This window comes from Polyodon spathula, chromosome 9, assembly GCF_017654505.1.
Source record: "Polyodon spathula isolate WHYD16114869_AA chromosome 9, ASM1765450v1, whole genome shotgun sequence".
NCBI lineage: Eukaryota > Metazoa > Chordata > Actinopteri > Acipenseriformes > Polyodontidae > Polyodon > Polyodon spathula.
This window is the reverse complement of record NC_054542.1, coordinates 2,180-74,268: the sequence shown is the minus strand read 5'-3', so window position 1 is coordinate 74,268 and position 72,089 is coordinate 2,180. Positions and strand designations below refer to the sequence as shown.

The window sequence follows — 72,089 nt, the reverse complement described above, 5'->3', positions numbered from 1 at the left end:
CAAAGGATTGAGGAATATGAGAATAACTATCAAATCTAGAAAAACTGTCTCTCTTAGTGAACAGACTTGCATTACACAGGAACAATTACTATTTCAGCTTTAAATCTTTTAAGCAAATATAAAACAGAAAAAGCATTCAAATCTAAGGTCAGAGAATTAGAGGTATGACTGAATTCCACCCCCCACCAAAAAACCTGACCCAACCCGACCCATAGTTTTGAGACTAAACAATTTGTGGTCAAATAGTTCCAGCAGAATTCAAGTGCTAGTGGAATGGCATTATGAGGTAAATTAATGTGTTTTATAGAGAGAGAGAGCGCTGTAGTGTGCTGCATCGCATACCATTATGAAACTATTGTGTGTTCCATTATCACACTTTCAGTATGCTTGCGAGTTCAGTATGAGAAGTTCCAGAAATGAATGAGCCAAGTTTTATGACTGTTCTGGAGAGATTTAAGACTAACTGCAAATTTCGTTTCAAAGCTGTTTCTTTCCAACACATTGAAGCTTTTTAATATACTGTATTATTACAAGGGCAAATGTGTGCACTGTATATTTTATTGATTCAGTATTTTGTACGTGTTTCTTGTGCTTTAAGTATTCCTTCTTAAACCAGACTGGTTTTTGATTAAAAGGCTTATTATTAATATTTTAAATTGTGATGTTAATGAAGTGAAACTAATTCTGTATCTACAGCTACAGTATTGTTCCAGATCAGGTGTGATAATTTGCTTTCTGGTTCTAATCCAGTTGTTGCTGATGAGAGCCCTCTGGATTATCAATTCCAAATCAATCATATATTAAAAACCGGTGTTGTAGGTAAAAAGTAGACTGGGAAAAAAATAGATCACGCAAGCGCAGTAAGGTAAAAATGAAGGGGCGTGCAGCTATTTGATTAAAACAGGAATATTAACTGCACTCAGCATTTTCTTGGTCTGAAACTCATTTTATTTGCCAGATCGTATGGCTAATGTGTTCACACTAAGGCCACTTTCTTTTTTTATTTATTTATTTTCTGTCTGTAAAATATGTGTGATACAAAGTTTTCTGTTATTGTCTTTATATAGGCCAGGTAAAACTGCAAACTAAGAGTGTTAAAAAACCGGTTTGTCAACTTTTTCTGCCGGTGTTCGTATTTAAACTCAGCATTTTCTGTCTGATAATTTTATTTGCCAGATCGTATGTTCACACACCTCTTTCTTGGTTTTACTTATTTATTTTCTGTCTGTAAAATATGTGTGATGTTTTGTCTTTATACTCGGACTAAAGTGTTAAACGTTTGTCAACTTTTTCTGCCGGTGTGTATTTAAATATGTTGCTGTAGTTGATGTGTGATCGCAAAAATGTATTTACTGTATATTATTAAAAGGCTTTACACGTCAAAATGTTGTCAGTCTTTAATCGAAATTAAAATGTTTTAGTAATATATTCTAATGACATACAATCATACGATATTATTAGTATTGCTTGTATTATTTTGTCAGTGGTGCTAGCGGTAATTATCACCTATCCTTAGCTACTGCTTACATGTTAGATATCAAAAACTTCGAGTTGCAATAACGTTTGTTAAACAGACATACAAATTACACTTACAAACTTAATTTTAAGTTATGTATTTATTGTTAATGTATATTACAGCATCCTCTTATCCATTGTTATACTGTCAAATACGTCCTATCTACTTATTTATGTAAATACAAATTCCATTTAAAAGTATTTATTTTTTGTTAATATATCCGATCTTCTTATTCCCTGGGCTCGATCTACTAATTCCCCAGACGTAGCAGTAGCACCGCGATCTATGCGTAAACCTTAGAAACAATGGAACCTCCCCTTTAAATTCTAGACTGCGATCCACTTTTTTCCCAGTCTACTTTTTCAGCAGGACACCTGTCCAAATTGTTACTGCAGTAATGTTTAGAACATTAAATCTGTTTTTTATTAGCGGCCACCTTTACCACAATGCATTCGTGGTTCTAGAGCAGGGGTGGGCCAATTAAGTAATTTAGGGCAAAGCTAGAACAAAAGCCAGGAGGGACACAGGCCCTCCAGGATCGGAATTGCCCTCCCCTGTTCTAGAGCCTCTAACCTCATCTTACCGACAGGGACCATAATCCGTAACGACACGTTGTCCATTACATTAGTTTCTAACAATCTTAATGTATAGCGCTTAGCTCAAAGTAAACAACGTTTGTTAACAGTTAATAAACTAAAAAAAAAAACCGTCCCTTAAAATAAAACGTGACGAAATGTAATTTGTAAACTTCATAAATAATTATCTGAGCAAAAACAGCATTACAAACTATAATAATAAATGCAATAGGCTATTCAACAGGTAAGAAATGAAATACTTCAAAAATTTAGATAAAGCATCTATTTAAAGAATACTGCTATATTGTTTTGTGTTGCAGTAGTTCATTTTGTATCTTTCAATTGAAAACGCATGTTGTGTTTCATTTGTAAAATGTGTTAGTGAAATATTAATTTATGTTTTTAAGATATGTATTGTTACTATTACTGGTAAAACGATTGTTTACAACTATACTGAAAATGTTAAAATGATGGGGAAAGAAGTGTACTATAACAATACAATGTTGGTAAATGTGTCATTTTAAAAGTTAAAAAAACCTGTTAAATAAAGTTTTTCTGATTGATAATAATACATGTTTTAGGATTGAACCCTGGAACATAATCTAATCAAATTAAAATACATTTTCTGTCATTTTACATTCATTACATACATTGGCTTTTTTATTTTACTACTGCGCTCATTGACTCCATTTTCAGCTTCCTCCCGCATGTTTTTAAAGCAGGTGAAGCATTGTCTAACAGTTTGAATAGACTATTTTACCAGAAATGCCAACCACCTTAACTTCTAACATGTTCACAATATGGAATACAATTGATGCTAACATGGCTTTCAGACTTAGCTGAAATCTAGTTAGCCTGCCACCACACTAAATTAACTTCTTGTGCAGCAGGTTTTACAATCCTGCATGCAAATAGGACTCTACTATGTGGGTTCTAATGTGGGATCAGTTGGGGTCTTAATACTTGCTGCACAGGAGGGGAATGTAAAGTGCAGTGGCCAGGTTATATCACCAATACATGGAGGTATTTTGAAACTCCGTCCAGTCACACTACTTCAAACACAAATCGAGACAAAATCAATCCTAACACACCCTGTATCTGACTTTAGTCACGAAGCCTTGAAATAATTGTGCATCTGGGGGGTGCCTGAACCAAAGAGACAATTGAGGAATGAGATGACTGAAGGACAGCAAGAAGTTTGTAAGGGGAGAAAGGGTAGAAGAAAGGAGACAAGTGAATTTTCAGTGAGTTTTCAAAGGTAGACAAGGAACATAAACTGATAGCATTTCGGATTTCCGCACTCATGAACAAAAACTCCGAGATTGCATCAGAATTTCTTTGTATTTTTTGTTCCTTGACTGTGGAGGTTAAAAGTAAAAACAGACAAGTTTCACCCTCAAGCAGCTCATACTCAGTGTTTAACATATTGCACATTCCCAGTGATATTTATTTGGAACATATGAAAGATTTTGTTGCAGACTTGTTTTACAATACAAGTTTTACTGTCCTCAACATTCACAGTATGTTATGGTTTGAATAATCTTCAGTGCTAAGGAAGCTTGCCGTGCTTTATATAGCTACAAGTTAAGGTTGTTCTGCGCGTAATAAACAAAGAATAAGTACTGAAGCACATGACAAGGATGGTGCCTTTTTCAGTTTTTTTTTGGTTGGTCATTGGAATACTGTATATAAGTCAGTACAATGGACTTTTTTTGTTTGCTGTGAGATTTTGAGTGAGGGAGATTGTGATTCTGCATTCTAAGATTTAGATTTGTTACAGATAAGATTGTAGTGTATCATTGTACACAATTTGGAATTACACAAACACAGATATTAGGAACATTATGGTTTGTCTGTCATATTTTCATATACAGTATTTACTTTTAAAATGTACCAATACTGCAATGTTATTTAGTTGTAAAATTATAAAATGGTTGCAATAGAAAGACGAAGAGATTTTTAGCAGGAAACAGCACCGCGATTCAGAGGCTGATTCAATCAAAAAATATCTCTTTATGACCCCTTTTTTCAGTGTTTTGGGCTCTATTCAGGGAACCAGCCAAACACAAGAGAGCATTAGGAGACATTTAAACTCAGCTGAATACAGAAAACTCTTGAAGTATAGAAACAGGTGGAACCACAACATGCTGTAATTTATCAGTTCAAGGATGCCAAATATGAAAACATATTTTGTACCCAATTTGGAATAGCTAATTATTTGTTTAGGCTCATCTCGCCGTTCCCACCCCTGCGCTATATCGGGAGGGTGAAGATGAACACATGCTGTACTCTGAAGTGTGTGCGGTCTGGCGACTGCTTCTTTTACACACTGCAGGCCCACCATGCAGCCACCTCAGAGCTACAGCGTCAGAGGACAACGTAGCTCTGGGCAGTTTACAGGCAAGCCCGCAGGCACCCAGCCAGGCTACAGGGGTCGCTGGTGCACGGTGAGCCGAGGACACCCTGGCTGACCTAAGCCCTCCCCCCTGGGCAGCGCTCGGCCAATTGTGTGCTGCCCCTTGGAAACTCCCGTCCACGGTCGGCAGTGGAATAGACTGGACTCAAACTGGTGACATCCAGGCTATAGGGCACATCCTGCACTCCACACGGAGCACTTTTATCGGATGTGCCACTGGGGAGCCCCCGAGAACAAATCTTAACCATTCAGAATGTAACACTGCACAAAGTTTAAGAATGGATATAAGACAAACTGTTTCAATGGCATTTATGAACTTTAAAATACATATATAATGCATCTGAAAAGTATTACAGTATTTTAAAGTAATGCTAAACTTTTGATTGCCCTCATTCCAGTGATTTTTTAAAATGTTTTTTTTTATTGAAATCATCGTCATCTTTGATATGAACTCTAGCAACCAAAAATAAACAGAGGGCTGCATTGTGAAAGCTTAATGTCAGGCCAGAGGACATGGCTTATCAGTGAAAAACAGTCTGGCAAATCTTAAAAGTATAAATCAAAATGAGGCTTTTCAAGAAAGAAACATGGAGGCGGTAAAAGAGTATTAATATTCTATTTTCTCTGGCTAATTATGCATTCAGATGTGTCTGAAAAGTAAATGGGCCAAATGTTTCTGCCAGATAAAATGCAGTCAGGTCACATTGCATGCAATAATGTATCTACATAAGCCAGTCTAAAATATTCATCTCCGTTGGAATATAGACTTGTCACATATGGGTTCACATCCCTGTAGGTCTTTGAAAGAAACCATGGGATATTTAATGTACACACAGTCGACAGGACTTAGACAAACCCCCAGCCTTATAAATACTGTACACCCAGTAAAGTAACCAAAAGAGAAATACAACAATACTGTATGGGCTTGCATTTATATTAGTGATAGCATGAAATGCTAACAGAATAAAAACAATAGAAAAGGACAGTAAGTGTAAAAAAGCATAGGGAATGCATGGTAAAGCTTAGGTAAACATTGTAAAGCCCAGACGAGGTATAGTAAAACATGTTAAAATGGCTACCCATTATAAACTATGGTATAAGCATGGGAACAGCATGGGAAAACAGACTTACTGTAGCAAACGTCCATAAGAAATCCCAAGCCTTGCTTTCTAGATTGCAGTGCAGGGAAGACATTGCAGTAGGGATGCTGAAATCAAAATGGGATGGAAGACTACCCAAACTCCCCCCAGAAAATCCACTTAGATTGAGGTATTTCCTATTAACCATACCAGGCAGACCAGACTTCCCTGGAAATATTTATGTTAATGCTAAAGGCCATTGCACACCTGATCCGTTGTTGTTTTTAAGACACTTAACATTGGATTGACTTAATATGTATTCAAATATCAATGTATCAACATTTATGGACTTCTTTTAAAACTGACTAAGACCTTCTCATTTATTTTTTATTTTTTTCATAAAAATGAAATTAAGCCACATGCACTTGTACATGTTTTCTTTTGGAACACAAACTTCAATTATCTTAGTGTTCAGAATTCAGATCTGCCACTGTCAGGTCAGCCGGATAGATTGCTTGGTGTTTGTAAAATGAATATTCATTGCAGCCTTAAAACGTATAAAACTTGCCTTGCCTTCTAGAAAGTCTGTTATACTTGCAGTGTCTTTGGGGTGAAGCATCTTGCTAGCGGTAAAGCATGAGACATATTTTAAAATGAAAATACATGTTAACTAAAACACAGATTTCTTTCAAAACACGTTTGAGACCTACGTAGTGAATGGAAGTGGTAGCATGGAAAACGTATGGGATTATTGTGTTAGTTACAATCACTTTCATGCACTTTTGAGACTGACCTTTGAAATGTAATGTCAGTTCATTAATCATGGTGCATTATGCATACAGGCAACACAATGGGAATCATGTTTTTTTTTTATTCTTTAATAATAGATCACAGGCATGAAAACACAAATTCATTTGTAATGCACTGTCTGCTACACTTAAATATTTACTCAAGAAGCACAACAGGGCAGAAAAGCTGCTGTCTTTGCTTTTATGAATAATGGGAACTTAATCATCTTGTATGAAAAACAAAAAAAAACAAAAACACATGAGAAAAGTTAACAGGAAACTGCTGAGAACATGATGATACTTTGACCTCTACCATGTATGAAGCAAGGCCTAGCTAACTTGAATAATCATCACAATGCTCCTTTGGGAATGAATGAAACAACAAGGGGTTAGATTCTAGAACAGATACAACTGCATACATTCTTATCATTGGGAGTCTAGTAATCACCGTTAAATGCATAAGAAATGTATTCATGTATATGCAGATGACACTTTATTTTAAATTACATTCATGACAAATAAATTCCACAGTAACTGCTATTTAATTAATATGATTTAAAACACAGTTAATCCTGGGTGTCAGAGATAAGGCTTTTTTCAGACCTCACACCCTCTGTGCAGACATTCTAACCCCTGTTCCATTTTGAAGGTTATTTCTCAATTGGGCAGCATCCGAAAGGTTATGATCTTCCCAAGGGTTTGTGTCGCTCTTGCACCCCCACTATTTTGTCTCCTGACATTGCAACTGACCTGTTATCAATTGCACATACAAGAGATGACACTCATTACATTTCACACACATCCATTCATTTAGCAAGATCACATTGATTTTCCCCATTTTGCCACTTGTTCAAGTCCCTATCATTTAACCAACCTCCATTTTGTCTTGGAGGCAATAATACTCATCATCTGCAAATACACAGTGCATCTTTTAACTATCACAAAACTTTGTTCTGAAGGGTGGGGCACTTTCCATTTTAAGTATAATGACTTTATGAACCTTCTTTTTGTTATGCATAACTTTCCATAGTATAGAAAGTGATTTTCCATTTGTTTTTGACAAGGGTTACTCATATGCAAAACGTTCTATTGAACCTGACTGTTTATTTAATTGGCTGATAGCATGAGAGAGAAATACATATAGTTGTTTATTTCAGCAATATGTCTGCTGTTCACTCAGGTACTGTTCCACTGGTCTGGATTTCATTCACAATCTAAATTTGACAATATGAACATGTACTTTATGTTATAACATGTCTTAAACATATTTATTTGTTCTGCATATGAAAAATGTTTAGGTTTCTACTGTATGTAGTACAATGAAATATTGGTGAAGATAAATGACTTGCCCTAGAACACCATATATCAATTTATACTGAACAATAAGATACATGCAGTACACAAGTGTTATGGTGGATATGTTTTAGAATGTCCCCAGGTTTTGAGATTTCAATAAATATACTGTATGTTTGTTTATCTCACTTGTTTTGGCAGAGAACCCCCCCCCCCCCCATAGTCACCCACACCCACACACACCCACACACACACACACACACACACACACACACACACACACACACACACACACACACACACACACACACAGTATAATACAATATACTGTAGCACTACATTTAGACATTTAGGTATTTCCAAAGCTTAGAAACGAAAATGTGGTAAGTGCTTACTACATAATATTCATTGATGTTGTTTTTTTAGGTGTCCTGTTTTTTTACTCCTCAAAAAATGTGTCCTTGTCTACCATAGCTAAAGCTTAAAATGTAGTGGTCTGTTGCCTACAGTATTGTGGTGGAACAATACTACTAATTCTACTAAGACCCTGGGCTGGTTAAATTATATTAAAAAAAAATACATAAATACCTGTACATACATAAAATAAATGGGTGAGTGAAAATATTCCATACTATGTTTATGTCTAAGGTTGTGATTCGTATTTCTGTTGGGGTCTGACTCACTGTTCTCTTCTTTTGTTTTGTGTACGGTTTTATTACTCGGATTTGATGCGTTAAATCGATGGACTTGAGTAATAGTGTCTTTCTGAGTCATTCTTTACAAAAGTGTGATGTGGATAAAGGCCAGTCGTGATGGGTGACAACTAGACTGACAGTTTAGTGAACCGGGAAATGGCATCCTATGAACTTCTGTTATGAAAATGAAGCTCTACCCCGTAATAAGCTAACTACCAGGAATACCACAAATTATGTAGAAAATTAACTGAAAATGTTTTACAAAAACTCTACCATGGAACCCAAAGCCACAACTGATGTGCAGTTGTTTCAAATTATAGTTGTGTATTTATTGGACTGCTGATGGAATGTGTCACTTACTGTACTTGAAACTAATAATAAAAAGCCTGCAGGGGGTACTTATGGAAAGAAAAGCCAATTCACTGATTCAAAGAAAGATATTTTACAACTGCAAATGAATGAAGTCATTGGGTTAAGGAGGCAAAACCGTCAGGGACTGCATCTCCTCATCCTGCTGGCCAGGCACCCTCTGAGCTCAGAGCGGACACCTGCAGGGCTGGGGCCGTTGTCCTCCAGAGGCTGGTAGCTCACTGACATCCACTCTCGAGTTCCTGGGGGTAAAAGAGGAAGGGATCAGAGGACACCCACATAACCCCTGAGCTGTGTGAGGAATTGCTGCGGTGAGGAGAAAAAATAATTGGACATTCCAAATTGGGAAAAAAATCTGGGGTAAAATAATTGGGCACTAAATAAAAATAAAAAATAAGTAATTTCCTGTAATGCGTTGTCATTTCTCAAATTTATATTGAAGCAATTATTTTTGTATTTTTTTTTCTTTTAGGGGTTCTGGCAATGCGTGCAATGAGTTAATGTCCCTGTTGGAGATCTCTGGGAATGTTTATAAAATGATCACACTAATTAAATATTCTGATCAAACATTGGTCTGACGTTCAGCATCGAATACATTTAAAACATACAGAAAGCAGTGCAAAGGAACACAGTGCATAACATACACCAGCAGTAGATACAAAATTAAGGAGATGTGGCATTCCTGTCACTTCAAACCTGATAACATTGAATAAAAGACAAGAGCATCATAATGCAGCATCACCAGTACAGTCCGATCCCACATTAGGACCGATCCCAATCAAGAGAGGGATATTAAACTAGGCTAGCTGGTTTGACATTCGTTTCAGAGCCCCTGCAGTTGTGAGATATGAAAATAGCAGCTCTCCCCATAGGGTATGCCCACATAGTCACAGCAAAAACATTTAAAAAATCTGATTCAGTGCTTGACATTCTTGGCACAACATGCACCTGCAGCACACCACTCTGAACATACAGGAAACTTATGGCATAACAAGTATAACTCATTTTAGATTTTTATTTTTACAATTGCAAACAAATATTGTACATATACAAATTATCTTAAAAAGCCCCAATGACACGTCCCCTTTAACAGTTAAGCACAAATATGTGCGAAATATAAACCCTTCCCAAAAGCTTGTTGACATGTGTTCTTCATTTCATCCTAAAAATGGGTTACTGCAATTGTGACCCTTATTATAATCAAGCTTTTCAATCTAAAAATTTGTTTTTACGAGATAAGATTGCGTTATGTCGCAATAATGATTGCATTATTACGAGATAATAATTATTTCACAATAAGCAGATAGTTTTGTTAATTCACACTTAATTTAATTTTGCTTTAAAATGGATTGTATGGTTGTATTTAATGATAAACTAGTAGAAGATATTTGTTGTAGAGGTACGACCATCTCCAGACACACAACATGTTGAAAAACCCTGGTCTAATGTGTGAATGAAATGGGCTGAATGAAAATGTTTATTAATTTACTGCAATAACAATATTATGTATTAGTAAAGATCTGTTCATAAACTGATGTATGTTATATAATATGAATGTGATTTTTTCCCCCCAACAAAACCAGGTATTCTGACATGAATAAACTGGCACCATTGCAAAGGAATTTCATTGAGGAACCTGTAATAGAGATTCTTCACAGTTTCTCACTGTTCAGCTGCACTTCACGGCTGCTACACTATGACTTTTTTTATCGCTGATGAAAACTTGTAGTACCACAACAGTTATTGAGAAATAACAAAATAATCATCACGAAATAACGCACTAATTATTACGAAATAATAGAAACCAGCCATCTATTTTGAAAATATATACACTGATTAGATGATCTCTCAACTTTTCAAAATGTGTTAGAAATAGGTTCACACAAAACTACACCTTCCTTTTCATTGAACTAAGAATATTTTATTTTAAAATCAACATCCTCCTGATATTTCCTTTGTTCTCTACGGGGTTATACAGAAACATTGGAAGGCATATTAATGTTATGATGACAAAAGAATCACATTAAGTCTGCTTGTGTTATACTAGACACGTCAGTCTGCATTGCAGTCGGTTCTTCCCAAGATCCATCCTTGGAACAATGATATAAAACAGCACCCCACCCAAGACTATTAAATCAGGTGTCTGTTAAACCTGCTTGTTGTAAATAATGATAGAGACCAGCATTACTATATCATGCATTTGCATTTACATGCTGAGAAAAGCTGAGCACTCAATCAAGATTATGGTAGCATTATTGCTGTACAACACAAACACCATTTACAGAATAACATTGGGATACCAGGTAATACTAGTATGTGTTATTCTAAAGAAGCACGTGACACAACCATGAGAAGAGCACTGAAACACTGGTCCTGATACAGAAGCGCAAAGGCATTCATGGCACTGCAATAGCTTACTGCTCTTATAAAATGGTTTGGAAATGTCTTGCATTGTCTACTGACATTCTAACCCACATGGTAAAACCATTGGTTTGAATATCCAATCAGGATAATGTCTCACAACGTACCTTCTGGTGTATTATTGCTTGCATATCATTGTGATGCAATTGATTTGTAAATATATGTCACTACAACAGATGATGGCAGCACAAGGCCAGCTAAAATGGTGTGGGCCAAAAATTGAAAGGTATAACAGTGGTACCATTTTAATATTTTACTGGATGTATAGTTTTACAATGTATAGTTAATGATTTAAAATATTAGTAACTTCTAGCTTTGTTTGGCTTTAAAATGTTATTAATCTTAATGTTCCACCTTCATTTCTTTTTTTTTCCCAATGGTGTTGAAATAAGCTTTTTCTCGTCTCAGAATTACCAGTTACCAATTTCAATTCCTAATTTTTCCAAAGGTACAGTACATTGCTCCCTTGCCTGGATCCTGCTGCTCAATTCTAATCGCAGTTACAAAGCCTGCCACATTCACATGTAAACAGTTTTGTTTAGTTTACTACCATGTGGCAGAGCAGGGCTCTGCCCCTGGACATACTGGCAGGGATGGAGTTAAATTCTCCTCCCTGCCCAGGTTGATTGCCCCAGGTAGGAACAATCAACTAATGTAATTATTCAATTATCATTTAGCCACCTGGCATAAAAGGAGGCCTCAGCCGCCCAGTAAGGAGGAGGGAGCTGAGGAAGCAGGTTGGTTTTTGTGAGTTTTTGAATCCAGTGAAGGCATTGCCCAGCCTGGAAACCTTTATTTTTGTGAGTTTGTTTTTGCTTTATTTGTGTTTAAATTGCTTTGTTTTGGCCCTTGTGCCCTTTCATTTTTGTGTTTATAATAAAATAGTTATTTTTTTGAATTGCAGACTGTCTCTGGGCCTCTATCCATTCACCAACCTGCTTCCTCAGCTCCCTCCTCCTTACTGGAAGCTGAGGCCTCCTTTTATGGCAGGTGGCTAAATGATAATTGAATAATTACATTGGTTGATTGCTCCCACCTGGGGCAATCAACCTGGGCAGGGAGGAGAATTTAACTCCATCCGTGCCAGTATTTCCAAGGGTAGAGCCCTGCTCTGCCACATACCAATAATTGTTTAGAAAATCCATACACACTGACCTGTAAATCTCCTTCTGGACCAGAGAAGGCACTTCATAAGTGGAACAATATGACCATCTTGGTGAGGAACGAAGCTGTAATACACGGAATCCCATCTTTTCAATCAGTACTGTTGTATTCGTCAATTGGCTAGAGCGTGGCGATGTGTTGATTGTGTGGGTGGGATTTAGTAGTATATTAGGGGTGCAGTGACGGTACTTTATGTTGGAACCTGTTTAGTGCAAGACTTGTTTGTTTCAGGATACTAGCGCAGCAAGACAAAGAAGACTGGAGCTGAGACTCACTCAGCACTTTCACCAGCCCCTCTGCCACCATGCTATGAACATGCACAGCACATCACAGTGGAGGAGAGAGGCCAGGGAGGTATAGAGGTGAGCAGAAGTGGCTGACAGGGAAGCACAAAGACAGGTGGAGACAAATGCCAGATTCGATGCCCTGGTGGAGAGGATGACAGCCAGCCGTGCAGCCAACCCGGAAGTGGCAGCAACAGTACGCTCAATGGTGTTGCCCACCCTGAAAGTGAAGAAAATTACTCTGGAGGACAACCCCGAGGCCTACCTCGTCATGTTCAAGCGAGTGACAACTGCAGCAAGGTGGCGTACAGAGCAATGACAGCTGACACAGCAGGAAATTAAACAAAGGAAGAAATTCTGTAAAGTATGGTTATTGAGCAGTTTAATAATGTGGTGGGGTCCAATACCCAGGCCTGGGTCAGTCGGAATGAACCAAAGACCCTGGAGCAGGCAATTCTACTAGCCTTTGAGTGAAAAGTAGGAAAAGTAAGCACACACGCAATAGTGGACTGGTCAAACTTACATTTTGAAAGCTCTCTTGGGGGGGGTTGGCTTGGTGGCCTCAGTGATCTTTGGCCATCTCCTATATCTATGGGGAAACCAAGTCATATCCTTCCCCTTAAAATTGATTTAACAGTTGAAAAACACATGTGCAATGTAACCGTGGCTGTAGCAGAAATGTTTCCATATCCAGTGATTCTGGGTCATACACACGCAATCGTGGCAGAGCAGAAAATGAGAGATTCTATTGGCCAAATCTTCCTGTTGCATGCCAAAATATTCCCTGCTCATTTCTACCTGAGGAAAACAAAGAAAGAACTGACGGCTGATAAATAGGAATGGCTCTCAATGAGACATGGTTGGGTTTGGTAGTAGATTCTGCTTTACCGGTTAAACGTCAGGGCAAGTGAGTTGGTGTGCAGTGTGACCTACAGAATGAGGTTACTGGGACCCCTAGGGCACGGGTTACTGCGGCCCGCTTGACATATCTGGATATCTGGAACCGGAATGTGACCCTGGAGTGGGAATAGAACACTGACTCTACTCTGGTGAACATTCAGGAGCAGGTCCGAGTTATTGAGGGAAAGGCAGTTGACAGCACACGTCTGCTTGCATCTACTCATTATGCCATAACTGGGAAATTACTATATAGCAGCGTTCTTCAATTAGCGGCCCACGGGCCAACTCTGGCCTGTCTAATGTCAGCTGCAGTGTTGCCATCTGGGGGTTTTTTCCGCAAAATTGGGCTATTTTATTTAAACACAGCAGTTTTTTTCTGCCATGATTGACACAACATGATTAATAACACATCCAATCAGAATCAGAGTAATACACACAGAGCCACCGGCCCCACCCCGTGCCCTGTCAAGTATCCACCAATAGGATTGTTGTTGTTTGCACCCTCGTACTGCTGATTTATCTTTGAGTATTCCAGCGTAGCGAACCCACTAGTGGAACCCACCAAGAAGCGTGCACCCATTAGTAAAGAGTGTCAGGGGGCGTTTGACATGATAAAGCACAAATTGTGCCAGACAACTGCTTTGATTACACCTGATTTCAGTAAAGAGTTCATCCTCCAGAGCAATGCCTCCGATGTTGGTCTGGGGGCAGTCCTGTCCCAAGAGATAGATGGAATCGAACACTATCCTGGTCATGGACCACTCCCCTCTTAAGTGGTTAGACACGATGAGGGACAAAAATGTCCGGATAACTCGATGGTATCTGTCACTGCAAGCGAAATGTGGAAGTAGTTTTGAAAGTTAAAGCAGCAGTTGATATGTTTTTTACATTGTGTTGTATTCAATTTAGCCATTTTTTTTTAAAATGATCTCTACTCCAAAGAAGCAAAAGTGTCATTAATTATTCATAAGTGTTTTTTGTTTCGCTGTACTTTGGTTATTACTGGAAGAATGGTCTACTAATAAATGTGAAGTACTGTTTAAACCCCAGTTATAATGGTTTACTTTGTCAATATCTTCCTTTTATTTTGTTTCACAGGCCCCACTGCCATTCAGTTTACTGCAGGTGGTTTACATGTTTACAGAAAAATGTAAACTTGGCAGCCTTCGAAGTTACTCTGCATTACACAGACTGAAACTCTGAGCTACAGTTATCACACGACCCTCTCACTACTATTTTTAAATTAAATACATCAACGTGCTGTTTTTTATTATTATTATTTAAATACTACTAGCAGTGCACCTTATATGACAGGAGTAAAATTCTATGTCACATTTATTGACATGTGCTAAAGATTATATAACAATGTGACCAAATAAAGTAATACCTTGAAGAGCTCTACCGCACCATTCCAGTACTGGCAACTTGACAAAAGGTTCCAGATCTTTATAATACAAATAATGGCATTATAATATGAGTCATTCATTTTAATTCTAGGATGCTTCAAATTTGATAGCTTAAAATAATACCAAATTGTTCACTACAGTATGTATTAGGGTTCAGAGCTATGGGCTCAGAGCACAAACTAACTTCTGAAACACCAGCACCTAGAGCAACTGTTCAGAGAGTGTGAATACCAGATAAGTGACTTAACTGGATTTCCAAATATTTCATGTTTCACACAGAGCTTAACCCAAACCAACAGTGCTATATTTGTTTTAACAGGTTGAAATGCTACCGTTTATGACATTTATTATGTATTACTCTGTATTACAACTTGGTTTCCAGTCAAGGTTAACATTCTTGGCAAAAAAAAAAGAAGACATTTCATAATTTGTCCACACGTGTTGCAAAAACTGAAACAATTATATAATAGTTCTAATGCAATATTTTCCTCATCATTATGTTGTGTGTGGGTATATTACAGACAACCATTTACTGTTAAGTAAATGTATTACTATTGTACACATTTTAACCATATGTTAAAAATGTTATGACATTTTGACAACTGTTAGTATAGGTTGCTGTTTTCATTCCAGAAATAGTATACAGCTATAATATAATTGTAGCTACCAGTCTTTTTACGCACAATTCGCACACAGATCATACCATTTTAACTTGCCGGTAGCCTATTGCCGCTTGACACTGAACGTGAAGTTCTAAATGTATTGTTTATTTTTAATACCAATTCCACTGACATTTCACTTTAAATTAAATACATCAACGTGCTGTTTTTTATTATTATTATTTAAATACACAGTGTCTCATTGTGCACCACTTTATTAAAGTTTTGACAATATTTTAATGAAAAAAAAACGAAACCTATCTTTTCAGAATACTTTGTTCCTCGTTCATAATAAATTAGACAAAAAAGGGTGCCACATGGCTGTAGTAGTTTATTTAAACTACCGGATACATTCGCTGTCTACCTAAGAAAATTAATGATTGCTCATTATATAGTGTATCAACAATGTATTAAGGTACATTATTTCCTTACAAAGTGCAGCTGTCAGTTTTATTAAGGATAGTTCTGTGACTCGGCAAGCGAATCTTACTGAACCAAATTGCTTCAAAGGGTTCAGACTGAGGATCAAAAGGCTTCACTTTTCACTTTACTGGTTTTTAGACAATGTGTGTTAAAATTAGCTGTAAAAACATTGGACAATCAAACATACTAAATTAGTCTTATATTTCCTAATACTAAATTAGTCCACCTGAACACGATCATCGCACATCAGATTTGGTACGGTGCAATCGGGATCTTGTCTCGTCCGATTTAGCGGAAGATCCATCTGTGGTGATTAAATTCTGGTACACTGCAATCGGGATTAACAAGTGTACTAATTTTAGTCTAAGAAAGTGGAGTGTAAACCTGCTGATCCACTAGTTAGAAGCATCAAGTGGACTAACTTTGGTATGCTGTCATTGAACCCGTCAGCACTTATTCTGTTTAAAAATAATTAATGCTGTGTTTTAATGTTTAATTTACAATATTTTTGTAGGCGTTTGTGGTAAGGATAGCGTTTCTGGCAACGCATGTTTTTGCCAGGAAGCAGACCCAGAGTCAGAAGCTGCAGTTTAAGCGGTAGTGGGCACGTTTAATAACAAAAACAAACTAACAAACAGATTAACACGAACAGGAACAAAACGCACAGACAGACACGGTGGCCAAAATAAACGGTTTGAAACAAACAAAACTACTACCTACTACACATTCCCTGTATAATTTTCCCAACACCGTATATCTCCTGTAGCTCCACTCACCAAAACACTAACCCCAAACAAACAAATGTTCCCCTATTTATACACCTGTGGCTAGAGCCTAATTAATCATCACATTCAATTTATGGCCCCAGCCACATTCCCCACATGTGTTCTTGAAACACCAACCCCCTCTGTAGCCAGTTTTGTCCAGTTTCTGGCAGCAGCAACCCTTGCTCCAGCAGTGGCTCCGCTGGCAGCTGAAATGCCCACCGCTCCCCAAGCAATCAGGACCTCCGGATCAGCTCAGCACAGGGCGAGCCTATCTGCTCAATTGGTTGCCTAGAAACGCATCTCCTGTTGCACATCCCAACTGATTCCATGAAGGCTCACATGCACTCTAGAACCAGCGACAGGGAGTAAATAACTACATGCAAAATTGCAGGGCAGTGCAGCTAAATAACTGCATGGAGACAGAGCTCACAACCCCCCCCCCCCCCCCCCCAAAAAAAAAAAAAACAATATGCCTTTTAAAATACTACTTAAAAAACACACACACGACAGAATGGAGGCCAAAAACACAGGCAGGGAGATGCACCCTTAAATTTTGAAAAATTTGTTTTCCTATCACCCGCCAAATCAGGGTCCAATTCCAATTCCTACTACTACTACTACTACTACTACTAATAATAATAATAATAATACAAACTTCTAAAGTGTTTTTAAAAGAACAATAAAAGCAATAAGCACACTATCAAAAACAATGTATTAAAATACACCAAGACGTTTGTATCTGGCCTACTTTCAGCATGCTAAAAATTATCGAAACTTTTAACAATGTAATAACTGCATTAAATAAATACGCATTACATGCATTAAATTACATTTTTATTGTTATTTATTAATCCTGAGAGCCTCTATTTATTAGCAGTTCATTACGCACCAGCACCTCCTCCTTCCTCAGCTTCAATGGCAATGACAGGGGCCTGGCATTACAGACCTGGCATTAAAGACCTGGCGTTTACTTGCAGTTTGAAGTTTGAAGTAAAAACTAATAACATTAATATATGGTATATTTAGCCAAAAATGTTCTGAAATAAAATAGGTAGGAGAGACAGGCACAACATCATATAAAACAATACAGAATCACCTGTCAAACATGAAACAAAAAAAGTAAACATGAAATACAATTTGTAGTTTTAGAAGAAATAAAATTAGATAATGTACAGCACAGAGGAATAAAGAATAATAAATAGATAAATAAACTCAATACCATGATGCCTGAAGGTTTACATAGAAAGAAACAGTAAATTGTTACATCATTAATTATGTAGTAAATGGCATCGGAAACACATGAGTATATTTAACTAGAAATAAGTGAGTGTAGTTACCATGGCATCAGAATCCTACTAGTGCCACTGTTTGTTTTCAAACACACTTTCCCTTGACAACGGTATGTCATACATACTGAAACATTCAGATGTTGGCTCTGTTGAGCAAAAAAAAAAAAACAACAGTATATATAAACTGCTGTGAAAAAGTCTTAGTCATGTTGCACTTGTCTACTCTGATGCATTATAAGCATCAACAACTTACTCAAAGCCTCCACCAGTGTTTTCTACTATTATAACAACCTTGACTTGCATAAAGAAGGAAAAAAAAGAGAAGAGTTGAATTGACAACAGAACTGGCAGAAGGCACAGGTGTCATTGTCCACCCATCAACAGTCCAAAGCACCTTTGATCATTGTTCCATAGTCCAATTTCTGTGTTCTTGTGCATATTTTAGCCTTTTAGTCGTGTTCCTCTTTCTTAACACAGGTATTCTTACTGCAATACATCCTTTAAGTCCTGATCTGAAGAGTGACCTTTGTACTATTGATCTGATGGACAACGACACCTGTGCCTTCTGCCAGTTCTGTTGTCTTCTTTCTACATTCCTTAAGGATATTATCTTCATAATCCTTGTTCATCCTTGTTAAACAGCTTTTTGGGTCTTCCAGTCCTGGGTTTGCCAATTACAGAGGATTTTTCTCTGTCCTTGTTGATTATGCTTCAGATACTACACCTTGAAAAACGAGTGATGCGAGCTATTTCACTCAATGTTTTTCCTTCTTTATGCAAGTCAAGGTTGTTGTAATAGTAGAAAACACTAGTGGAGGCTTTGAGTAAATTGTTGATGCTCATAATGCATCAGAGTAGAAAAATGCAACATGTCTAAGACTTTTGCACAGCAGTGTGCGTATATATATATATATATATATATATATATATATATATATATATATATATATATATATATATATATATATATATATATATATATATAGTAACCAGGCAGGGAGGGAGTTAAAAGCCTTCCTTCCAGAACACTTGTAAACTCACACTTGTTTATTGTTTAATTAATTGTATTATTGTTTTATTGTTAATTATCACCCACACCTGGTAATTATTGTAAATCAAATAGTAAATCAAATAGTGTGTATGCAGTAGTAAAAAAGTAAACTGAAAAGACGTTTTGTGTTGTTTGGTTTCATTTTATACCGGTAAACAGCTTAGATGTCCAGCTTGTTAGATTCCAGTGTGTGATAGTTAGTGCTCAAATAGAGCTAGGTTTTTGTTTTCATGGTTGTTTATTTTTGTTAATTAAAAAAAGCGTGTTTGCACTTAAAAACATCTGTGTCCTGGATCATAATTTCAAAGGGGCTACAAGCGTGAGTTTACTATATATATATATATATAATTTCTGGTTCACTGATGAAGGTAGTAGTTTAAACGTTTCTATAAGTCAGGAATTAAATCAGTACAACTTTATTTCCCTTTTCTAGGTCATCCTTCTTTTTGGTTAGGACAACAAGCTACTGACTAATAAATGAGCTGATTCTGCTTTCAGATTGTTGTTTCTTTCTAGTACCGTGCTTCCTTGTTAATGCACACATTTGTTTCATTCATTTTTTTTGCCATGACAGTAAGTTATAAATGCACTACAGCATACAGTATCTTTGAGGCTGCGGGCTTTTGTGGGTTAATGTGGATTAACGACTGCCTGGCAGAGTTTGAGGACCGAAGTCATTGCCGTATTAAATCCATTAAAAATGTTCTTTTCACATGCAATTACTTCAAAATAGGGCTCTAATAGATTAATAAGATTTTTTCCAGTGGTTGCTTATGGAGCAATCTGTCCACAAGATGGCACTGCTGTTTTGTATTTTTTTTTTTTTTTTTTTTTTCTGGTTTATTTTTGTTAATTATTCTCTACAAAAGAAACACAGCAATAATATGGAGCTTAACATTAATTCAGCTATACAAGGTTTTCTGTATTTATCTTTTGAAAGATGTTAATGTATTTTTAAAAAACAGACATTAATGCCCCAATTCACTAAAGCTAACCATAATCTACAACCCTGTGCAGATGAATAGCTATATAATTGAGAGTGAGCTATATAGGTGTAAACTGCACCTTGGTTTTTCTTGTCTAGCTCCACAACATGGAACATGGAATAAGCTTTAACCTGTCCAATACTTCAAAGAATATGCTTGAACAGCAAGGAAGCCAGCAGAGAAAAACAGACAGGTGTTTTTTTAAATACTGGCCTAGTTTCAAAACCCCAGAACTGTAAGTTGAAATTGTGAGTACACTCAATACATAAGTACGATGATCATACAGTTATCATGATGATTCTACAATGAAATAATACAGTATGTTTTGACTAAAGTCATCAGTAACCAATCATCAGCTCTTCAGCACCCTCATGAGTCCAAGTGCTGAATCCTGTTTTTAATATCCTAAAAATTCAATAGACATATGTTGTTTTGAGGTTTGTTTTGTTTAGATACTGTTACTGTGATATGTAGCACACAATTTTGTGTCAATTATTTATGTATCTGTTGTACAAAAAATCAGGACAGTCTTGTTAAAAGAATCGGCTTTAACAAGAATGTCTGATTTTTTGTGCCTCTTTAGTGTGTAAAAAAGGGCATAGATTGAAATAGTATCAGTTAATAAGATATGCCAGTGTTGTGATGTGGCCGGAAGCCAGACTGCAGAGACTCAAGCAGATTGTTTTCTGTGAGATGTTTCATCAGCTGACTAGCTACAGCCCTTTCGAGAGCTTTGGAGAGAAAAGGGAGATTGGCGATGGGACTGACATTAGATAAGCCAGCCGGGTCGAGGGAGGGTTTTTTGAGTACTCAGGCAAGTTCAGTGTAGTGTAATGTGGTTTATGACTCTACAGTATTTGAACGTGTGTTTGTTTCCCATACTGGCAGCACATCCAAAACAACGACCACAAAAACTCTTGTGCTGTAACCTCCCCCTTTACAAAACATAGAGTTTGAAAAACACAAGAGGCTGCATTTTGTGGAAATGGGGAAGTACATTATGAGTCACAAGCTGAAGTAGCTGTTTAAATTTCGATTACAGCGTTCAAATTTCAGACGTAGAAAAAGAAAAAGAGGCATTTACAAGAAACTGTCTGTTAAAATATAAAGTGCATACTGGGAAAAGGTAACCACAAAGCTGTCATTTTGTACACTTGCTAAGTGTGTGTATGGATCTCTGTGGCTAGGATCTCCTCTCAATGAAAACGGCAGGAGTGGAACTTACTCAACCGTGTATGTCTATAAACCTTGGATAGGTGATTCCATATTCTGTACTTTGTACAGAAAATAATAAAAAAATGAGGACTATGTGCAATGCTGGAGAATCTCCCAAATTAATGAAGTGATTACCAATTGGAAGAGGCCACGTATATAAAAGCACAGCAGCCATTCATAGAGGGTTGATGGGAGCGGAGAGAAAGGGACAGTAAGATAAAACTTTAAAAACAATAGCTACTCGTGCTGGGTCTAAACTAGCATGATACTTGTGTGTTTTTGCCTCTGTTTATTACTTGTTTGGGCCAACGTGTCTTTTGTTTTATTCAGTGTTTGTTTTGTTTAAACTGTTTGCTTGTTTGGCCATCAAGCCTTTTTGTTTAATATTGAAAGTTTATTTTCTTTAATAAATACAAGCGCAGTACTTGTGCCTGTGTCTTCCTGGTCTGCAGTCAACACCAAGCCATCCTGTCCACATGTCATAGTGTTTCTTTTACATCTTGTTTATGATGCAAGAGAGACTCTGACAACTTTCACTTCACTCAGTCTTACATGACACGAAACAGTGCATAAGATAACACTGTGACAATCAGAATATGCTGTCCTTCTGCATATAAAAACATTTGGGGAATGGTTTCCTGCGCTTTACTACTGCTTTAGTTATAAAATATATTTGTATTATGAACATACATAATTCCTTCATTCGTATTTGAAAATGAAAGACTGAACCCACAACACTGATCAGGTTGGTGGTAAGAGATTCAGTGACAGTAAGGTGCCCCGAGGCGAAGGAAATGACTACTGCAGAGGATACTAATGTTGTTATAAACTAAACAAATGTTTTTTTTTGTCTGTATGGAGATTTTTAAATGAGTTTTTAGATAATAATTGGTGTAGATTCTAAAGTCATGTTAGCTTTTAGAGTGAGGTTTAAAATATGAACTATGATGTCATGGAGGAATACGTACTTTACAGACAGTTGTAGATATTATCCATGGTATGTCCCTTCACCACCCCTGCCCACACATACATCAGCTTTGGGTGTTGGTTATTATAAGTCAACATGTAGTCTGAACTTTTGATCCTTATTGAATTGCCAACACTCCCCAAGAATTACCATCTATTTCAGATAATAATTTCGTACGTGAAAGGAGCCAGGTAGTAAATTCCGACAATAAAACTGAATGTTAATGAAAACAAAGTCTATAGTGTTACTCAAGCAGTTTAAACTTCAATTTATATAGCTGCATGATATAAACTTTATACAACTTTATAGTGGCTTGTCAAAGCCTGTAGTACATTCATTACAATGGGCTTTTAACAAAGTTTTTAGGAGAAAAAAAAGTTCAGATGGTTTTGTTCTGGAAATGACACGTCAGATATTTTTATGTTGCTTTTGACTTTTTATTAAAGATTTTTAAGTTCTTTCAGTGTATAACGTTTTTAGTTTTTTTCTTTTCCGGACATAGTCCAGGGATATTGACCTCTGGACTTTGAATGGCGTATTTGTACATCAGGTTCTACCTTTGGTTCTCAAGTTGTACTGTTTGTTGGTTCTTGAAAAACAACAAAAGACTGAATCATGTTATCTCCTTCAAGTTGTTTGGGAATGCAGGAGGATGCAGTTCTAAAACATTATTGTCTCGCTCCACAGGTCATCCGTGACCTCATAGCTGAATTGAGGGATGAGCTAAATCCCTGTGTCAATCTAGGGACTTCTATCCCTGCACATGTGAAAGTGCTGTGTTCTCTGCACTACTTAGCCTCTGGTTCCTTTCAGACCACAGTTGGAATGTCTGGAGGGATAGCCCAATCCACCTTTTCCAGAGTGCTAGGCAAATTTCAGGATGTCATGCTAGAAATGGCAGGCCAATACATATAATTTCCTAAGGATACTAGCATAACTGATGCTGGATGAGGCTCTTCCAAACAACCCTGTTTCATGCTGAGTGATCTCAGCAGTAAGGACCCTCAGCTTTCCACGTGCCAAGAGGACTTTGCTGCCCTTTCTCTGACATTTTTTTTGCTTTGTATTTTTCGTGCTCCACAAATGTCAAACAGCGTCTACTGCTCTCTGTACTCCTAACTCTGAAAGTGCGGCCACTAAATAGACCAATATGCTTATGGAGACCATCATTATGAGTAATTTGCATTGCTCTTAAGCTTGCATAGGGCACGGTGCAAAATAATTGCCTGGCTGCAATGCAATTTAATTTTTGCATCCGCAGTTATTTGCACTGCGCCTATAATTGCATCACCCCCTTGATGTTCTTGGTCCGAGGACTTCAAGACAGGGTGTTAAAAACTGATCATGGGTAATTTATCACATACCACAAACATTGATTTTGTTTCTTGTTTCCAAAAAAAAAAAAAAAAGAAAAAAGTGTTTAATTTGCACATTGGATTCCATTTTTATGAAATACATTGTTTACAGGTTTTTTTTCCGATCGATTTGTTTTCTTGTATTCTGGATCAAAATGATTTGGATTTTGTAATCCTATATTCTGTGATAGAGATTACTTTTATCTTGATCTTTTTGATTGTTTTTTTCAGAAAATGTCACTGCTGGATTACATTTATCCAGATTACAAATAATCACGAATAGTTTGCAGCCTATTTTTTTTAAATAGGCCATTATTTATGACATAGCCTAACTCAAAAAAGAAATAAGACCACTGATAATTAATTATTAATACACAGGTTTATTTATTTAATATGTTCTATATAAAAAAACATCAGACGATTCACTTTTAATGTTAAGAATATTTATTTTATTTACTTAGCTGAAATTAAATAACTAAAACAAACACTAGAATGCATCAACAAGGTGCTTAAGAGGCGATCAGCTTGTCTGAATTACTGCACACGGAACCGCTACAAGCATGTAACAGAATTCTAGCGTGCATTGTTTTGCACAATATTCCTATCAATGGCAATGTACCAGCCATTGAATGTGAGGATTTGAGCGATGGCCTGCCGCAGCCTCAGGCAGAACGCCATGATACACCTTTACAACAGGAGCGACTTCCTGGACTGGCAGTGAGGGGTGCCATTGTAAAGAACTACTCCCAGAAAGATGCTCCATTGTTGCTTAAACAATCACTGAACCATGAAATAAGGTAACATCATGTTGCCCAAGATTAATGATAATTAGCCAATTAAGTAAACTATTGTTACAGTTGACCACCTTATTTTAATAATTTAACGAGGTGGATATATAAATAAAGTCATATTATTTGTAAAGTCATGTAAATTAAAAATAATGTTAAAAATAATGACAAGATATAGCTTTAATTAAGTAGCCTTTGTCCTTGTGTATAATATATGCTAATTTACTTTGAAAAGTTTCAAAGTAAATACAATAAAAGTAATTTTAAGAGCACCTATGAAATCTTATTGGTTTTATTACTTCAACTTGACATTAATCTGACTTCCTGTTTTGTCCAAGGGTAGGCATGTTGTTTTGCCCTTCAACTGACAGGAAGTAAGTGTCGACATCACTTTGAAGAAACTGTTTCCTGAAGAAGCCAGCTGCTCTCTTTATGTGTGCGACTTAAATGATCTTCCCCAAATGAAACCCCCTGCCTCTCCACCTCAATTCATTTCCAGCTCCCACCCTCTTCCCCTGGGAACCACTAAACAGGATGTGAGCTCATTCAGCTATAAAACTAATTATACCGAAAAACAGGACTCTGAAATGAGATTGTTAATACAATGCTTGACCATTTGCATCTGTTTTCAACATCACTGTAGCAACTGCTAAAAAGCAATTTTAGCATACTAGTAACACCATTTTCCAACAGGCCAACAAAGCATGTGCAGTCTTTCTTTTGGCATACTGAAAGTAAACAAACTGCTGTTTCTTGACAAAGGCACTTTATTTTTGTTGCACTTTATTAAAAGAAGCAGTAAAATTCGACTTGTCTGGGGGTGACTTGGTTATCACATAAATTTGCTTATCACTGTAGCTTATCTGAAACTAAGTGCATGAAACGCTCTATATCAGTAAGACACACTCAGTTCATCATTCACAGGAAAATAAGCAAGTGGGGGCGCTGAGGAAGATATCAGTTAAAAATACAGACCCATTCAAAAACACAATACACTCTGCCTTGGCTCCAAGGTTATATACTGCTTTTGAAGCTTCAATCGGCTGTGAAAGCGTATTGTAATCAAGCTCACTCCAAACACAATGACTGATACTGCATTAACAAAAGGCCAGGAACAAAAATGAATATAAAAAAAATTGTGCATCCTGTCTTTCCAGTCTTAATGCTGTCAGATGAGTTATAATTTTGTCCTCTGCTATATGATTGCTTTTCTTTTTGTTATTTGGGCAAATGGACTCATAATTTGTAACTAGCTAAACAATGTTATACATCTGAAAGGACTTAAGCACTTAGCAAGTCAAGTAGATCCCAATGTGATTATCAGAGATATGAGTTGAGATAATTGTTTCCTGGACTTATAGAGAGACAGGGTGTGCCCATTTTATTTGGAAATAAAGTGCACATGGTGAGGCAGTGTCGTTGCGTTTTAAATATAAACTGTATCAGTAGATGTAATAGTTATGTAGCAATAACAGTATTATTATATGTTGTGCAACCCTTGAGCAGTATTTAAAATAGGTTTAAATAAGAAATATCACACATAATGCTAGGCCCCCCAGCTGTTACTTCAGGTTGTTTTTATTTTTAAAGGGCGTGCAAAATAGTATAAAAAAACATGTACCTTTAACAGGAAGCTTGAGCTGAAACATCCTTCAAATCTATTAAATGTGCAACAGGTCACAGTTGCTCAGCTATGTAGTGCCATGGCATACAATGTATTCATAGTTTCTGAACAGCTCTGGGTATGACTGTGCTGGGTCTCGATGAGCAGCTGGATGTCAATCATATGATTAGCATGACTTTGTGAACGAACCAGAACGATCCCTTTGGTCCTTCTTGGAAAGCTGTACCAATATAGTGGGTCTCAAATAGCATAGTATTTAGAGGACATTTCTTTTTTTTATTAAAATCCCTACGTGCATTATATGCTTAATCAAATTATTACATTAAAAGAATAAACAAGGCTAACATTTGATAGAAGCTATTTTACATTGTACTCGATTGCATAGGTTTTTAATGCATTTGGAAAAAAAAAGGTTTGTTCTTGGCTTGAGTTTCTGGAGTGCCCATTTCAAATTGACCTAAGACCAACTCATTTCATACAGTGTCCTAGCAACCCTCAAGTTGAAATGACATTCATTGACGCATGGTCAGGGTTGGATAGAGAGCCTCATAGCTCATAGATATCAATTAACTTAAACAGAGTCAAGCTGCTTGTGTTTACTTTCAACTCTCAACTAATATCACTAACCATTCATTTCCTCTTTTAACCACCCCCTTCCTTCAGTTTGCAATTTCCGTTCATTGGTTTCAATACAGCACAACCTCCAAACAGACAAACACAAAGAACAAACAATCATCAAAAGAAGCCCTCTTGTTCTCCTCCTTTTACTATTACACAGTTAAAAAGTAGCTTTGGCATTACTGGAAAACCTTAAACAACTCTGTTTAGTCTTTAGTTTAACGACATCTTTTTACTGTTTCAAAATGCCATACCAATTCAAATAAAATATTTTTTAAAGAATAGAGGGCATCATGTGATCAAATAGTCCCATCTGTACTTCATCTTTCAAACAACACATACTGTACAGTAATCAGCAACATCATTAAAAAAATCCACAAGTAGTCGATTGAATGTGTGGGTCTTTAGTCTTATAAAAACATTTCCTAAAGTGACAATATCATTGACTGCAGTACTGTGCAGTAGATACTAGCATTTACAATAATACATTCCTATGAAAGGCAATATCTAGTTCTGTGTTCTAAGTACTGCAAGGTGGTTATAGCATTCAGCAGTATTTATTATAGTTACTATCATTGACTGCACTGTTCTACAGTAAACATTGCAACTTAATATATGATAGTGCTGTAAAATGAGATGACCTACTCCTGTCCTGTGAATACAGAAAGTTGGTTAAACTATTCTGTAGTATGAGCATCTATAAACAAAGTTAAAATATGACTGTGTGAAATCTCAATGACGGGTTTGAAATGGATGTAGGACATGCTATAGTAAATATTTAGTGTTTTTTTTAATTAAATACAGTTTACACAGTACATTTTATAGTGGAGTGGAGTTATATAATGGTATACTTTGCATATTTAGAGTTCATATATGTAAAGTAAAGTAGATCTAGTAAAGGCTTTTCTTGCCTGCATTTCTGTATGAAAATGAATACTTGTTGCCACTTCAAATCCTGTTTTCAGGTGATGCAACAGGTACTGTATGCAGTTTACTTAGCAACAAATCAAATTCTTGCCCTGTCTTTTTAATATCAGTTAAAAACTGAATAAAACATATTTTAATGCAAAATCATACCCTAAGTCTGTACTTGTAATATATACAACACTGAGTCTTTGCTGGGTCTAAGTACGTTTATTGCAGGGCACAGTGAAGCGAATTGGAATCGATAAGGCAGTTGCTCCCATTTATTCAATAAATAAAGCTCTCTATTAACACGGGGACACGCCCTGTGCATGCTGCAGGGGTTATAAAGAGAGCTGTCATAACATCAAATGATTGTTGCCTGGACAGTAACCACTAAACTCTGAGTCTAGCAACACCTCTAACTGTCCTACAGTACTGGGATCCAGAGACTTCTCACATGTCTGACTAGCAGAGTGGGGATTTGATGTCACTCTCTTCTGATGCAGTGGCACACCTGTTGCTGTCAATCTGAACAAGCAAGATATGCTGATAATGTAAGGGAGGTTGGCATATTCAATAAAAGCAACGCAGAGCCAGGACCCTGCTCAGGGTATTTGGGGTCTCCAAGCCAGTGGTGTGCCAATTCAGTCTTTAGAGACATTGACAGTAAAGCACGTACATACCAGCTCTTTAGTATACTGCTGTGAAAGGTGAGGGAGTAGTATTCTTCTGTTTAATGCAGCATTTTAAAAGGACAAGGGTCTGTAAGATGCCAACAAGTGACAGTCAAAAATGAAATAAGCTGTTTCACCTTTAATGGACCTACCGTAGGGTACATTTGCATACATTCTTATTTTCTCCATGTGTACTGACTCATACAGTATATAGACCCAATTTTACTCATTTGAGGTTTGCATCCATTTTTTAATGTGAGTGCCATCTTAAACAATATATTATTATATTATTGTCACATCTCATAATGACAAACAGCATACTGAAGACTATTTTTAAAACTGCAATGTTTTAAAGGACAACATATTATATCTACAAAAAACTTCTGTATAACCATCTTAGTCCTATTAACACAAAATCACATTATTCTGCAACATACTGCTTTTTACTACAGTACTATTTACTGTAGAGTACTGCAGTAAATGTCAGTGCTTTGTAACTAAACATGCATGGGCAATTCACTTACTGTATTAACTTTAATTGCTATGAAGCAACCACAACTGTGTTCTCAAGAAGAACTTTGCAGTTAAACTATGGTCACCATAGCAAATACTTACCAGGTTGACCTCTCTCACATTACCATGAATAGAATTTAGTAAGCTGGGAACCATCTCAATTTCTTTCTATTAACTCGGATACAGACTATTAGTGGTTGGGCAATAACAGAAACTGCATGTTTGAGAGTCTCCAGTTAGGCCAGCCATTCTCTATAGGGGTCAAGATGACATATTTAAGAAGCATCATGAATTTAAGGAATCAAAAATAGGAATGCCATCTGTGATCACTCATTTCAGTTCAAGCAAATCCAGGTAGGACACAGCATGATAGTTATAGTGTAGACAATCAGAGAGCTGCATTTCCATCAATGAAATGATGCCTTGTACACAGGGCCATGCTTACACAGGGCAACCCTGCAGCTTTTTGTAGAAGCATAGGGAAATGTAGAAAACCAAAGTGAAAGCATCGGAAAACACGATAAAACACAGTACAGTATACCAGGGCATAATATGGTAATATTATATAATATGGTATATTTACTGGGGTAGATGTTTATATAAGGGGAATTACAGTACAGTAAAGATCTGTCCATCCAAGCCCCCATACAAACTGGCATTCTCTATAATTCGGCATCATTTTTCAGTCCTGACCAAATCCCTATTGAAATTATTTTTTGGGGTAAAGTATTTTTGTGTGGTCAAGCACTGGTTATAACAATCCACTATAGCAGACTATATACAGCTTTTTTTTATACATACGTTAACACTTTTATGGATAACCCTAACCCTAAATTCTCTGAAGATTGTGTAGGGAGCTTGTGGTTCAGTGCTGGACTGTCATTTGTTCTCCTGGATATCATTATGAAGCTCAATAGTCATGTGGCAGCGATACCCCTCTTTTATCATATGTGTTCTTAGTAAGTGGAAGAATCTGTAGTGGACTGGGATATAAAATGAGTGAGAGGGCAGTGGACACTGGTGTAAACTGGCACTGAACTGCATTGCCTGTTGAAAATGTACACTAACTGTTGACTTACTTGTCCAATTTTCAATTTCAACAAGCTTCCCCCAAGAATGAGTTCCGTGTTACATAGTAGCTGTGTTTCTATGATTCTTAGAGCTGTAACTCAGACATGAAATAAAATTGTCAGTATATTTTATGAGGTGTATTAATTTATATAATTTGGAATACTTTGTTGTTACTATAAGGTTTTAAACATATGCCTATTCGTTTTTTTCAACAGAATGTATTTATTTTAAATGATATTTTGTATGTATGTAATAAAACATCATGTGAAAAAAAACAAACTGCATTATTTACAAAGTAACTTGAAAACAAATCTGATTATGAAATACAAATCAGTTTTTGGTTACAGTGCCAAAAAAACGCCTCTTACAAAAAATATTTGACATAAATCCTATGCAGCAGGTCCCCTCGACTTTCTGAACTTTCTGAGGAAAACAGTTTACTGTTCAGGGATCCAAACCAGCTGTTTCGGTTTCTTGTTGTGCAGTTTGGGTAGGTCTATCCTCATGAAGACCCCAGGCAAAATCAATGAGATACTGGGAGCGTGGAAGAGCAGCTCTGTAAATGTGTAAGTCTAAATATAAACACAGGCCACCCCCTCTTGAGAGTTGCAGCAGGACCGTTTGGTTTGTGTCATACTACTGATAATATTCGTACAGTGCAAAGCTACTGCTGTGGGTGTCATCTGTAAGGAAAGCGAAACGAGTGAACTACTTTTTACAAACCCTGGGATCTACAGGAAGAAAAGACAAGTTTAAGCCTGAACAAAGATCCCTGGAGGATGGAGGTAAAGTTCCATTTTGGTCTTTCTTGTTGTAGTTGTTCATGGGGTGGTATACTTTAAGTCTAAAGCGATTTTTATTGACTTTTTTTTTTTTAAACACGTGTCGTATGTTGTTTATTTAACTGCCGCGTTACTCATAAAAGGTTAGTCTTTATCGACAACATGTATTTGATTTTTAAGGTGAACCCCTGCTCAGTGCTTCTTATTTATTTATTTATTACCGTTGCAGTGCAGCATGCTGATCTTCAAGACTGTAATTTTATGGCAAAGGTGTTCAACAGGTTTGCGCTAATGTATATTGTGCAGTAGCAGGACTGCCACAATGGAATGGAATTGATAGTTTATTGCAGTACTGACTTGGTTTTTTATTTTTTTAAAACAAAAGGACAGATAACGTTGCTTTATTACCACTTCTGTGGTACTGTAGGTGAGTTGTGCAAATTTGTAATATTCGTACGGCAGTGGGCTTTTTAACACTTTAAGGGTTGCTTGTCATTCTGACACCTACAATACAGAAGATCACACTTTGCTGAACTCTAGCGCTACAGTAACCGAGTCTGGGAGAGGTGCATATGTATTGTTGGTGAGCAGGATCACTGAACAGTGGCATGTCTGCAACTAGTCAATGCTCGTAATACTAGAAGACTAGTGCACGCCTTGATCAGAACGTGGAGGACTTATGCACATTAAAAAAGTATTCAAATAAATTTCACTCATGTATGTCAATTGAGTAAAGCTTAAAGGGTCATAGTGTACTCTCCTAATTAATTATATAATACTTTTTCTTCCCAAACGATGTATTTTGAAATGGAAAATAAAACAATATAAGGTATATTGCTATTGGTTTACACTGTGATGGAACTGAATCAGTTATCAAAAGTCACTTCATTTCTGACTTGGGATCCACTTATCTGTTCCTGTACATTCTCTGGTAAGCGTTCCATCAATGATCAGCAGTCTGTTCTAGTTGGTTTTCAACTCCTCCTACTGGTTGAAGTGCTGATTGAAGAACTGGTGAAGGTTGTTCAAGTAAAGTAGTGCTGTGGTAATAAAGTAGTAAAGACCTTTACTGTGAAATTCTAGTTACTGTAAACCTGTTTATCCCTGCGATAGCCAGTACTGGTTAATTTGCAGTTGTTCAAATTCCCACATATTGCTGCTCAATTGCTCTTGTGAAGTTTTATTTTCCATAGAGGAAATAATCCACTGAAGTTTCTTATTGAATTATTTTAAAACGTTATTATTCCTACTTTTATTGATGTATGCAGTACCTACTGCAGTGTTAGCATAACTGAGCGCAAGACTTTTTATGCATAATCTACCATTGAACAGTAAATAATAAAAACAGCGTACTTTTGTTGCGTAATGTTGGTATCAACATAAGCAAAACATGTTTTAAGGGGCTGTCTGGGGTCTGTTTCTGCACAAAATGACTTTTGGCATCCAGGACGAGAGCTGATGTTTGACAGAAGCTTTTTTATTGTTACGTAGGATAATACTTTCCTTGCACATCGATGTTGCAATGGTAAAATGATTTTCCCTATGGAATTTTTTTCAGAAAAAATAAATCAAAACTTATGTATAAAATTTTGTATGTTATTAGTGCTCTCTCGCTGTAGGACAGCCCTTTGAAATACTGAACTGGTTGTAAGGCAGTAATATGATCAAGCTCCACAAGACCATTTTATTTGCACTCGCATTTTCATAAAAGACGAAACACGAACAGCACAATGTCGTAAATATACCTCCGGACTACAGCGTCATAATGAATAGCTGTATTCGTCAGTTTTGCTTTTGCAGTGGTGAGCTCTGCAGTGGTATTCAGTGTTGTTCAGCTTTAAAAATAAATGTCATTGTTTACTACAATATTACTGAAGATCTTTTGAGTTTTGAATGTGGTGGATGAAGTACCTGCACTTTAAAAAAGTAGGGTGAAAGACCAAGGAACATTGATGCTAGCATTCCTTAAGAATCACACATTCCAGTTATCAGTACAGGGAATCTCTGCTATTTATCTGCTAGATACCTCAATGGAAAACAGCTGCTGACAAAGTGCAGGTAATGTATACTCCACTGCTGTTTATTTGCATTACTGCATGACTGATCACTGGTTCACTGTTGTTTAAGACATACTGTAGGTACTGTACACTAATGTAAAGTATTTTCAGTCTAAGGCGGGCATTGTCACTTCTTCCAGTGCCTAATGCTCTGTAACCAAAAACCTAATCCTAACCATAACAATTTTACTCCAAAACTTTAACTTAATCCTTAAAGTCACTACCAGACAGCAACATATTTTTCTCAATACAACAGATAATATTCAAAATGTGGATGTTCAGGTTCATTGACGAACTGTATCTAAAACAGCGGTTGGTTGAATTTGAAGCATTCATAATAAAAAGACATCAAATGATTGGTCGTTATCAGGGCAGGATTCAGGACATGTGTCCAGGGTCCACACAAAATTCGGTAGCATCAAAGTTCAGTTGCAGTGTTTCCAGTCCATTGCATTCCCCAGGGAATTTAAAGCTCTGTGACACTATCCCAACCCTTTCTTGAGCACCAGCCATACCCACGTGGTAGGTTTAAAGCACAACCAATAGCGTGACTGAAATTGCTGTGTACATCCCTGCAATCTTGTATTTTCTTTACTGTAAGGCTGAGGGAACACAAAGCCACTTTGTGGCTTGGAACTTGGTTTCAGGAGACTAGGTTTCAGGCCACTGCGTGGAACACCAGGGGAGGCTTGGGGTTTGCTAGAGGAAAGTTGCCTCAAACTAGACATCCCGTTCTCCTGGAACCAGGTTTCAAGCAACTGTTCCAGAAAAAGTGGCTTTGTGTTCCCTCAGCTTAACAGTAACCAAGCTTAAGAGAAACCTAAAACTGACTTGGTGAAACACTGAGAATTGCTTCACAGTGAACAGCAAAAGAGTGATTTAAAATTATGTATCGTCCACCTGGGACCTGACTACACTGAAAAAAAATGTTCTTATACAGTACACAGAGGGAGTTTCCCAAAAGACTTCAAGATTTGCTTACTATCCGCATCCTGTTTTCTTGCATAAGGAAGGGGACTGGTTCACAGGAGATTGTCACTGGAGAACTGCAGTGTCATTTGCCTTCACCTGCCTTTTGTTACTGTAATGCCATGGAACCAGCAGCTTGAACAGTAATTTAGCCTCAAATTGTAGTTACACTGTTGTTGGTTTTAGTGCTCCTAAACTACAGTTAATTGCATTTGAACTGTCTTCTCACAACACCCTGTAGTTATTTTGCCAGTTTAAATCTGAATTGAAATACAAATTGAACTCCTTATACCCTGATAACAACATCATTTTGTAAACTCATTCATCAAGCAGTAAAAAATAAATTGTTTATTCCACTATTAACAATTCAGTTAGAGAAAACTGTTGCTATTGATATTTTGTTGAGAGAAACCACCTCAAAGTGCTAAATTTAAAATACAGATTTAAAAAAACTTCATTTTATTAACCTTAACAATTAGATCATTTAGTATGCGGTACTTTACAGAAAGCTGCACCGTTTGGATTTCATTATATTACCCTGAATAATTCCCATCAGGACTGTTAGCATTACAGCAATTATAACACAGTTTTTGGAACACATATGTATGGTAGCATACATTGGGCTAGATTCCCAAAGCTATGTTCTCCAAATCCTAATTAGCAATTTCTTTCAGAAAGGAAAAACAACCCAATAAAGTTACTCAACAAGAACTGAATAACTCAGCCATTTAATGTTGGGGCTGGTGAGTCTTTAGTTGTTTTTTAAAGTTAATTTTAGAATCGTCATTGGTGTTTTTTTTTCCCCATTCAGTTAAAAGTGTGCTAACAATCATTTTAAATAGCTTTGGGTATTTAGATCTGCAACTGCTTAGATTATTAAAATTTAATGTGTTTCTACACTTATAAATCACACCTGAAAGTACATTGAAAACATAGATTTTTCACGTGCTTAAGGTATAAACTTATGCATAAACTTTATAAAACAAATACCGTAATGATTCATCATTTTAAATGCTCTGCCATCCACAGTTTACTGTTGACCATGAAGGAGAGTCAGTTAGTTTACCAATATACCACTTTGTTTTTGGCAGTGATAATAAGAAAAGCCAATGTTATGGTAACCTGGTCAGGTCTAGCAAGCAGAGGCGGTTGAATAGAAAGTTATTCAGAGTACTAGATCAAACGTCTCATGCAAGCAGTATACTTTCAAGAACCCCTAAATTAAACGTGAACACTCCTTTAGTGAGAGCAGCTAACGTTGATTAAAAAGAAACAGGATGTGGCTAATTGTGTAGGGCTTGTGCAATAACACAGTCTTATTGGTTTGTTATCGTACCCACCCTTTGTTGCTAAAAACTTTTCAGTAAGATCAGTGGCAATTAACGGCTGAATCTCCATGTATTGTACAGGTGACATTTTGAAACAGTCTTTTTGAACAACACAGGTTGTTCCCGAAATATGAATGTATGGTTCAGTCTACAGGCATTGTACACTAACTTTCTCTTTGTATATTGAAATGCAAGTAATAATGCGCATCTGGTCATGTAGTTACTATGCAACTATCCATGTAATTATCAGTGGCAGGAAGGAGATAAAAATGTTTGTAGATGAAATTGGAGGTAGCCATTGGGTCATCACTCTAGAGACCTTTTCTCATGAAACTTCAGTAAGTCATCTTGATTGAAGCTGACCTGCAACAGGGAGATAAAAACCGTACAAATTGAGTCAGATTATAAGAGTGTGCTACCCATGTGTTTATACAGTGAAGGTGATACCTGTACTGGTTTGTATATTGCTTAATCAGTGTTTGGATTATTGTGTGTATTGATTGATGCCTTCTCTACAGCCATGTCTTCATTTGTCAGACACCAGACCAGATTAAGGTTACATGAAGGCAGTGCTCATGACACGGTTTTGGGTCATTGAGTAATTTACTTTCCAATTTAGACACTACGGGGTAGATGTAAGGATACTCGCAAAGTGATTTGCGGGTGCAAAACCTCCATAATAATACTACAGTAAATCGTTTTTAGCAGCCGTAAAAGCTGATTTTAGCAGCCGCTAAAAATGTGCTGCATGTAAAGAATGGTATCCTGCACCCACTGTAAAATATGCACTTTGCGATCGTTAATCCATTAAAATTATATTGAAATTCATTCAAATGAAGAAAAGAGCATGACATTGGGCGGGATCTGGGCACTAAGCAGATGTAAGGATTTTGCCTTGAACTTAGGCAATTGGATTTTGCAAAAGCTTGAACTTCTTCTTACAAGGTGCAAACCATTGTAGAAGCTGATGCTGTGACACACCTGGCTCTTGTTGAGGAGGATGGCTGCTGTGGTTCATTTTCTGATGACACTTGGGTCTTGTTGAGGAGAGGCAGGAACAGGAAGACCTTGCATATTCATTCCCAGGGTCACTTTGTTTGGGATGCCAGAGGATGCAGTGCTAAAATGTTATCGTCTCACCCCAGCGTCAATCTAGGGACCGTCATCCTGGACCTAATGGCTGAATTGACAGATGAACTAGACCCCAGCATCAATCTAGGGACCACTATCCCTGCACATGTGAAAGTGCTGTGTTCTCTGCACTACTTTGCCTCTGGTTTCTTTCAGACCACAGTTGGAATGTCTGGCAGGATATACCAATCCAAATTTCTGGATATCATGCTGAAAAGGGCAGGCCAATACATATCATTTCCTAAGGATACTAACATAACTGATATTGGCTGAGGCTTTTCCGATCAACTTCATTTCATGTGGAGTGATGAGGACTAGGCTGCTACAGTTTATATAGTTGTAAATCTTCCTTTATCAGTCTCTTGTGCTCTCCCTGTCGACAGACATGCTTCCAAATAATTTTACAACAATAATGTCACTTTTTTTTTTAACTTGTACCAATACTGCACTAATGAAAATAAAGAAACAGTAATATTGTATTCCTTATTGATAGGCTTGCTATATTAATATAATGCTGTCTCCAAACACAGAATATTATATTTATTATATAGATTTACCTTCCAAAATTCAGCTGACAGATAGAAATTGACAGGTTAGGGGGAACTAAGACGGTGCCGAGAAATACTAAAGATTAAGAATCCAATCGCTTATTCAGCAGTCTCAAACACGCATTGCAAATGACTGGATTTTTAAAAAAATTATTACTGCAAACCCAGACTTATTGGGTATATGTTTCTGGCAATTTCCAGGCAGGCTACAGTTTGCTGTCCTGGCATTGCTATAATCGATTCTCTAGCTGCCACATGCAGTATATTCACTATGGACCATTGAGACAGGGGGAATCAACAAAGTACATGAAGTTTGAAAACACCCGGACTGCTGCATGAATGTCTTGTTTACTACTCTTCAGAACTATCCTGATATTGGTGACATCAAGACAGACTGCACTATAACCACAGACACACTTTGTTCCAGACCAGTAATTAAGTAATTAAAGTAGTTAAAATTACAGTTACATTAACTACAATGTAGCTGCACTGTACACATGTGGTCCATTAGTTAATACACGTTAATACAAAATGACATACTCAGGATTGTGTGCTATGAAGTAAATATTACTACATGGTTGCTGCAGTCTAACTTGTGTTAGACTTGTGTTAAGAGTATACCAGCAATACAGTACAGATGTGATTAGTCTGAATTTATTTGAAAACTAAAACTACAGCAATGAGGGAACACAGGAGCCTGCAACAGTTTATTGTTTTTAAATTGCATTCTTTTATGCTTGCCACTCGATTGATCAAATACTGATCTGTACTTCTAAATACCACGCTCACTCGCATGCCTATACCTACAGGCTGTTGCATTAAACATTTTTGTGAAATGCTGTTTCCTTAATTTGATTTCAAAACCCATTCTTGCAGCTCAAAAATATGTTCGCTGCATGCAATTCAACATTTTTGCTTCCTAAAAAACAGATGGTATCTCTTTCTTTGTGTAACTGTCAGTTCTAAAGACCACAACAGTTTTGAGATCGCTGCTTGTGTCTTTAAAACCTGCCCTCTGTCCTTGCAGCACAGTTACTATGCCTTCGTCAAAAAACAGCATGGAGAGAAAGATAGTGACTTCAAAAAGAGGTAATGGTGTACATGTTTCAGTGATTTAGGTAAGTCAGCTGCGCTGGAGGTTGTGCTGTACAAAAATAACACTGACACGTGGTGTTCGACCTCCCTCCCTCTAAAATCACTGCATACAATTTGTTCTCTAAAAGCGCATCATGGAAAGCTGCAGCTTGAATTTAGGTTGGACAGAAAATAATTGTTTTATATAGAAAGGACCACGGCAGCACGTTGTGTTATAAGGATGTGAACGCTCGTTGATGCCACTAATAAATGCAGCAGAGAGTTCAGGGCATCTTCCTCACGGCAGCCATCATCTTCACTGCAAATGTCAGAGCAATGTAACACTGCTACAGTGATAAATACCTATGATAATAGACCATAAAGGGAACCTGAACACCCTCAACTGATTGCAAATTGTAGCAATGTCAACACAATACAATTATCTAAGACTCTTATAACTAATAAACCCTACACTAATAGATGACTTGGCTGCATTAAAGTAGCCTGACTTCTGTTATATATTGCAGTGGGGTTTTCCAACAGATTAAGGCATTGCTATGTGTTGTTTACATTACACTGCAAAAAATGAACAGATGCCAAGGGCCTTTGAGAAACTGTGTGCATGTCAGGACCTACCAAGTGTAGTAAAGAACATACAATGTGCCATCCTTTTGTCATGATTAAAAAAAAATAAAAATCAGTTTACTCAAAGTTTGGCCATGTTGACAGTACATTGTGCATGTGATATACTTTATTGAATAAGGGCTTTTCATTAATTCACTGTTTTCAGTATTTCACGATATTGTTAATGTGTAATTCAGATAGAAAAATAACCAAGGAGCACAGTACAGTACAATACTCAAGTATCTCTAATACTATCAAACTGAATAGCATCTACCATTAGGCTGTATCATTCAATACGTGAACCTCATTGTTATTTTCAAACAGGAAACTGATGTTTTCTATTTTATTTTGAACATACGGTTAATTTGCAATATAGAGATAAGGAAAGAGGCCCAGGTGCTACAAAAGACTAAGTGCACATTATGCAAATAATGTTATGTAAATAATGTTACATTTTTTTTTTTTTTTTACCTTTGGTTTCATCACAATAATTGTACTGACTGAGTATGCAATTTGGCAGGCCTTCTGGTTTTGAATGTATCCAGATTTGCGGAGAAGCGTATATGGAAAGCAACAGTCAAGAGAGTGATAAACAAGGAGGAGACTGACCAGATACATTTGACTATCCACAGCTAGTAAGGGACAATTGAAGGAACGTGAACATAATGGGAGTCTAGTGACAGAAGAAACCACAGTTTGAGTGGGTGAACATGAAGATTATGAGGCCCATTGCAAGACAGGAAAGCGTAATATCCAGCAGTTGTGTGGGTGTAACAGAGCAACACAAAATGTTACTTATTTTAGAACCTTTAATACTTGGAGGCAGCATGTGGTACTTAAGGTCTATAGTGTTCAGATGGACACCTCAGTGACAAAGGGCTCTGTCCGGCTATATAACGTTGACAGAAGATCGAATAAGTAAAAACACTGTTGTGCATAATAAAAAAGCCACAACTTACATTCATACACTTCTGATTATAAAAAAAGAAATACAGTGGCTCCTGAGTGGCACATGCAGTAAAGGTGCTTCCCCATGGAGTGCAGGATGTGCCCTATAGCCTGGGGATCACAGGTTCAAGTCCAGGCCATGTCACAGCCAACCATCCAGGCCTATGTCACAGCCAACCATGATTCTGCAGTGGAGCCACCAGATCTGTGTTGTCCTCCAGCACCATAGGTCTGGTGGCCTCACTGTGGATCCACAGTGCAAAAAATGACAGATTGGCAGGAGCATGTTTCAGAGGGGAATCCACAGCTCACCACACATCAGCAACCCCTGTGGCTTATAGGGTGCCTGTGATTCTGCAGTGGAGCCACCAGATCTGTGTTGTCCTCCAGCACCATAGGTCTGGTGGCCTCACTGTGGATCCACAGTGCAAAAAATGACAGATTGGCAGGAGCATGTTTCAGAGGATGCATGCTCCAGCCTCTGTTCCCCAAGTCAGGGGGTGGGTAGCAAGCTGTGAGCCAAGGATACAGATAATATTTGGGCACACTAACTTGGGGACAAAACCAGGGTAAAAAAGTAGAGTTCATCTGTAAAACCCATAACAGTGACCAGCTCTGGCACCAGACCAGAGTGAGTTGTCATGAGGAACTCAGTACTGCAGCCTGCCTGGTGATAGTGATTACAGCTAGGTTGTGTGCTAATTCACTGAAAACAAAGTTTCCAAAGAGCTTTGCAATGGAAGGGCATCATGTATGATGCTTTATTATTATTATTTATTTATTTGATTGTCTTCCTGTATTTATGAATGTAACTGTTGGCCATTCATTTTCAGAGTGTTTATTATGCATTTCACCGCTATTCTCAAATGTGTAACTGATACAATATTATTTGTTAGACTGTATTTATATCACATGCTTCTTTTTACAGTGTATGTGTTTCATAAACAATAGCAAGAATGGGAATAATGAATAGCACAACTAGGATTTTTTTTACATTTATTTATAAGCTTTATCCTAAAAATATGTTTGGTTTGGTTGGCCTCTATGCTATGTGATTTGATTATGTCTAATATTTCAGTTATTTGTAGCCCCTGGCAGTCAGCTTGCGTCTCTTTCCTGTAACAGCTGCTTGTGCAAAAAGCAACCAGCGTGCACCAGTACTGGGATAGAAGAAGACAATTAAACCACTTTGAAAGGCATTTCTAAGGGAAAACATGAATTTGAGACAAGACACAACATTTTAATTGACAACTGATGCCACAGGCTTAGTCATGTGTTTATGTAGGACCTGCTGTATAAAGTTTGTTCAACAGTGTTCAGCAAATAGTACACACACTTGTAAAGTCAGATATTACATGGTGGAATATAAAAAAAAAAAAGAAAACCATTACCTCAGTTTTTCCTGGAACAGCCAATAAAGACACCATCTGTCCAACCCAGGCTGGTGTTTTTATTTTATTAATTTTAAACACTAGCATAGGAATATGTAGCTCATGCTCCCAGTTTCCAAATGAACTCAAATGGGGGGGGGGGGGGATTCATTTTTTAAGGGAGTCTGCCAAGACTAAGACCAGTCTCAGTTATACAAATTGTACTACTAATACTGCAAAGGGCCTCAAGAGGTTACATTTCTTCAGACCAAGAAAGATATTTCTTTTAAAAAATAAGCAATGCAGTATTAAGACATTCCAGTCACTGAAAAAGTGTGGATGGTTATGACCTGTGTGCTGATAGCTACTTTTCATAACTTTGTGTATACTTTTCATCCAGGAGAATGGGTGGGCCTCTTGGAATTGTGGGGCAACAATGTGAAGCACCCTGGGGCTGTGGGGAGTTGTAGTGTGCTACATAATTATCACATGTGTTCCTGAATAAGAAAGGGTTATGTTCTGGGTACCAAGTTAGGTTAAAGCAGGTGAGAGGGCAGTATAGTAATCAATAACTATTTATTTCTAATCCTTCCTGTTTGTTTTTTCACTAGTAAGCTGCAAGCTTCTTAGTTTTTTGCAAACCAAGATGTTGGCAATACAGTGCTTTACATTAAAAACACAAAAAATGAATACATTTACTAGCTTGATAAAGAATATCTTTTGTTTACCTATCAAATCAAAGGGGAATTAACAGCCCTTGCAGATGTATTAAATAAAATATTCATAAAGATAAAATATTCATAAAGAGCAATATCACCATTAAGCCAATCTGTAAAAGTTCTCATCTCATTCAAATATTAAAATGATTCCACTTGATAGTATAATGACAGCCTTCTGTTCTGTCTGCATGGTCTTCTCTCTACAGTTTAACACTTGCTCATTTCACATTGGAAACACAGCTGGAAAGACCAGTTTTTGCTACCTTCAATTAAAGGAATTTATCTCTTTCAAGTTGCGGCCAGGGCATATGGAAAGGCATATATATGTGTGTCTCCTGTTGAACTTGCATCTGAAGTGGGATTCCAATTTTAGATTTGCCTGTTGACCACCCTCCAAGATACATTGATGCTTAATATTTTTACCCACATTACACAGGACCCAGAATTAACTTTATTATAATTATTAGTAAATATTTACGTCTGTATAAACTACAGGAGTTTACAGTCTTATCATTTACAATTGTCCCACGATCCCTGGACTCTGCCAGGTGTAAATAACAAACACAAACATCTTTACCGACTTCAGCTTCAGAACAGTTGTGCAAACAAACCAGTGAAACAGCAGATCACAATGGTGTCCAAAATGAAATTATTTTGATTTATGAGCAGGGAGAAAAAGAAGAAAATTATTAAACAAAATGGTGCAATGCAATGTTAAAACTTTGAGATACATACAAATGCTGTAGGAATGTGAGAAGAAAATCATCAAATTGCTTATGTCTAATTCTAATAAATAAGTACACCGTTCTCTGCATATAAGGCTGCAATTCCAGCCCAGGATTTTGATGAGTTATTAATCACGCAAGCTAGCACCCCCAAAAACCCTAGAAGGAATCACAGCCTTCGTATGTACAATTGTGTGTACATTATTCCTTACTGTATAGTATATGAAAGTGACAAGTAACTTTGCCTTAGACAATTTGCCTTAGACAAATAAAGCTCAGCCAGAGCGGCCAGAAGGTCTTTCTAGAATATCCAGCACCATCTAGTGCACAGTTGTGTATTTCCTACAATATCAAATTAAAATAAACTTAATCCTTTGTTCACTAGATGGCACTGGCTCTTACTTTCATAACAGCACCAGATGATCTAGCTTTGGTTAGAAATGACTGTGATAGGAAGAGCAACTCCTGTACTCAAAACACCTTAACACAGAAAATATCGCATTTAGCCAGAGAAAAAGAGGCAGCCTTGAATCTGTATGAGAATATGAGGATGAAGTTCATGCAAAATATGTTCTGTTTAAAGATCATGTGCGTATTCTCTTTTCAAAGTTAACCCTGTTTTATGCACCCAACTTTGTAGTCTTTTTCATTAGCATGTCTGGCTTAAAGAGGTCACTCTTTTATGTTCAATTACCCTGAACTTCTTGAACTTCTAATGATTCGTCTGGTATCCTTCCGCTGAGAAAGGAATTAGGAAAACAGTCCTAAAAATGTACATAAATGATCTGTAACAACGGGAAGTGTTATGTGTCTGCGTCGTGGTGCATATACTTTTTGAACCCCATGCAGCTTCCACAGTCGTCGTCCCCCCCTATAAACTTTTATAAACTCTTATAAACTTTATATAACAAATACTTGCCAGAACCGGAAAGGAGTCTAGTCCAGCTCTAGTCTTTTCTTTGGAAATATTTTTTATCTCGTATTAAGAGCTTCTATTAGTTTGATTGAGCTTAGAGAATGGAAACCACCGTTCCTGTATGGCTGTTGTGTCCCCTTGTCTTGTAACTTTGCTTTGTGTCAATATGGCTAACTAGAGACGCATTCAAATTAATTGATTTGTTTATACTCATGCTCTTTGACTCAGCTGTGTAACATTAGGGGAGCACACTATATTTAGGTGCAATGATGGCTGTACACAAACTCCACATTTAAAGTCACGACTGAAGAAGAAATGATCATAACACAGATGTGCTAGGTACATGTGGGCATGTATCTGAGAGATTAGGAACGGAGGGAGTGTAGGGCCTTTGTAATAGATTTACAATGCCACATATGACGTCGAAGTGAAGGCGCCAGATATTCTTGAAGTTTTGTAACTTATCATTTTTATATAACAACTTTAAATAGAAAAAGATAATGGTAGCAGTGGCAATGGTATCTTACAATGCAGCAGAGCACTGGTACAGTTTTACACTGAATATATTCTTTTGGTTTGCAGTCTATATATCTATCTATATATCCCGAATGTCAAGCTGCTATTTCCCACATGGGTAAGGTAACAACTTTTTAAAATAGCACCATATACAAGCTTGTTTTAAAATATAAGGGGCACTATATCTTGGATTTTAAAAGGCTAGCAAATACCTTCAATAAAGTAAGATACAAGCCAATACAGCCAAATTAGAAGGCTTACTTTAGATATTAAGTGATCTTAAACATGTATTATCCCAGGCTTGCGGGTCTGTGTTTATTCTCGTAACACAGTCCCTGATAATCTCCCAGAGATAAATTGTTCCCTGAAATAGAAGTGGTTCAGTCTGTGTGTGTGTGTGTTTAATGAACTGGGAGTAGGGAGTCTGGAGTGGAGAAACCTGTGCTGTGTCACTCTCACACTGACAGTTCCACAGGAAAGGGGGGGGGGGGGGGGGTGTGGGGTGATCAAACAGCAAGGCTGCATTACTGTTTTCTCATGCTGCGGTATCTTAAAATAGACTGTAGTATGTGTTTTTCTCAGTTCACAGCACAATGTTTCCACTCTATGTTTGTATGCTTTTAGTATTGCTAAAATAACCATACTCACTTTCAAATGCACTCAACCAGCTTTCCCCTTTATGCTATCTACCTTTTTTCTTGATAAATTTGCTGGTCCATTTTTAAATTTAACATGCATTTGCTGCTGCTTGGCAAAGAAGGGCAGGATGCATTTCAACAATAACTATACTGCCTTAATTCAACCCTGTGGCAACACACCAGTTCTCTGTTTACCAAGACACCAGTGTGTGAAACTGAATCTAATATTACACCATTATCTAACTCGGACTCTCCCCAGTTCCATCTGCAGTCTACAATCCAATCTGCAACAGGATGATGAAAGATAAAATATTGCTTTTCTGTATAATTGTTGTTTATAAAATGATTCACCTACATCCAACATTCCCTAGGTAGTTTATTTCATTCACAGTCCTCTGTTCTGCCTACATGTTTTTTTCTTGTCTTCTGCAGGCCCCCCTGTCTCTGTTAAAAGAGTATGTTGCACCTCAGGGATACTTTGGTTCTCAAACTTGGTCTGGAGAAGGGTTCTACAGAAAAGTGTTAAATCAACACATCGCCCTAATAGAAGTGGTGTGTGTGTGTGTGTGTGTGTGTGTGGCTATGAGGAAGTGATCAAAATGTGAGATTGTGCCATAAGTAGGTCGCTAACTTCATTATAACGAACCCCCTGGGACCTGGAGAAATGTTAGTTATATCATGTTGATATAACTTTTAATCAACTGATCAACGTTTAAACTGTGTATTTAAAAGAAAATAGTAAAGAAATGAAAAAAAAGTACACTTACCTGCCCTTTCTCTTGAAAAACATATCCAGTGTAGATTGCTTCATATTTTTTGTGCTTTTCTCAGTGCACGCTGTTTCAATCTTGTTACCTCCTCACGTCTGTTGCCGTGGTTGCAGTTTGTGTGAAGATGGCGATGGTTGCATACGTCACACATGATTCACACTACAATAGGTTATCTATGAATCAGACTTATCTTCGAATTAGCCTACCGAGGTCTTTGTTTTCACTGAGAGAATAACACATTCACACTGGAGAAAGTTCAGTGTCAGTCACTAGCGGGATCGTTTTATCCGGTAGATTTTGTAAAAGTGATCGTTCTAACAGGGCTAATTTTCATTGGAGAAAACGGTTCTTGCTGCTTGGATCATTAAAAAAGGGTGTTTATTATATGAAGGGTTCGTTAGGGTGAAGTTAGACTGTATTTAGTTATTTCAGCCTAAAAAGTCCAGGGTACAGAGAAAAAAGTTGTAAGACAAACTGCATGCACACTTACCAACAGGCCTTGTGACACTTACAGACAAGATAAACTGCATTACAATTTTTCTGCATTATTATTATTATTATTATTATTATTATTATTATTATTATTATTATTAGTAGTAGTAGTAGTATTTAACGTGGGATTTCTCATGGTAACCCACCTTGTGCTGATAAAAATACAGATGTAATTTACTATAATCTCTTTTTGTTTAAAACGTCATTTCAGACAGAAAGTAGTTAAATAGTTTTCACAAAGTCCTGGAGGCCATTAAGGAATTTATAATTATCACAAAGGAAAAACTGAGGAAAGGGGTGGGATGGGAATTATTTTTAAATATACAGTAGCAGGGGTGTCCCAAGTTGTAGAAATGAGAACATTGAAAAGTGCAAACGGACGCTTGGAAGTTCCATAGATAAGTAGATAATGAAATGATTGTAAAACAGCACTTAAAAGTGAACAGCCAGGGGGCATTATGGGCATTACCAGCACCTCTGACTGGAACACAGCACAGTAAAAGTGTGATAAGATTACGTTGTGAGAACAAGATTCTGATGTTACCCAGCAGAGTGCAGTTGAGTAGCTCTGCTTTCATGGCTCAGAAATGCAGGCAGGGATTTGTTGATTCACAAGGCAAGCCAATTGTGTGAACTGGTGGTTGTTGTGACACCAATACCAAGCCAGATTTGTGTTCATTAGTGCTGTAAGAAATTCAAGCAGGTTTTCAGGTTTTGCATTGAACATTATTGTACTCTAACAGAATTTGACATAAACATTACATGTTTTGTAAATGTTTCAGTTACCTCCTTGTTTAATAGGAAATTATTTATTTTTTTTACTTTTATCACCGGTCTGACTGAGTGATTTAGTACAAATTATCTTTCTTGTTCTTAAGTTTATTAACAGTTACTGAACATGAATTACCTCACATAGATTAGAGTAAACCAGTATATAAATTCCTGCCAGTACTAGTGTTTTCTGGTCAGAGCTGTTGGTTTGCTGGTTTCTAGCTGGTCAGGAGACTTGGTGGGAAGCTTGGCAATCTGTTGACAGCTGACATTAAATGACAAACTCTAATTAGGGGTGTACCTTAATTGCGATTTCGTGGAAATCGGGAAATTGAGGGGTCACAGTGAAATTCACCTCTTTTAGGGGCCAATTTCATACTGGACAAGTAGGGATATTATAAATACAAAACTGAAAGATCATAATTGGATAAGTCTCCACCCCCCCCACCCCCACCCCCCAAGTTAATACTTTGTGGAAGCACCTTTGACAGCAATTACAGCTGTGACTCTATAGGCATAGGTCTCTACCAACTTTGCACACCTAAATTTGACAATATTTGACCATTCTTCTTTACAAAACTGTTCAAGCTCTGTCAAGTTCCTTGGGGAGTGTTGATGGACAGCAATATTCAAGTCATGCCACAAATTTTCGATTGGATTTAGGTCGGGGCACTGACTGGGCCAGTCAAGGACATTTTCCTTTTTGTTCCTTAGCCACTCCAGTGTAGCTTTAGCTGTGTGCTTTGGGTCATTGTCTTGCTGAAAGGTGAACTTCCGTCCCAGTTTCAACTTTCTTGCAGAGGGCAGCAGGTTTTCCTCAAGGACTTCAATATACTTTGCTCCATTCATTTTCCCTTCTATCCTGATAAGTGGATCACAGTAGGGATGGTGTTCTTTGGGTGATGCGTTGTGTTGGGTTGTTTTTTTGCATACTTTAAACAGGATTCAAGGCGGGTTTTCTTGAGTAAAATACAGGCCAGATTTGTGGTGCTTGGGATATTGTTGTCAGATGCACACTTTGACCAGTCTTGGCCATAAAAGCCTGTAGCTCTTGCAAAGTTGCCATTGGCCTCTTGGAAGCCTCTCTGGTCAGTCTCCTTCTTGCTCAGTCATCCAGTTTGGAGGGACGGCCTGATCTAGGCAGGGTCTTGGTGGTGCCGTACACCTTCCACTTCTTAATAATCGTCTTGAGCATGCACCAAGGGATATTCAAGATCTTTGATTTTTTTTATACCCATCCCCTGATCTGTGCCTTTCAACAACTTTGTCCCAGAGTTCTTTTGTTAGCGCCTTGGTGCGCATGGTTGAGTCTTTGCTTTGAAATGCACTACCAAGCAGAGGGAACCTACAGGAACTGCTGAATTTATCCTGCAATCATGTGAATCACTACAATTTAACACAGGTGGAGGCCACTTAACTTGGTGTGTGATTTTGAAGGCAATTGGTTACACCTGAGCTAATTTAGGATTGCTTTTACAAGGGGCTGGACACTTATCCAACCAAGCTATTTCAGTTTTTATTTTTAATTAATTTTCTACACATTTCTAGAATATCTTTTTCACTTTTTCATTTCAGGCTATAAAGCAACAAAAGTGAAGATTTTTGACTTTCTATAGGCACTGTATGTAAAAACGTTTTCCCAAAATAATCATGTTTGGTTACTGCTATATAGAGTGTAAACACAGATGGCTAAACAAAAAAAAAGCACTGCACCATTGAACGGGGGAGCTGAGCTTCTAAGCATTCCAACGATGCCGCCTCTTTCAGTCTAGCTGCTACAGTGACGATGGCAATAGACTCAAAACAAACCTAAGCTGTGAACTCTGTCACTGATGAGAGGCTTAACTTCAGGCAAACCAGGTAGGTGGCTTTTATGGTGCCTGAGTAATATATGCGTAAACTTTGCTTACTGCAGTGTACTGAGTTTCTATAATCCTTAAAGATAGCAGCCGAGAATCACAAACAAGAGAATAAAGTCTAATTGCACTTAAAATATCTAGCACTACTTTTATTTCTTTATTTATTTCTTTATTTTAACCAGAACTACTCAGAATGCGGCTCATAGTGCTTTCGTCCCTGACACCCACTTCTTTACAGATTGTTGTAGCGTTTCAGGCATTCTAAATTGGATGAAAAATACAGTTAAAGTACAGATATGCGTGAGCAACTTGGAAAATGAGTTATTCCCGCAATCCCATGCTGAAATTCAAGCCCTGTACAACAAGGGTTCCCAAACTGTGGTCCACTGCCCACAGGTGGGCCGAGACCAGTCTTGGCTGGGCCATGGGAGCAGTGACATTCTATGTATTTTTTTCTATTAATAGCGAAAAGCAGGCGCTGGCGGCAGCTGTAACTAGAAAAATAAAATGTAGCAAGGAAGTCTTGGTCAGTCAGTCAAAGCAGAAATTCAAAAATCAGAGATTGCCTACCAGTAGGCGGGATGTAAAGTGAGAGCTCTGACAGTAGGGCAGTGTTAAGGTCATGTGTTTCACTCTGCTGGCAAATGTAAAAAGTGTGTTCAGTATTAATAAAATTACAATGTCGAATCCGCTGCCAAAGAATAAGTTTTACAAAGTATAAAGATTAAAAAAGGCAGCTGCAGGAGTTTCAATGCATTTGTACCGTGGGCTCAGTTTTGAGGTGGTGGAAACATTTTCATGCTAACTTTTGTACTTGATAACATTCATTTAAAAATGCAATTAATGCCTATGATTAATATGTTTTTGTACTTTGACATATGTTTCAATAATAACTAAATCAAATTATTAATCAAACTCATAAATCTTGTTACATACCAGAAATAATGTTTGGATATACTGTATTAATTACTGGCTTGTCATCTTAAAATAACGCTAGAATATGTTTTGTTGGAAAATAATAATAGTAAAAAAAAAAGTTTTTTGACTGATTCAAATTTAGTTGAAAATTCTTATTTTTTTTCTTTTGATTAAGTGGCGCAGCTGCGCTCTGATTTTTAGTTTTTTTGGGGGTTGGGGGTGTGTGTTGCAAGCCAACTGAATGTGATTTTGCAAGTTATATTTGATTGCACAGAATAGTGGTGAAAGAAGTAACTTCTGCAAGCCTCTCGTTTCTCTCTGTACTGTGCCGTTCATCTTTTTTGTGCATGATAGTTCAGCGTGAGAGGTAACGGCTGGACGTTTTAGTTGTGCGGTGTTCAGAAATTAGGATTTAAGAGTTATGTTTTTGTGCACGTTGTGCTGGTTTTACTCAACAGTGATTCCTGTCCAGGTATTTATGAATGGGAATAATAAGAGACATGTTTGATGACCAAGAAAAAATATCTGCATTTCTAAAATATTCAATTATACAAAGATACCTAATTTAAAGGTTTGATAAAAACGTCTGTTTAGTTTTTGCAATTTATTTTATTTACTAAAATGAAATTTTTCAGTTTTTTTTTTTTTTTCAACATTTATATTGTTACAGGTTTAAACATATAAAATGTTTTTAATTGACATTTCCCCAAGGAGTGCTTATAGTGGGCCACAGTGCCTAATGTAGCTGAGCAGGTGGGCCTCAGGTAAGAAAGTTTGGGAACCCCTGCTGTATAGTACAATAAACAAATTACATTTAAAACTCATATTTCTCCAAAAACACAAATTTACATAATAAAACTAACTGCAACATCAGAACAAACTATAAAATGTAGCATTCATATTTTTTGGCTGGCTGGCTGGCTGGCTTCCAGTAAATCAAAAAATGTACGGTACTACAGGATATGAAAAAAGTGTGTTAGACTTACCCACTGACCCCACTGGAGAGAGGGTGGATTTCCTATTGGAAGTTGGCAAGACCATGTACAACTGATTGGCATGAAAATGGAAAGCAAATACGGGGCATGAATCATCTGCAGTTAATACCGTATCTATAGTGATGAACCTCCTGCTGACAAATGGGGAACGTGGAATAGTGTTTATCCTACGTGTAGCTCTGGTAGAGGAGGCAGGCAGCTGCTGCCTTCTCCTAGGCTTAGGGCCTACTGAACTTGAGCTATATGCGTTCAAATACAGAGGGGGGAGGGGACATTCTTGAAGTAGCTTTATAGCTTATGTGGACCAATAGGTTCATGATCAATTAGAAACCTAATTGAAAAGGAAGATAAAAATGATTTAAAGATTTAAAATGACAGTAAAGCCACTGTTTACCAGTTACCTTGGTAATTGATCTTGTCCATAAGATATGGCTTACTGCCCTGACCTGGTAAACTACAAGGTGACAATGCCCTCTAATCAGTTTCGATTGCTAATTAAAAAATGTGTAATAATGTGATGCATGCAAGTAAATATAAGAATTTTCATCAAGATCTTTCCAATGCTGTACTTGTACCTTGCCAGTGATGACCATAATGCACTCGTCTCCTGTGCCAGAATTGTGCATGAATGATTTGAGGCCACCACAAGCCCTGGATTTCAATCCAATAAAGCTTTTTTTAGCTTGAACAAAGCATTTGTCATCAATCTTATGTCAACCTTTCCACCAATGGTTTGCAATGTAAATGACTGAATGGATTGACATCCATCGAGACTCCTGGAGTCCGTGACAAGTTGTGTCAAAGTTGTGATCAGGCCCAACTCGATATGAGGTTCAGGCCCCAATAAAGTAGCCAGGCAGTGTCTAAAGGGAGTGGAAAAACACGACAGAAGTGTATAAAGGGAGTGGAACAGCATGACAGAAGTGTATAAGGAGAGTGGAACAGCATAACCAAAGTGTTCAGGAATTATTTAGTGAGCTACACTATAATGTAAAGCCCGCAGAGAGTAAGATTTTATGATTCAATGAACTGGCATAGTAAAGAACAAATGTCATCCTCACCAGCAGCAATTTCTATCCTTTTCTGCACTCCCGTTAATGGCTTAGGATTTGGAAACAATTCAATTCATAGTAAATTCATTTTTTCAAACCCTTTACCAATAAATCTTTTTTCTAGATGTTGTAATTGAGGAAGGAAGGGTGTATCTAAGGAGAGGATTGTAGAGTAAATAAAATTGAGTGACTCATTAGAGCTATTAAGAAGTATGTCCTCAAGTTTTTGGTGTAAAGTTTGTTTGGATGGTCTAGTTTCTCTTTACTTAATATAAGAATTAAACAGCAGGCAGCATTGCGGTGCTCAAATAGTATATTATTAAAGGCCGAGTGGAAAATACAGCAAGTCATGTCAAGGTAATTTCCATTTAATGGCAGTTCCATGTGGAAAGTGTACAGTAGGTCTGTGCTAAACCACTAACAGGAGTAATTCTGAGTTCACACCCCCTTATAAAGCTCAGAGAAATGTCTTTCTTTCCATGAACCAGGACGGATTTGAATTTGGACAGTGACGGCTTGACAGTGGCTTACCTGAATCAGAAGCTTGCCATAATTCTAGGTGTGAGGCTCAGCCTGCTATGCTAAACCTATTAGCTACACAATACTATATAGACCGAGCCCACCTTTCACTGCTGTGTAAGTCTTTCTGTCCCACCTTCCCACTGCCTCCTTTGCAACTGTATCTCTCTTCTGGGGAGCCTTGGTTCACCTCTGACCGAGGGTGTGGCTCCTATTGGACCAGAACGTAAGATCCTGGGCCAAACAATGTAATCACCCCACACTGCATTTCATATACAGCAATGCGATCGATCTTTGAATATACATTGTGGATGTCTTCACAGTACTTCTTTCAGCAGATGCATAACTTGTGGTGTTCTCTATTTTTTAGAACAAAAGAAAATCAATGTTACAAAATATAAAACAAACAACTTGATAGTTCTTAGAAGACCGTTGTGGTTGGGTGTGGGAGACAGAAAGTTTCATTGAGCCTCACCGGCGTCCAATTTTTTATTTAAGGCACAAGGGGGCACTGTTGTATCGCAGACAAACAATATCAGCAACGGTAAGGTTCGTTTCCATGGCAGCTTGCTGAAAAATATCAACAAAAGTAAGTTTCTGTTGTCAGACGATATATCGTGCACATGCAGGTGCTGAAAATATTATTCAAAATAGAAGGTGAAAGGAAACAGGAAAATAAAACACAATAACAAAACTGCAAACAAAAGATGCTGCTTCTTGCAGCGTCCCGCAGCGTCTGCTATCCAGTGTGGCTCTGGTCTCAGTTAGGCTTTGCTGTTCCCTCCCTATCACTCACTCACGGGGTTGCCCAGACTTCTCCAACTAAACTGTCAACGTCCCTTTCTGGTACTTAATATTTTCTGAAATATTTAGTGGCGGCTGTCTTCCTCAGCCGGGCTTGCTTGCCCCATTTCTCTCCAGACACTGGCGATCTTGTTTTAGTTTGTGTACTCCAGGCTTACGAACCCAGCTCCTGCTGTCATTTGTCCTTGAGGGGCAAGATCGAAGCAATAGAAAAGAGTCATTTTTATTGGTCGGTAGACCTGCCTCTCGACCACTCAGAGAGAGGGAGTCGCGACATCACCTCACCCAACCTCTCTGTGTCATTGCTATAATTGGCAGGCAGATCCCATAGGATCCTACAGGATCATGCATGCGACTGATAGCCAGCACAGGTCTCCCCTCTCACAATCATAAATAAAGTTCATTTTTTTTGTAGTTTCACTAGTTCAAGACCAACCCCCATAACACTGATTTTGAAATAGAATTACATTTTAATGATGATTATTTTAAATTAATGCTTGAAAATTTGCCTCAAACGCACTTAGTTTGAGGGTCTAGTAACTGACTGACTGGATGAGGCAGCATAGATGGTGTCTCATTTAAATTATGCAAAAAAAAGTAATCTAGATAACAGAGTAAAAGTTTCAGAGACCAATACAAAATATTGTTAGTTTAGATTGTTTTCTTCTAAAATTTCCATTGATTTTTCACTTCAAAATAGGACCTATAGACTTGTTTCCATAGGGAACAGAATAGAATAAAAGTGGGCCTAGAGCATCCTGTTAAATGTCTTACGGTATTGTTACAAACACATTTATTTGGTTCCAGTGCCATACAATTTGGATGAGAATAATTTAAAACCCAAATGCTTTTTGACAGGTATTGGGAGGAACACATCTGTCATCGTTTAGCCAAAGATGCTGATAATGTTTTAGATAGAAAACAGCAGTTTTTCCTACTCTTTTTTTCCTACTCTCCCTGATAAAAATGACTGGACAGTGGGGTCTCACAGCTATCACTTTTTGTTATCAGGCTGTAATTGTCAATCTTGTCACAGTAACCCTGTTTTCATGGCTAGCCCAGTTCCTGAATGGAAAGTGCTTCTAAGTATAGAGAGGAAAGAAATGGGAACGCAACCCACTTAGAGTTCTTAGAAAAATATGCAAATAGTTTAGCAATGTTGAAGATGCTGGTGATATATATATATACCCGTATATATATAATATATATATATATATATATATATATATATATATATATATATATATATATATATATATATATATATATATATATATATACAACTCTGGAAAAAATTAAGAGACCACTGCAAAATTATCAGTTTCTCTGGTTTTACTATTTATAGGCATGTGTTTGGGTAAAAAGAACATTTTTGTTTTATTCTATAAACTACTGACAGCATTTCTCCCAAATTCCAAATAAAAATATTGTCATTTAGAGCATTTATTTGCAGAAAATGACAACTGGTCAAAATAACAAAAAAGATGCAGTGTTGTCAGACCTCGAATAATGCAAAGAAAATAAGTTCAGATTCATTTTTAAACAACACAATACTAATGTTTTAACTTAGGAAGAGTTCAGAAATCAATATTTGGTGGAATAACCCTGATTTTCAAGCACAGCTTTCATGCGTCTTGGCATGCTCTCCACCAGTCTTTCACATTGATGTTATGCCACTCCTGGTGCAAAAATTCAAGCAGCTCGGCTTGTGACCATCCATCTTCCTCTTGATCACATTCCAGAGGTATTCAATGGGGTTCAGGTCTGGAGATTGGGCTGGCCATGACAGGGTCTTGATCTGGTGGTCCTCTATCCACACCTTGATTGACCTGGCTGTGTGGCATGGAGCATTGTCCTGCTGAAAGAAACAGTCCTCAGAGTTGGGGAACATTGTCAGAGCAGAAGGAAGCAAGTTTTCTTTCAGGACAACCTTGTACTTGGCTGTGTATGTGTGTGTGTGTGTGTGTGTGTGTGTGTGTGTGTGTGTGTGTGTGTAAAAAGTATAAAGGTACTGTATAACACTATATATGTTCTTTCTTCTGCAGAAATAAGGAAACGTCTTAATGTCAGTACTTGTCAGAGAGTTTAAATTATTTTTGGTAGTTAGAGTTCTTGGAAAGGGAAAATAAGTTGCATACCCTATTTAAAATATATCAATTACTTTATTTGTGCTCACTTAAACAGTTCCACCAGCTCAAGTCAGCAAACATTGGCTAAAACATTTGTCTATTTGACTTGTTTCTTTAAAGTTTACCTCTGGAATTAAACACAAGCTTAAAAAGGATGGGGGCTCTCACTTGCCTCATACAGCCACCATGTTTCTATCAATTACAATCAGCTTTATATCCAGCCTCCAGCACATCTTTGCATTGGCATTCTGGTTTCTTCCATCCAACTATGTTTTAAGACAGTTAAACTGACAGTTTGACTTTAAATAAGAGTCAGGAATCGAACTGGATGTATTTCTGTTGTAGCTCATGTTTCCAACCCTGTTACTCTTTTTTAGGACCAATCAATAAGTACAGCCAAAGCCACAGAAGATAAACCTGTCAAGAAATCAGTGGCTGAGCTGGCAGGAAAGTTTAAAGGTCAAGCTGTACCCTCACCTGCAGGAAAGGACGAGGTGAGTCTTAATCATTTGTTTCCGGTCCTGTCAGCTCACTCTGTGTAAGAAAAAACATTTATTTTCAAAACCTTTAGGCAAACAAGTGCATTATGTGTTTGTCCACAATACTAACACAAGAGTATCATATGAGAAAATACATATACTGCCTAAAAAGTCAGTTGTCCAAATTGTAAATACACTTATAGTGGTCATCTACATAACTAGAACCATACTGCTTCTCATTTGATTCCTTTACTGCCTAATTCCTGCTATAACAGCGGAACAACCCAGAAAAGCAGCAAACTGGTACAGAAGTCTTTTTCAGTAAGCATTTTTAGGGCTGTATTTTTTTTCAGTGTAAATCATAGCTTATTTCAAGGCAATTCAGTCTAAAAATAGTTATTTCAAGATGTTTCCCTATTAATCATAATATTTTATTAAAGCAGAAATAAATAATTTTGTAAAATTCAAAATTCATTTTCCTAGAGTTATTATACACAAATGTTCCTAATATTTAAATGTTTACCTGAAAAACAGCACAAGCTAAAGAATTTTAAACACATTTTGTTATCATCATCAGTGAATTATCAATCAAAATAAAAACATAAATAAATGTAAAAATGACAACAGACATGTGAAATATGCCCCCCTTGTACACAAGCAATATTTTTGTATACTTATCAGAAGCAAAATAAACTGACTTGTCATGTCCCTAAATGCAGTGTAACAGGTAGTGCTTGGGTATAAGGCAGACATTTGCTGTATTTATTTTTAATTGATAGAAAAATATGTATATTTACACTATACTTTCCGAAATAGGAATTTTTATGGGGAACTACATACATGGCAATGGGTACATTTTACGGAAATTGTAAAATTCATGATAACCATGATAAAAATATAGCCTTACTTTGGCAGTGTGCTCTGCTCCTGTGTGTGTTTTGTGTTATAGCGTGTGGTGTGTTAATGTTGGTGTATAGATATTGGTGCACGGGATATAAATGGGTCTGTGTAGCACGAGTGATTTAAAATACATAGTTGTATTTAGGCATGGGGATTGCACAATCACTTCACGTGCATTTAAAGTATGTAATAGTATGTGAGCACTGGGATTGCACAAATTAGTTCACGTACTGGGATTCAAGTGAATAGTTAATTAGTAATTGAATCCCGGCACAACAGTATATATAGATGCACATTTACTCACTCGGGGTTGTGTGTTCAGGGCGAAGGAACAGGCGAGAATGAGGAGGTAATAATAATAATAATAATAATAATAATAATAATAATAATAATAATAATAATAATAATAATAATAATAACTGCTACGAGTGCTGGAAGCACCAGCACCGTACTTGTTTTGTGTTTAGTGTTCGTCCACCCTGTTTTGGCGTTTGGTTCGTCTATTTATTTTGGCCTAAAGTGCTGTGTGCTGTTTTGTATAAGTCTTTTATTTTTCTGTGTATTTAATAAATGCACTGTGCGCCTTTCTGGCCTGACCCAACAGCCAGCCTGTTCACACTTACCTATTTATGTGGCTCATGAATTTATTAATAATATTGTATTTTTAAAACTTAGTTTCATGTAAAAGGGTAAATACACCACTTAAAAAAACAAGGTATATTAGCAGAGACTACACAGTTACTGAGCAAGGTTATCTGGGATTATGGACCATTTTTCAGCCAGCAGGTCTACGATTAATAAAACAGAATGTACACTTACATATCTTACGTGAATAAAACAGTTGGGGGAAAAAAATGAAATCACATGACCCATTATTTTAAGAGGCTGTTATTTTTAGACGAGAGGCTTGGTTTCCTTCACAAGCTTGCAGCTGTTTTGTATACTAGGTCTGGAAACAATAATACATTTAAACATTTCTATTAAGGTAAACCATAGCAACATGCCTAAACTACAGAGTACAGGTCATTTTTAAAGAGAAGGAATACTGGTTCCATATATTCTAAATACTACCCCATTAGCAACTGTATATCCCTTTACAGAAAGTCAATGGACTTCTGTCACCCAGCCTTTGTTGACTAATGTCAGAGTTCACATTTAAATTGAGGGTGGCATCCCTCAACCAGAAGGCAAAACCCTGGACTAAATTGTCTTTTCATTCTGTACTACCTTAATACATTATAATTATCAAAGCTGTGCATCTGCTTTTAAATACACAGTTCAAAAATGTTAAATAAAAATTGGCAATATAGAATGGGTTGAAAATCTGGTTGAGACTTTTGTTCCACAGTGTGCATCAATACCCATGACAGTGCTGTTTTACAGCTGTAGGTAATGGAATCACAAAGAACCCAAGTATCTAGTACAATAAGCCAGTTTGTACCTGAACTCAAATCTAAACTTAATATCTGCTTGTGACAAAGATGGTGTGTGTGGTGACGTCATACCAGGAGATGAATGCACCACAAAAATAGTAGACTGGGGTATAACTGCACTGTGGCACGTTTATTTACAAAATAAAAGGTTGAAACAAAACACTGATACAAAACAAAGGGCACGTGGGGCAAAATAAACAGACAAACAAAGCACTAATACAAACAACTAATACAAACGATTATCAATGGTTTACTTTTTACTTTTACTTTCTTCACCTCCTCTCTACTCCTGTTCTCCACTCACCGAACACTCAACCCCATTGCAGTCAAAGCTGCAGGTCTTTATAGTAGGGACCGAGCGATTAACTAGCTATTAATTATCTTATTATCCCTCGGTCACATTTTGCACAGGTTTAATAATTCTGTGTGACTGTCAGCTAGTTAAATAATCAGTAGCTGACAGTCACGCATTCTCACAAGGTATTTTAAAAAGCAAAATAATAATAATAATAATAATAATAATAATAATAATAATAATAATAATAATAATAATAATAATAATAAACAAATACAAAATATGCACAGGGGCATGGAGTACTCCCTCTCACACTTATACAGTTTTTAACTTTAACTGCTCACTGCACTGATATGTGACTGGCATCTTTGAGCCACATTGAACTTTAGCATCATTAGTTGACTAGAATTTCCGACAAAAATAACACACTTAAAACACAGGTGGCTGACATTGCTAACTCGCTAGAGCAGTATGTGACCATGAGTGTGTATAAGGGAATTGTACACTACCTGCATTTAAATTTATAAAGCAGGTAGTGCATCTTAAAAATATATATATAAAAATATATTGTCCAATTAGTATTGGGAGGGTGGGCTCTATTTTCCAATCGTGTGGAGACAGACAGGTTTGATATGAGATTAAAACAGACATATTCTGTCTAGTTTAGTACACCTCTCTCAAGTTTGGCCTGGGGTCAGACCCAGTTTGGAGAACCGAAAATATTAAAAGATACACATCTATGTATCAATGTCATTTCCTACTGAAATTATTTGATGAAGAAGCAAGTTGTTCCTTTTCAATTTGAAGACGACCATCAGCAATACTTTTGGGATATGCCTCCTCTGTGTCCAGTGCCTGTGCATGCAGCATGCCTCCTCTGTGTCCAGTGCCTGTGCATGCAGCATGCCTCCTCTGTGTCCAGTGTCTGTGCATGCAGCATGCCTCCTCTGTGTCCAGTGTCTGTGCATGCAGCATGCCTCCTCTCCAGTGTCTGTGCATGCAGCATGCCTCCTCTGTGTCCATTGTCTGCATGCAGCACTCCTCCTCTGTGTCCAGTGTCTGTGCATGCAGCACGACTCCTCTGTGTCCATTGCCTGTGCATGCAGTACGCCTCCTCTGTGTCCAGTGTCTGTGCATGCAGCACGCCTCCTCTATGTCCAGTGTCTGTGCATGCAGCACGCCTCTTCTGCCTTGGGAGATGCTTCTTTTTGCAAGATCCGCTATTTCTCCCTAAGGTGTATGGCTTTCTACATAAAACAGTCAGTGGAGCAAGAGGCTTTCCATTCCCCTCCTTTTTCTTCAGAGGAGGATCAAAGATTAAACTCCCTTTGCTCGGTTCGGGCATTGAGATGTTATGCTGACAGGACGAGAGCTCTGCGTCAGTCTGGCCAGCTCTTTGTCTGTTATGGTGTAAGGACCCTTGGTCAAGCCCTCTCAAAGCAGCGGCTGTCTCACTTTGTGGACACAGTTTTGACTGCATATACTAATGCCGGCCTACCCCCACCTGGGCGGGTGGGTGCACACAGTACCAGAGGAGTGGCTACATCATGGGCCCTCTTTAGAGGAGCCTCACTATCTGACATATGTACTGCGGCTAGCTGGGCTACCCCGCATATTTTCACCAGGTTCTACCGACTTAATGTGTTAGATCCCTATACGCCTTCATTATGCACAAGGGTCCTTGAGGTTGCACGCTCGCACCGCTAACCATGGTTTTGTGGTCTCAAGATGTCCCTCGTCTGCTGTCTCCACTCACACTCACTCGCAATGGCTTTGGTATACCTTTCCCAAAAGTATTGTTGGTGGTCACCTTCGAATTGAAAGGGAATGTTAGGTTACGGATGTAATGCTTGTTTAAGAACATAAGAACATAAGAAAGTTTACAAACGAGAGGAGGCCATTCGGCCCATCTTGCTCGTTTGGTTGTTAGTAGCTTATTGATCCCAGAATCTCATCAAGCAGCTTCTTGAAGGATCCCAGGGTGTCAGCTTCAACAACATTACTGGGGAGTTGATTCCAGACCCTCACAATTCTCTGTGTAAAAAAGTGCCTCCTATTTTCTGTTCTGAATGCCCCTTTGTCTAATCTCCATTTGTGACCCCTGGTCCTTGTTTCTTTTTTCAGGCTGAAAAAGTCCCTTGGGTCGACACTGTCAATACCTTTTAGAATTTTGAATGCTTGAATTAGGTCGCCACGTAGTCTTCTTTGTTCAAGACTGAACAGATTCAATTCTTTTAACCTGTCTGCATATGACATGCCTTTTAAGCCCAGAATAATTCTGGTCGCTCTTCTTTGCACTCTTTCTAGAGCAGCAATATCTTTTTTTATAGCGAGGTGACCAGAACTGCACACAATATTCAAGATGAGGTCTTACTAGTGCATTGTACAGTTTTAACATTACTTCCCTTGATTTAAATTCGACACTTTTCACAATGTATCCGAGCATCTTGTTAGCCTTTTTTATAGCTTCCCCACATTGTCTAGATGAAGACATTTCTGAGTCAACAAAAACTCCTAGGTCTTTTTCATAGATTCCTTCTCCAATTTCAGTATCTCCCATATGATATTTATAATGTACATTTTTATTTCCTGCGTGCAGTACCTTACAATTTTCTCTATTAAATGTCATTTGCCATGTGTCTGCCCAGTTCTGAATCTTGTCTAGATCATTTTGAATGACCTTTGCTGCTACAACAGTGTTTGCCACTCCTCCTACTTTTGTGTCGTCTGAAAATTTAACAAGTTTGCTTACTATACCAGAATCTAAATCATTAATGTAGATTAGGAATAGCAGAGGACCTAATACTGATCCCTGTGGTACACCGCTGGTTACCACACTCCATTCTGAGGTTTTTCCTCTAATCAGTACTTTCTGTTTTCTACATGTTAACCACTCCCTAATCCATGTACATGTGTTTCCTTGAATCCCAACTGCGTTCAGTTTGAGAATTAATCTTTTGTGCGGGACTTTGTCAAAAGCTTTCTGGAAATCTAAATAAACCATGTCATATGCTTTGCAATTATCCATTATCGATGTTGCATCCTCAAAAAAATCAAGCAAGTTAGTTAGACACGATCTCCCTTTCCTAAAACCATGTTGACTGTCTCCCAGGACCCTGTTACCATATAGGTAATTTTCCATTTTGGATCTTATTATAGTTTCCATAAGTTTGCATATAATAGAAGTCAGGCTTACTGGTCTGTAGTTACCTGGTTCAGTTTTGTTTCCCTTTTTGTGGATCAGTATTACGTTTGCAATTTTCCAGTCTGTCGGTACCACCCCTGTGTCAAGAGACTGCTGCATGATCTTGGTTAGCGGTTTGTAAATTACTTCTTTCATTTCTTTGAGTACTACTGGGAGGATCTCATCCGGCCCAGGGGATTTGTTTATTTTAAGAGCTCCTAGTCCCTTTAACACCTCTGCCTCAGTTATTTAAAACTGGATAGGAACTGGATGACATGTGGGGCATGTTGTCAGTATCTTCCTTTGTAAAAACTTGTGAAAAGTAATCATTTAATATATTTGCTATTTTTTTTTCTTCATCTACGATTTTGCCATTTGTATCTCTTAAACATTAAATCTCCTCTTTGAATGTTCTCTTGCTGTTGTAATATTGGAAAAACATTTTGGAATTGGTTTTAGCTCCCTTAGCAATGTTCATTTCTATTTCTCTCTTGGCCTTTCTAACTTCCTTTTTGACTTGCGTTTGCAGTTCCGTGTACTCTTTCTGCGTACTTTCTTTTTGGTCCTTTTTTAATGCTCTGTAAAGTGCCTTTTTTCGCTGAATATTTTTTTAATTGATCTATTAAACCATTTTGGCAATTTAGTTTTACATTTAGATTTGTCTACTTTAGGGATGTAATTGTTTTGCGCCTCTAGTACTACATTTTTGAAGAATAACCATCCTTCTTCTGTGGGTGTTTTCTCTATTTTACTCCAATCTACTTCTGTTAGTCTCTGTTTCATACCTTCATAGTTTGCTTTTCTAAAATTGTAAACCTTAGCTTTAGTCATTACTTTTGGGGTTTTAAAAAACACTTCAAATGAGACCATGCTGTGGTCTGAGTTTGCCAGTGGTTCTCTGACCTCTGTTTTAGTTATTCTGTCTTTGTTATTTGAAAAGACTAAATCAAGGCATGCCTCCCCTCTAGTCGGTGCCTTGACAAATTGTGTTAGGAAGCAGTCATTTGTCATTTCCACCATTTCAATTTCATCCTTCGTGCTACCCACCGGGTTTTCCCATTTTATATGGGGGAAGTTGAAATCCCCCATTAGTATGGCTTCTCCTTTGCTACACGCATTTCTAATGTCATTGTATAACAGATTATTTTGCTCACCGTCTGAATCTGGCGGTCTATAGCATGCTCCTATTATTATGCCCTTTGAATTTTTGTCCGTTATTCTGACCCATATTGATTCGGCTTTATTTTCTTTGTCCAGGTTTAACACCTGGGCTTCAAGACTGTTTCTTATGTATAGCGCTACCCCTCCTCCTCTTCTGTCCTGCCTGTCTTTCCTATACAGTGTATACCCACAAATATTATATTCGTCCCCATCACTCTCAGATAACCACGTTTCTGTAACACCTATCACATCATAGTTACCTGTTAGTGCAGTAGCTTCAAGTTCTAGAATTTTGTTTCTGATACTTCTATCATTTAGATAAATACATTTAATGGTTGTCTTACCTGGGTTGTTGTTCTTGTTTTGATGCAGTATCCCTTCTGTTTTGATGCGGTCTCCCTTGTGTTTTTTTGTTGATTTCTCCCCCCTTCCTTTCTAGTTTAAATGCTTCCTGAAAGAGAAGACGACCACCAAAATTAGAGGTTGCCTTCGCGAGTTTGATGCAAAAGAGGAAGTGACCACCGAGGATGTCACTCCCTGGAGGGGCCTAATGGCAGCTCTAATATAAAATGCTCAGTGAATACCTGACCTGTGGCAGGCATATCCAAAATGTTATGGTTGGTGGTCGTCTTCTCTTTCAGGGAACCAGGGTTACATCTGTAACCTAACGTTTTTATACATGACATCAAGGTCTGGGTACATAGGCTGGCTGCCTCAAAAATCAAAAACATGTATTTATTTGTGGTGGTAGAGAGGGGTGTTTGTTCTTCATTATAAGCATTTTTTTTTTATTTTTATTAAATTCACTGTATGTAAATCTTCTAATTGACCCGCTAGCAAGAATCCCTAAGGTGTGATGTCACTCTTCACGTCACCACTGTGGCTCTGTATCTTTTAATTCTATGATCTAGTCAGACAACTTCAGTACTGTAGAAGGAGTTTATATAGTTTAGTGTGACAGGGATTTGTTTGTTTCTAAAGTAACTGAATACAAAACTGTGTGTAATGCCTGTGCTTGAAATACACCTCTTTAAGATGATTTGCCAGTTCTTTGATGTACTGACCTGCCTCAGCAAACTTAATTTAGGATGTTTTTCTTTCCTCACAAATAGCAACAGAACAACAGAGTAAATCGAAGGAGACCCCCTTGCTCACTTCCGCTGCATGACACGAAGAAAGAATCTGGACAAAGTGAAGAACAGGTGAGAGTATGATTTTGTTTTTCTGGGTTTTTTTTGCTGGTGTCGTACAGTAAGTAAACAGTAAGGAGACTTGACAGCACAGCCGATTGGCACTGGGTTGTGAAAGCATTTTAAATCTAGGTCTGCGTTTCAGTTCTGGTCAGTAAATCAGCATGGTTGTTACAGGTCCATGTGATTACAAGAATTATAATCCAGCCAAACCTTAAACAGTGTTTAATCTTCAACAAGTGAAACAGAGGCAGCTTGATTCCTTTTTTTGTTGTTGTTTTTATTCTTAGCATTAGAAACTTACACTTCTCAAGATATTTTTGTTATTTTCTTGTTTTTTTTTTAGCATACATTTGGAAAATGCAGAACAGGGAAGTGTAGGTACAGAAATGTAAAACAACTGACTATAGGTGAATACTGACCTGAAGCAACAGTTTAAAACTCACAAGAATGAAACGAATTTCAACACAATATTGTTATTATAATACAGTCTGCGCTGCCTAATCGGGATAATCAGGATTTCTGCTTAAATGGGATACAGCTCTGGGAGACGAATCTTCCCAGTGCTATTTATGTAGTTTAATTGGGACGTCACTTTGTTTAATTAGGATACAGTATTTTCAAATGATGAACGGAGATCGTTTTTCAGAACAAGACAGGTCATGTAGCACAGTGCAGTGAGTACATGATTACACTGTGACTTGTGTAAATTGCGTAAACCACATTGAACTCTTGAAGAAGGAGGAGTCTCCTGTGGTTTCTCAGGCTGCTGTTGCAAAGAAAGTTGGCATTGAAATAAGATTCAAAATGAAAGGGGCAAATATTGGAACAACAAATCAAAAGTTATTGTCAGACTCTGACGACGCACCTGTACACTATGCACACGCATTTATCACTCATATACTTTTACACGCACATACTGTGATAGTGGGCCATGGTGTTCTACTTTTTATGATATATGATATAATTTTCTCACATATCAATTTTACTTCCTAATTACATTATGCCTCCAGGGATGTTTTCACACCTTTCTCCAGCTTTATATATGAAGTATGGGTCATGCATTTTAGAAACACAGTAGACACTAAATTATCAATTCTGGCGACACACATTTTAGTGTAATCAACTATTTTCAATAATCAATGCTGGATTGCAAATACTTATACTTTAGAAGTAGGCATGAAAAAGTTACACACATAAATCTGATATTAGATAATCAAGTGATAGCTTTATAGGGTATTAAGGCAGGCGACACCAGAGATACCAAAACGTACGCATTTTAAACAGTTTGAAGTTACACAGGTTACCAGACTTTCTAAGGCAATCCATATTTATCGAATGCAAAACGCGGTTGTAGTCGTCTGTTTTTCATTCATTCATTTTCTCTGCCTTCCACAGAAAGGAGCCACCAATGCCTCTTCACTTTCTCTCAAAGTGAAGGCCAAGAATTCACCTCTCATTGAAAAACTGCAGGTAGGTTTCAAGGCAATGAATATAATAATAATAATAATAATAATAATAATAATAATAATAATAATAATAATAATAATAATAATAATAATAATAATAAACAACTTTATTTTATATAGCGCCTTTAAAAGCAACGTCTCAAAGCGCTTGAATATGTTTGTTTTTTATATGCAGACTGATAATGACGAGATACTTTATTTACAAACTGAAGAAAATATACAGCAGTGTCTGTCTAATAATGTTTTGGAATACTGTCATTGTGAGCGGCGGTGTGACTATTTCTCGATTATTACTGCCTGCTGGGGTGGGAAGATGCAGTGGTCTGCTCATCGTCATTTTTAAGAATTTTTTTGTGTGCTACTGAAAGGTGAGGAACCTTGGCACTGGCTGTTGTTAGGCTTCCGTCACAGCTCTGGTAATGCACATCAATACTGCCCGAATACCCCCTGCTATATTACCCTGTGCCTATCAAGATGAAGTGAGTTGTGTTTTTATCATGTGTACCCTGAGTTCTAGGCAAAGATGGCCACGCTTATTTCACTTGTGTCGTGAGCAGAAACACTTCCAGAGGTTCTACTTTCAGCCCTCTATCAACATAGGTCTAATCTGCCACCTAGTGGAATATAATATCATTGTTAAACTGCAACAAGTCCTCTACGTGTAATTCAACACCTCAGTAAGCTCCTCAGTTTAATTGGCTTACTCAGTGTCAGGTGTAAGCCTGCTCACTCAGTGTTTGTTCAATGTAGAAAGCTGATCTGACAGAAATCTCTGTTGCACTGCTTTACAGTATGGGTCAAAAGGAATGCAAGTTTTCACTTTTCGTTTATTCCCCTCCACAGGTATGGTTTATTTTCGGTTGTGCTTTAATGACATCTAGTTAACTGTGTTTCTATCTGTATTGGCCACATTCAATGAAATGTTTTCTTGTAGCTGATTCTTCCTATTTATATACCGGGTGGATACAAGTCATAACTTTGCAATGTGCTGCAGATAGCAATGAGACTTTACAGATGTGGAGGCTGTTATGATTATAGTATTTGTGATGTTTTTGTTTTCCTCAAAGACTTCTTTCAACAGTCTTATATATATGTGTGTGTGTTTTTATTTAAAGCTATTTTTAAGCGTCACACAGGCCTGAAGAATTCAAATTCGTTAAACCGTGATTATAGTTTGCCTAATCACATTCATAACTTAAAAGCACTCACGGAAATGTAAGTCAAATTAGAAAATCCCCTAATATACAATTTATGCAAATGTACGCTTGCACGTGATATGTCATGGGATCCATTAGACCTGCAATATATAAAGTGTGTGAGAGTGTGCAACTATTCAGCAACAATCATGGGAAGTATCAGAAGTATCTTAGTGACTTCACAAGTGGCATGATAGTGGATGCTGTGCAGCATGCCTCGTCACTCAAGGCAGGTGCTGCATTGAGTCAAACGTCAGAAATGGCAGCGTTTGCAGGAAGAAACCACCTGAAAGCAGGATCGTAGCCACACTATTCAAAAATACCTATTCCTTGTTTCCAGGCCAACCTGGCATTATCTCCCAATGCCCTGCTGCCATCTCCCAAGAGTCCTGGAGTGAAGCTCCCCCCCTCCCCCTTCCCCTTCGCCAGCCCTCCGTCCACTCCCAGCAGTCCAGGCGTGCGTTCCCGCTCCAGTGAAGAAGAGGCGTCGGTCAGCTTTGACAAACCAGCAGAGGGCACTGTGTTACACAACATAAACAAGGTAAAACAGGCCAAATGGGGTTGTTTGAATACAGCTGAATACATAAGAACCTCTTTTATAAAGGCTTTGTAAATACTGGTGTGTGTGTATGTGTGTGTGTGTGTGTGGGTGGAAGGGGAGTTGTGTTGATATCACATCTTACAGCTTGCTTTCGCACTAGGGGGGACATTCAGTGAAACTAATCTAACATTTATATTTAAAGATTACATAAAGCAACAATCCACGACGAAGTGTAGCTCATGGCGGTTAAGGACTGATAGATATAGTTGAGGGCGTGACAGTACCAATATGATGTGGGAAAAGGCTGCATTAAATGGGGTTATTATATTTATAAACTAAAAAAATTTTTCAACTTCATATACCGTACATTCAAGATCATTAAAAGATTACTATGGGTTTGTAGCAGCCTTATTGAATTATATGATTTTTTTGCTTGGTTTATCATTCATCTGTATTGCAAGCTTGAACATCATTTAAAACTTGTCTACACTGTTTATTGCACCAGAGACGGAATTTCTTCCATAACTTTAAACATACTTTATGAAGCAGTATATATTTTTATTGTCTCAAATCTTCCCATTTCTATGTCGTTTTGCACAGGGACGAGCCCGTCTCTCCATCAAGCGCAGACCACCAAGCCGGAAGCTCAGGAAGTCGTCATCTGAAGAGCCAACAGGCAAGACTCCATCCCCCAGCCAGGAGCAGCCACAGAGGAATGGAGAGGATGACGTGTTTGAAGCAGTCAAAGTAGAGGATCCCAAAGAAGACAAGCCCTCAAAGAAAGAGTCTGAAGGAGGTGTAAAGAGCTCTGAAGGGGACAAGCTGCAAGATGCCCCCAAGTCCAAAAAACTGGGGGAGAGTGTAGAGCACGTGGGCAAAGTTTCAGAGGAAGAACCTGACAGGCCACAGGAAACCCCTGAGGCTTGTGAGAATATGGAAGTGGAGCACAGGCCCAGCAAGAAAGCCCAGGCAGAGACTAGAGCCTTGGACAATACCCCTGGAGATACACAGGCTGCTGGCTTGATCAACAACAATGAAGATACAAAAACTGGAGAGACCAGCAGGGGGGAGGAAGAGTTGAAGACAAATCAGGAGGAGGAGGTGAAGACAAATCAGGAGGAGGTGAAGACAAATCTGGAGGAGAAGCTGAAGACAAATCAGGAGGAGGTGAAGACAAATCAGGAGGAGGTGAAAACAAATCAGGAGGAGAAGCTGAAGACAAATCAGGAGGAGCTGAAGATAAATCAGGAGGAGCTGAAGACAAATCAGGAGGATTTGAAGACACATCAGGAGGAGGAGATGAAGACAAACGGTTCAGATGACAAGGTAAGATTATTAAATGTGTTTAATATGCTACTGATTATTACTTTAGGGATAATTTAAAGCATTCCACAAAAAGAAAATAGTACCTGAAGGCCAATATATTTTGAGCATTTGAAAATATTTGAAACTTCTTCGAAACTGATCAGACAGACATACTGTCAGGGTGCAGCAGACAAAATGGTCCCCTTTCTTTTTGTGTTCTCTATCCAACATTCAAGAGGTTAAATGAAATAAAGGGACCATTTCTGAGTGCTGTATATAATGTAATGTATACTGTCAAATTAATTGATTTACTGACATAATTAGATAGAAATAAAAGATATAAACATTATTCTATTGACCTTATGCAGGACAGTATTCTTTTTCAGGTATTCATTTCTTAATTCCCTTTAAACGAAACAAATCAGAGTGCTGACAGGTGGAAGATAATCATTGATAATTGGGCTAATTAGACATTTAGGTTTATTTTATTGAAGAGCAGGTGTTTTCTTTTTTTGTTTCCAATCATTCTGGGTGTTTTTTTAATTGCAGTTTCTCAGATCATTTCTGAAGAGTCTGTGCTTTCATCTGAGTTCAGGAGCTGTTCCTCAATTCTAGTTGCATGAACTGATTTAAAGTTTCTAGTGATTTGGTACTTTGGATCCAGTTTCATTTTGTATTACGGTAGATGGTGCTTATAAATATAAAGACAGGCTGATCTAGCCTATGGCTGTTTCTGGCTAGGTGCCTAGCAAGCTCAGCCAGACACCTGCAGGGCTGGCCTTTGTCCTCTAGGGGCCAGTAACTCACTGACATCCACTCTCAAGTTCCTGAGTGTAAGAAAACTGGGTTGATCGTGGGATCAGAGCACACCCACTGAACCTTCAGTTCTCCTAGGTGCAGTGAGGGGAACAAAAATTGGGCATTCTAAATTGGGTAGAAAATTGAAAAGAAAAAAGAGATGCCTCATCCCTTCTTAGCACACCATTTTTCCAAAGGGAATCTAATTTAATAGGACAGAATTACATAGTCAAATATGTATCAATTGAATGTAAGAATTTATAATCTGTTAGATAACAAATGTTAGATGTTTATCCACCACAGAAACTATGCAAATAGACCCAGTCAGCATTTGGAAGGCTAACTTCCAATTAATATCAACTTCCTTTATGCATAACTGAGGTTTAGGTTATTTGAATCATTTGAAGGAAACATAACCTGAAGCATTGTGAACTACAGGAGATGTGTGACCAATAATGCAGTTCATTTTAATGTGTGAAACTATCAATTCACTTTTTTTTTTCTCTAATAAAATAAATCATTGTTACAATCCATTTTATCAGCAACTAATTAAAAGATGACTGCTCCTTATATAGTCTGCATTTGCTTTGTATTCACTTTGTCAATCAGGTGTGTCAATCAAATGTTATCTTACTATTTCTTATATACACACAATGCTCCCTCGCTATAAGGCTCTCGGTTATAACGCGCCTCGGATATAATGCTCCTACAGCATGTCCTCCAATTCCCTATACAGTATATCTCGCTTTCTCGCACCTGGTTTGCTGGTCTGTCGCTTCAAATTGAACTCCCGACCGCTGTTTAGCCGGGCTATTTATAGGTTAAAAACTGCCAATTAAAATGATTTGGTAAAAAATATAGTGTTGATTACATGGGGCTTTAGGCATGGTTAATTCACAGAAAGTTACATTTTTGCTTCAATATATGTGCATTATAGAGAGTTAGTTTATTTTGTATTTTAGTCAGAAGTGTGTTGTTATGTATCCTGGGGTGCCTCCCACCCCTTCCCATTTACAACACTCATATTGTGTGCCCCCCAAAAACTGCGTTATAGCAAGGGAGACTGTGTGTGTGTGTGTGTGTGTGTGTGTGTGTATATATATATATATATATATATATATATATATATATATATATATATATATATATATATATATATGTATGTGTGTGTGTGTGTGTGTGTGTGTGTGTGTGTGTGTGTGTGTGTGTGTGTATATATATATATATATATATATATATATATATATATATATATATATATATAAGTCAATCAATTTACAAGTAAGTAAATTGAATTTGATTACAGGTTAACAATAAGTCAAGTATATTGGTGTTTTAAACTAAATGTAATTCTTGTGTGAAAGTATTCAAAGGCTATGACTGCATCACACAAACGAAATGCTGTCTTAAATAAGAGTGATTGTACTTTGCAGTACCACTACATCGTGAGTATTTTTCTGCCCTAAAAGCGACTGTATAAACTGTGGCAGCGCATAGAAACCGTCAATTCTGAACTTTACAGTTACAATCAAAAACAATCCATGTCACAACAACCTTAGCTTTCCTCTTTTCCAGTTTACCTTTTATTCTCTATAAACTACATTAAAAAGCAATAATTTTGCAATAACAAATGAATTAGAAATGTGCTTTTAAATGACATTAACTTCTTTTACAAAATATAATTAGTTATCAAAACAAGAGTGGACCATGGCAAGTTTCATCACATTACAGTGCACTGTGTTCTGTACTGTTGATACAGTATTTGTATTTTGGTTTTAATGATACTAAAAAGACTCAAAGCTATTCCCTCCTAGTTATGTCATCTCAAGATTGGCAAACACTCTCTGGAAAAGGCTTTGAAATATGTCAACTTTGGCACCTCTGCTTTGTTCATTTTGCATAACATTGCCTCATTTTTGGCCTGCTTTCCGAAAAGTGACCATAACCAGTAAACATGCTATTATGTGGCAAGTGTGCTCACAGATTTAAGCTACCTTATAAATCCTCCCTCCCCCCCTTTATATTGTTGCAGGACAAATGACCTGAGGGCGATGGAAACTGAGATGACTGAGAAACCAAACCTGTCCAATCACTGGAGGCTGGTTTGCATATAACAGCCAATCCAAATAAGTCAACGAACACCCGTCCAAGCTCAGGTTCCAGACATTCACCATTGCAGGAGTCCTCAGGCTTCTTCTCTCATCTTTGTATATTAACCCTTAGAGTGCTGGAGGCCAGTACACTTCATGTTCTTATAGGCATCTCCTCTTCATCTCATGTTTGCGTTGTGGAAGGTTTCCATGGAAACAGTGATTTACAATAACAATGTCAGTCAAGAGAAGTCAGCTTGGATTCTAAAAGTGTTTATCCATGGATAACACATAAAAGGAAGGATTTAAATAGAGATAGTGTTAATATTTTGCTAGTGACTTCACATGGGTTTCCATATAGGCTGCAGTTTTAACAATTAAAGCTGCATATATAAAAAACAGCGGGTATCGCTGTATAGAAATGACACAGCCTGCTGTATTCTTCAGCAGTCTATAGGCTACGAGTGAGAAGAGTTTACTATTCCCAAGTTAAAGATATATTGTTACTGTATTTGTGGAAAAAAATACTAAAAATATTAAAGCTTTGTACATGTTTTTAAGGAATTTATAAAAAAATAAAAGCTCATGTTTGTGTGATTTTTGTAATGTTAAATCCCCTCCACACACACATTGTTTTTATATCACATCAATATGGAGCTGAACATACTGCCTTTGTTTTTATATCACATCAATATGGAGCTGAGCATACTGCCTTATCTGTAGATGACATTTTTTATGTGGCTGATTTGTGTTGGTTGAACTGTTGGTCATGTTTGATATACTGTATTGAATTATTTTGAAACATCCCTACTAACAGATATTGTTAGGAATTGAAGGTGGTAATCCTAAGTCCACCTAACCCGCTATAGGTATATCGACACAGGTACCCCTACTGTTTAACTGCTGGGAGCAGTCATCTCCTTTCAACGTTTAAAACATTTCTGTCTCTCAATAGCTGTTCCTTTTTACACCACAAGGAAGCAGTGAAGTCACATCCAGTAAATTTCAAAGTAGTAAACATTTTTCTTAAACAAAAAACCATAGGCAAGCATTTTCTGCAGATAAATGATTTATTTAGTAGAATAGTATGGCATTCAGATGCCTGTTAAGTTACAGATGAAATGAAGGCTTCTTTGAAAAAAGGGTTTACTGACAAATAACCAACAATGGCAGAAGCATCTTCAATTAACCTGGAAAAAAGAAAACCAATATCAATTATTTAATTTAAAATATTGTATGGATTATAAAAATTGACTAAAATCCAGAACTATATACAGTAGGTTCCAGCAAGTTATGAGACAAATTAATAAACACACAATAGAACTAGGAGTGGGATATTTCTTGCTTGCTTTACCCAAGGCCGGTAACCCATCACTGGGCCCTAGGCAAACATAGGCTTGCGGGCCCCCTATCCCTGAACAAACAGCCACACACACATATACATACAAACATACATATACACGTACACACACCTCTATACACTATAGCCTTTAGAACTTGTGCTCCACCTAAGGTGGCCACCTTTTCCACAGACCTAACCCAGACATATTTCTCAGGCAGCCTTGGTCTATCAAAACTGCAG

At 37.5% G+C, this 72,089-nt stretch overlaps 2 protein-coding genes across 2 annotated transcripts in view; both read left to right on the top strand.

Moving 5' to 3' along the window:
* Positions 1-240, top strand: part of LOC121321318 (motilin receptor-like) — a 5,939-nt gene extending 5,699 nt beyond the window's left edge. Inside the window, exon 2 of the mRNA XM_041260216.1 lies at positions 1-240. This exon is cut by the window's left edge and continues 682 nt beyond it. The gene's annotated coding sequence lies outside the window, so the exon portion shown is untranslated.
* A 30,014-nt stretch (positions 241-30,254) lies between these two features.
* On the top strand, positions 30,255-71,082 carry LOC121321337 (capZ-interacting protein-like). Its single transcript, XM_041260231.1, has 7 exons — positions 30,255-30,597; positions 54,844-54,960; positions 63,031-63,120; positions 64,507-64,581; positions 66,114-66,314; positions 66,915-67,640; positions 70,450-71,082. Exons 1-7 carry the CDS (start codon positions 30,592-30,594, stop codon positions 70,456-70,458), a joined length of 1,224 nt encoding a protein of 407 aa, XP_041116165.1. The 5' UTR covers positions 30,255-30,591; the 3' UTR covers positions 70,459-71,082.
* Positions 71,083-72,089: the final 1,007 nt, after the last annotated feature.

What these genes read in the sequence shown, in the direction of transcription:
- LOC121321337 (XM_041260231.1), top strand. An exon ending in CTCTCATTGAAAAACTGCAG is followed by an intron (nt 64,582 to 66,113) that starts GTAGGTTTCAAG and finishes CCTTGTTTCCAG; the next exon opens with GCCAACCTGGCATTATCTCC. An exon ending in TGTTACACAACATAAACAAG is followed by an intron (nt 66,315 to 66,914) that starts GTAAAACAGGCC and finishes CGTTTTGCACAG; the next exon opens with GGACGAGCCCGTCTCTCCAT.